Source organism: Cajanus cajan, chromosome 9 (genome assembly GCF_000230855.2).
Source record: "Cajanus cajan strain Asha chromosome 9, NIPB_CcT2T_4, whole genome shotgun sequence".
NCBI lineage: Eukaryota > Viridiplantae > Streptophyta > Magnoliopsida > Fabales > Fabaceae > Cajanus > Cajanus cajan.
In genome coordinates, this window is record NC_138525.1 from 55,322,422 (window position 1) to 55,394,153 (window position 71,732).

General features: G+C 36.4%; 7 protein-coding genes across 12 annotated transcripts; 2 read left to right on the top strand and 5 right to left on the bottom strand.

Moving 5' to 3' along the window:
- Positions 1-2,956: 2,956 nt before the first annotated feature.
- LOC145951673 (uncharacterized) lies at positions 2,957-19,536 on the bottom strand. 3 transcript variants are annotated; one of them, XM_083063427.1, is made up of 2 exons: positions 16,982-18,637; positions 2,957-3,186 (listed from the first exon to the last, which is right to left on the bottom strand). In XM_083063427.1, the coding sequence occupies exons 1-2, from the start codon at positions 17,967-17,969 to the stop codon at positions 3,173-3,175; spliced, it is 1,002 nt and encodes a 333-aa protein (XP_082919553.1). In that variant the 5' UTR covers positions 17,970-18,637; the 3' UTR covers positions 2,957-3,172. The 3 variants fall into 3 exon arrangements, with proteins under 3 accessions (XP_082919553.1, XP_082919552.1, XP_082919551.1); XM_083063426.1 differs by lacking the exon at positions 2,957-3,186 and adding an exon at positions 19,403-19,536 and having other exon boundaries at positions 14,597-17,969; XM_083063425.1 differs by lacking the exon at positions 2,957-3,186 and adding an exon at positions 19,403-19,532 and having other exon boundaries at positions 14,597-18,430.
- Positions 19,537-20,541: 1,005 nt separating this feature from the next.
- On the top strand, positions 20,542-21,644 carry LOC145952186 (uncharacterized). Its single transcript, XM_083064410.1, has 3 exons — positions 20,542-20,725; positions 20,835-21,239; positions 21,379-21,644. Exons 1-3 carry the CDS (start codon positions 20,542-20,544, stop codon positions 21,642-21,644), a joined length of 855 nt encoding a protein of 284 aa, XP_082920536.1.
- Positions 21,645-21,744: 100 nt separating this feature from the next.
- LOC114916463 (uncharacterized) lies at positions 21,745-24,448 on the bottom strand. Its single transcript, XM_083063690.1, has 2 exons — positions 23,826-24,448; positions 21,745-23,252 (listed from the first exon to the last, which is right to left on the bottom strand). Exons 1-2 carry the CDS (start codon positions 23,904-23,906, stop codon positions 22,461-22,463), a joined length of 873 nt encoding a protein of 290 aa, XP_082919816.1. The 5' UTR covers positions 23,907-24,448; the 3' UTR covers positions 21,745-22,460.
- Positions 24,449-31,822: 7,374 nt separating this feature from the next.
- Positions 31,823-33,295, bottom strand: LOC145952187 (uncharacterized). Its single transcript, XM_083064411.1, has one exon. The coding sequence runs from the start codon at positions 33,293-33,295 to the stop codon at positions 31,823-31,825; it is 1,473 nt and encodes a 490-aa protein (XP_082920537.1).
- Positions 33,296-37,561: 4,266 nt separating this feature from the next.
- On the bottom strand, positions 37,562-43,474 carry LOC109808986 (uncharacterized). Of its 4 annotated transcripts, none has more exons than XM_083063100.1 (15): positions 43,324-43,474; positions 42,950-43,071; positions 42,806-42,865; positions 42,514-42,633; positions 42,313-42,432; positions 41,579-41,720; positions 40,163-40,345; positions 39,857-40,012; positions 39,639-39,745; positions 39,416-39,506; positions 39,181-39,322; positions 38,811-38,967; positions 38,618-38,728; positions 38,411-38,537; positions 37,562-38,085 (listed from the first exon to the last, which is right to left on the bottom strand). In XM_083063100.1, exons 1-15 carry the CDS (start codon positions 43,363-43,365, stop codon positions 37,840-37,842), a joined length of 1,926 nt encoding a protein of 641 aa, XP_082919226.1. In that variant the 5' UTR covers positions 43,366-43,474; the 3' UTR covers positions 37,562-37,839. The 4 variants fall into 4 exon arrangements, with proteins under 4 accessions (XP_082919226.1, XP_082919227.1, XP_020227779.1 ...); XM_083063101.1 differs by having other exon boundaries at positions 37,567-38,085; positions 38,618-38,734; positions 41,579-41,690; XM_020372190.3 differs by having other exon boundaries at positions 37,569-38,085; positions 38,618-38,734.
- Positions 43,475-45,965: 2,491 nt separating this feature from the next.
- On the bottom strand, positions 45,966-52,499 carry LOC109808130 (uncharacterized). Its single transcript, XM_020370992.3, has 5 exons — positions 52,184-52,499; positions 51,723-51,858; positions 50,252-50,389; positions 50,032-50,162; positions 45,966-46,444 (listed from the first exon to the last, which is right to left on the bottom strand). Exons 1-5 carry the CDS (start codon positions 52,225-52,227, stop codon positions 46,288-46,290), a joined length of 606 nt encoding a protein of 201 aa, XP_020226581.1. The 5' UTR covers positions 52,228-52,499; the 3' UTR covers positions 45,966-46,287.
- Positions 52,500-58,977: 6,478 nt separating this feature from the next.
- On the top strand, positions 58,978-59,710 carry LOC145952188 (uncharacterized). The gene is made up of 2 exons (XM_083064412.1): positions 58,978-58,990; positions 59,073-59,710. The coding sequence occupies exons 1-2, from the start codon at positions 58,978-58,980 to the stop codon at positions 59,708-59,710; spliced, it is 651 nt and encodes a 216-aa protein (XP_082920538.1).
- The last annotated feature ends 12,022 nt before the right edge of the window (positions 59,711-71,732 follow it).

The following is a 71,732-nucleotide window of genomic DNA, read 5'->3' on the forward strand; positions in this document are numbered from 1 at the left end:
CGGTGGTGAAAGGGAAAATGATTCGGTTGGACGAACCGACATTGGAGGCTGCTGCGGGGCTGAGCAGCACTGGACAGGAGAAACCCCAACCCTTCAACTTTGGGGATTTTGAAGAGCTGACAACCTTCCAGGACTGTCAAAGGAACCCGGTGAACACAAATTATGAGAAATTCTTGGCGGGAGGTATGAAAAAGAATTCCCGTTTAATTTCTTTTATTATTGCTTGGATGTTGAAACCCAGGTTGCACAACCATGCTCAGATGTCAAGAGATGACATTCTGTTGATGCATGTGATTAAAAAGAAAATAAAGATCGATTGGGTATCGGTCGTGAACGATTGTATGTGGAAGGCTAGACGAAAGGAAGACGACCCAATTCCTTATGCTCTTTTGTTGTCCAAGATTTTTGAAATTGCTGGTGTAGATTTATCTGGAGAAAGAAAAATAATTTTGCATGCTTCAAACAAGATAGAGAAGTCTTCATTGCATCACATGGGGATGCTTAAACAAGAAGACAAATGGGTGTTTAAAGGCGATGTACCCCCTACTCCGGAGCAGGAAACCGATGAAGACGGTGTTTCGTCACACGATGAAGATCAGCCACCACAGGTGGAAACTGAATCGAGCAAGGAGCCTGAAGCGGAGCTGAAGCGGAGCTGAAGCCGTTTTCACTCTTTGAGCAAATAATGATCAACAAGATGGATGCAGTGATGGAAATGTTGAGAAGACATGAGTCCTTATTTTCTGGTATTCTTGACAGATTTGATGATCTGGATCATGAAGTGAGGCTGCTCAAGACTCACCTTGGCATACCGGAGGATGAGGATTGATCTTTGTTTTGTTTTGATTAGTTTTAATTAGGAGTTTAAATTCTGATTTGGAACAATTAATTTCGATTTGGTTGTAAGGTTTTTAATTTCTGAACAATTTTAATGTTTTGTTGTTGAACAATTTAAATTCTGATGAATTTGGAGTTTATTCTGCTGTTAATGGCTTGATTGTGGTTCAAATTGTGATTTGGAAAGCTGGTACTGAAATGCTCTGTTTTGTCAACATATGTGTTCATATTCTGTTTGGCTTGGCTGATGCAAGTATGTTATGTTTTTGTGAGCAAATTGAGCCTTGGTTGATGGCTGATTACAATACTCTGTTTTGAGTGTTGATGGTTTTGATTGGAATGCTCTTTTTATGATATTGTTTGTAATGTTTTTCTTGGCTTGACTTGTTCTGAATTGTGGTTAAATTGCTGAATCACAACTTTTGACTTAGATATGGCTTGTATTGTTTTTGATAATGCCAAAGGGGGAGAAAAGGTTGTGTGTATTGGTTGTGTGTAGTTGTGTGTAGTTGTGTGTATTAGTTATTGTTTTTGCAGGTATTGTGCTTGTGTGTGTGTAGTGTGCAGGTTTTATATGTTGGAATTAAAGGAACAATATGAAGATTGAAGCACAATAGCATTGGATTGATAATCATGGGTTGTCATCATCAAAAAGGGGGAGATTGTTGAGCTTAGGAGAGCTTGAAGCCTAAAGAAGTTTTGATGATCACAACACAAGTGTACAACAACAACTTACAACTTGGAAGCACAAAAAAAAAGTCAAAGAAAAGTCAAGAACATGCTATGTAATGGAGCAATGTAATAGAGTTTAGAAATTAAGTTGTTTTGAATGAGATTTTATATTGTGTGTGCTTAGTATGCTTTGTGCATAAGCAAATCTATATCTAAAGCTAAGTAGAGGTATGTGATGATGAGTGAAAAGGTTGGAAAGCTATTTTGAGACTTAAAATGAAGTTTTGAAAAACTAACTCAAAATAATCAATTATCGTTAAATATAATCGATTATTCCAGCAATAGGCAAAATGGAATGTCTTGCTGCAATAATCGATTATTTGCCAAAATAATCGATTATCCCAGGAACAACTTTCTGGAATAATCGATTATCCAGCAAAATAATCGATTATATTGTTCTTGGTTGGTTTCCAGAAAACCTGAAGAACAAAATAATCGATTATTCTTTAAAATAATCGATTATCTGCGTCTGAAACTTTTATAAATAGTTTGAACTTTGAGAAACTTCAGACATTGAGTTAGAACTGATAATCAATTTGTGAAAAACGTTTTGGGGAGTCTTTGTGACATCTTGGAGAGTTTTCTTTGTGAAATCCAAGAGCAAAAACGTTTTGTGAAAAACTTTGTGAGATCATCATCATCATCATATCTTGAAAGGGGAAGATTAAGATTTGCTTCAAGAATTCCAGGTGAATTCGTTCCTTTATTCTTTGTGAATCTTTGTAAAAAATCTTGAGAAGGGTTTCTCAAGTTGTAAGGTTTCTTGTAGTGGGTTCTACAAGGGGTGCTTTCTTGGGGTCAAGAAAGTGGTTATCTTTTGTGTTGAAGTATATGCATGTGTGTGTGCTTGTAAACCTTCTTGCTTAAGATAGTGGAACAAATCTTAATCAAGTGTTGATTAAGGACTGGATGTAGGTCACATGTGGAGTGGCTGAACCAGTATAAAAGACTTGTGCAATCTTCTTCTACCTTATCTTTTACTTTGAGTAATTACTTGATTGAACATTAAAGAAGATAATTCTTGATTAACATGTGTATGTGAAAATTGTTGGTTTAAATCTGAATTAGAACATTATATTTGAACCTCACAATTTTGTAATCAAGAAAGCATATTGCATTCATACTTTCATAACAAGTCTTTAAGAGAGCTTCATTTGAAAAATTCAGTCTTAGAAAAGTTTAAGTGAAATAAAGATCCTACATACTCTGATAATTTTTAAAAGGTCATAGAATCCAATTCACCCTGTAACGCCTAATTCTAATACCCAAATTATACAATATAAAATTATAATATTTTCGCAATTATATCATTAACAATATCTATATATTTATTTAATAAAAATAAAAGTAAAGAAAAGAATATCTTGTGAATTTAATACATAACATATCGTTCTAAAATATTTAGAATAACGTATTATTTTACACATTATTCATTTTCCTTACTCTTTTAATACAATATATATATTCATAACGGAAAGAAAATTACAATTAAAATAATATGATTGACAAGTAAAGTTATAACAGATCCATCAAATAGCCTCCGTATTCCAATTTCCTTCCACGTAGGACAGCAGTAATAATAACAGCAAAATGATCTGGAATCTCAAGTTGATCCATCTATTTATAATATATTTAATTAAAAAAAAACAAAGAAAAGAAAGGAGTAAGAACAATATCCAATAAATACAATAATTCGAACGAATAAACATAATTATTTATAAATAAAATTTTAACATATATATATATATAAATATATATTTATACAGATTAAATATTAGATTTTCTTGATACAATAAAATTTGAATTATACTTGTAGTGACTAGTCAGGATAAATGAGCATCATTATAACACCAACCAAAAGATATTCCACCTCCATTTCTTACTCATTTAAATCCCCAAGATTAAACCTCCAGCTACAAATAATTCAAACTTTATCATCTATGGCCATAGAGTATTAATTATCTTTAAAATGAGTAAAAGACATTTTAACAAATTATATTAATCATAAAAAAATTACTCAAAATAGATTTAAGAATTTATCATTATTTAAGCTTTAATTAAATAACACAAATTTAAATAAAATATATTAAGAGCACTAATTAATTAAATGACAATGACAATTATTATAAAATAATTAAATAATATAAAATGTGAATATATTAATAATTATTATAGATAAGAATAATCATAGAATAAGTAATAGTAATTAAAGGTTAAACAAATATATGAGGTTAGAAACACCCCACTAAATAATAACGTAAATAAATAAACATAATAATTAAAAGTTAAGTAGTTAGATGAGGTTAGGAACACCTCACTGAATAAATATAATAATAACATAAATAAACATTGTAATTAAAAGTTAAGTAGTTAAATGAGGTTAAGAACACCTCACTGAATAATTATAACAATAACATAGTAATTAAAAGTTAAGTAGTTAGATGAGGTTAGGAACACCTCACTGAATAAATATATAAATATAGTGAGGTTAGGGGCACCCCACTAAATAAATATAATCAAATAAATGCATAAATAATTATACATAATAGTATATAAAATTTTAAAAAGATAAGGTTCTCCTCCCCCTTACCTAAATAAACAAGAGCTATAACTTGAGCAGAACTTCCTCTTTTGGATTCCCTCTCTTTCCCTCTTTCTTTCTCTCTCCTTCTCTCTATTTTCTCTTCCTTCTCACTAATTTTTTTTTTTTCCGTAAACTTGTGTTTTCATTACATGTGAAGCCTATTTATAATGATTGAAAAATACTATTCATAATAATATTATATTAGGATTACTATTTATAAAATAATATTATATTCAAATTAAGAAATTTGGAGGAATTCATTGAATTCCGCAGCCCCCTTCCGTAGCTTTGTAGCAGCCATTTACTATTTATTAAAATAATATTAAATTTACTATTTATTAAAATAATATTATATTTACTATTCATAATATTATAAAATATTATTATTATTTTTTTTTTTACATTTTTTTTTAACTTTTAATAATCCCATAAATATTTAAAATACATAAAAATAATCCTTAATACTGCATAAATTTTGGGATATTACAATTCTCCCCTACTTACAGAAATTTCGTCCTCGAAATTTTTATTGCTTAAAATAGATAAGGATAATTTTTTCTAACTTCTTCTTCGAGTTCCCAAGTAGCATCTCCAGTGTCTTTATTCCAAATGACTTTTACCAATGCAATCTGTTTGCCTCTTAACTGCTTGATCCTCCTGTCTACGATCTGTACAGGCATTGTTTCAAATGTAAGGTTATCCTTTAATTGTACTGTATCAGGCATTATTATATGAGAAGGGTCAGAAATATATTTTCTTAACTGAGACACATGGAAAACATTATGGAGATTAGAAAGAAAAGGTGGTAGAGAAATTTGGTAAGCAACAGGACCTATTTTTCTAAGGATTTGATAAGGACCAATAAATCGAGGAGTGAGTTTCTTTGATTTCATTACCCTACCAATACCAGTTGTTGGTGTAACTTTCAAAAATACATGATCACCTTCCTGGAATTCAAGAGGTCGTCTTCTTTTATCAGCATAACTTTTTTGTCTGCTTTGAGTCATTCTTAATTTTTCTTGAATCATTTTGATTTTTTCCGTGGTTTGTTGCACCAATTCAGGACCCAAGATTAAATTCTCTCCTGTCTCAAACCAACACAAAGGAGTTCTACACCTTCTTCCATATAAAGCTTCATAGGGTGCCATACCTATGCTAGAATGGAAACTGTTGTTATAAGTGAATTCAATCAGAGGCAAGTACTTGTCCCAACTACCAGAATTCTCTAGCACACAAGCTCTCAATAAATCTTCTAGGGATTGTATGGTTCTTTCTGATTGTCCATCTGTTTGAGGATGATATGCAGAGCTAAGACGAAGCTTAGTTCCTAATGCTTGATGTAAACTTCCCCAAAATCTAGAAGTGAATCTAGGATCCCTATCAGATATTATGCTAGATGGTACCCCATGCAACCTTACAATCTCTCTTATATACAGTTCAGTCAATTTTTCTAGAGAATACCTAATGTTGATGGGTAAGAAATGAGCAGATTTTGTTAGTCTATCCACAATAACCCATATGGAATCAAACTTATGAATTGTTCGTGGTAAACCAACTACAAAATCCATTGCTATACTGTCCCATTTCCATTCAGGTATATCTAAGGGTTGTAACATTCCTGCTGGCTTTTGGTGTTCTATCTTAGCTTTTTGACAAATCAAACATGTAGCCACATATTGTGCTATTTCCTTTTTCATTTTGGGCCACCAAAACATTCTTTTGAGATCTTGATACATCTTTGTTGCCCCAGGGTGTATGCTCAGCTTGCTCTTATGTGCCTCACCTAAAATTATTTTCTTAATTTCTGAATCATTTGGTACACATATCCTATTATTAAATCTCAAAACTCCTCTTTGATCTAAATCGAACTTTTCACCATCCTTTTGACCTATCAACCTCTTTTTCTTCTGAATGAATTTATCAACTACCTGAGCCTCACCAATTTGTCCATGTAAGTCACTAGTAATTTGAACCGCATGCAATTGTATTTTATCTTGACTTACCGTAGTTGATAAACTCATGTCTCTAAATTTTTCTATCAAATTCATCTCTTGAATCATTAATGAGGAGACATGTAAGGATTTTCTACTCAGTGCATCAGCCACAACATTGGCTTTCCCTGGATGGTAATGTAATTCAAAATCATAATCTTTCAAAAATTCCATCCACCTTCTTTGTCTCATATTCAGTTCCTTTTGATCAAACAAATATTTTAAACTTTTATGATCACTAAAAACATCAAACTTACCACCATACACATAATGTCTCCATATTTTGAGTGCAAAAACAATGGCAGCTAGTTCTAGATCATGGGTTGGGTAATTCCTTTCATGAGCTCTCAATTGTCTAGAAGCATATGCTACTACCCTTCTATCTTGCATAAGAACACACCCTAATCCCATTTTTGAGGCATCACAAAATATGACAAATTGTCCATTAGGATTGGGTAAGGCTAAGACTGGTGCAGTAGTTAATCTTTTCTTAAGCTCCTGAAAACTATTCTCACATTTTTCTGTCCACTCAAAGGGTTGTCCTTTCTTGGTGAGTTGAGTTAAAGGCATAGCTATTTTAGAAAATCCCTCAATGAATCTCCTGTAATATCCTGCCAAACCCAAAAAACTACGGATTTCTGTTACCGTCTTTGGAGGTTCCCATAGTAGAACTGCTTCTACCTTAGATGGATCCACAGACACTCCATCTTTGGAAATCACATGTCCTAAAAACTTAACCTCCTCTAACCAAAATTCACACTTAGAAAGTTTGGCATACAGTTGTTTATCTTTCAGGATTTGGAGAACAGTTTGAAGGTGTTCTTCATGTTCTTCATGAGTTCGAGAATATATGAGGATATCATCTATAAAGACCACCACAAAATGGTCTAAATACGGACGAAAAATCCTATTCATATAATCCATGAACACTGCAGGTGCATTGGTTACTCCAAAAGGCATTACTTGATATTCATAATGACCATACCTTGTTCTAAATGCAGTTTTCTGTATGTCTTCTGCTTTCACTTTGATTTGATGGTATCCTGATCTTAGATCTATCTTAGAAAATACAGTGGCTCCTCTTAATTGATCCATCAAATCATCTATCCTAGGAAGAGGGTATTTATTCTTTATGGTAAACTTATTTAATTGCCGATAGTCCACACACAGTCTAAAGCTTCCATCTTTCTTTTTGACTAACAAAACAGGAGCCCCCTGTAGACCCCTAAAATTGTCCGGGACGGAAATAAGACTCGAAGACTCTCAAAGATCAAAGGAAAGTCAGCCAGAAGGACTCCCAGAAAACCATAGGATGACTATCTGTAGGTTTAGAGGTCTTAGAGTAGCAAAAAATAAGAAAGTGGGAGGTTTAGAGCTCAATACGGCCTCCTTGGAGTTCAGTACGGCCGTACTGCACATTTTGTACTACAATACGGCCCGTACTGAACCAATACGGCCCGTACTGAACCAATACGGCCTGTACTGCAACCAATACGGCCCGTATTGCATTCAGTACGGCCGTATTGCATGTTTTGCACTACAATACGGGCCGTATTGAATCAATACGGCCGCATTGAAGTGTCGGCAAGTGTCGGCGCCTCAATACGGCCGTACTGAATTCAATACGGGCCGTACTGAAGTGCAAAATTGCAATACGGACCGTATTGAACCCAGGGGCCGTACTGAATCCCATTCCTATATATAGGAGGCCATTTGGACGTCCTAAGACACTTCTACACTCAGTTTTGACTCCCTCCTTGAGTATTCTGGGGTTTTTGAGCAGTGTTCTGCCCTAGAAATCTCTCTGGGAGTCGATCCGACGAAGTTCTGGAATTCCGAGCACTTAGCTTGGAGATTCGAACCTAGTCGAAGGGGAATCCTCCGGATTTCCATAGTTAAAAGTTTTTTAGGAAAGAGCGAGCGAGGTTGTAGAGCGAGGGAACGCCAAAAAAGCTTCCCAGTTTTACTCAATATATAAAAGCACGCTTCAAGAGGTTTCTTCTTAAATCCTTCCTTTTACTGCTTTCTGTGTGCATATTTAAACTGTCATCATGTAGATAGTTAATCTATAATCGCTTATAATAAATAGGGGTAATTTAGTAATTTTACACTGTTATTTTAGAAATAATCTGTCATAGGGAACCCGAAAGGGGCGCTGTGGGGTGCTAACACCTTCCCCACGCGTAACCGACTCCCTTACCCGACTCTGGTTGTAATGGCCGAAGTCGATTTTTGAATCGATTGCCTTATCCCTTTTTCCAATGTTTTGAGTAAAACATTGGTGGCGACTCCACGAACCCTCCTTTTACGAAAACCACTAATCCATGGAGGGTCCCGCTTGGGATTAATATGGATTGGTGAGCCTTTTAATAAAATTGCTCGTTTGACAAGGTCTCAGTTTGAGAATAAGTCATTCTAGCAATCCACATTTTTCAAACAAATAAAAGAGTCTAACCATCCCTCGCGAATGCCGAAAGCCCGTTTCGGGCCGGTGGCGACAGATGGCGACTCCACTGGGGAAGCCTCGAGAGTCAGTCCCATTTAGTGACAGATTATTTTTAACAAATAATAGTTAAAATTACTTTATTACCCCTCACTTGTATGATAATATGTTTTATATATTTGGCTTTAAATAATTGTTGTTTGTTTAAATTTACGCAATTGTTTGAAATAAATTGCACACAAACCTTTGCACACAACAGTTCCCTCTATACCCGGGGGCATGAGTGGTAATCCATAGGGAGTGGATGTTAGTACGGCCGGATGATGGGTTTATAGGAGCCTATGAGACCGTTGTCGGAAAAACATCACTCAAGGTGATAACCATGAACTTGAGTCCGACGGTGCGTTGGAACTTTCCATCGACCTACGACGAGAGGAATTGGGTCCCTATAATGGGGGCACCTTGGGGGCCTTTGACCAAGTGAGAACAGTTAGATCCTCCTCGAATATGCACTTTTCTGCAGGAGACCCCTACCTCGTGATTCGCTCGTGACTGTTCGTGGATGAGTGAATTGTGTGTGCATTTTTATGTGACATTGTATGAGCATACATTGCACCTTTTAAACATACAACATTCTTTTTTAAAAATAAAAAGAATAAATAGAAATAAAGATCTTCTAGTACATGGTGTTAACATCTACCTTCATTACATTCATATAGGTAGTTTCCCTTTTCACCCAAAAAAAATATAAAAAAGATACAAAATATTCAAAAGAAAAAATATGTATTTACCCAAACCAAGCAATATCATGCATCATCTCAGGAAAATCCTAAAAACATGATAATGCTTAGTTGAATAAATACAATGCATGCATATTCAACGTCATCATCTCATATCATGCATATAGATCATGGAGAGATCTAGGAGTCATTCATACATCTCTCCTAGTATTCCATTAATAAATATTAATAAAAGAAAGAAATAATCGATGCGTATGTTCAAGATGGATCGCACGCCATTCGTTATCAAGTGTAAGCCAACAACCGCGCCAAGCGAACGCACGTCAACTCCGTTGTTGGTAATCAAGACGAATAAAGGGGAAGGTCCAACACCGTTAAGGATCATCGCTCCAAGGCCTTTTCCCTACGAATCGAATAAGGCTGTGCCATGGATATACGACATCCATTCTTCTGCCGACAGCGATATTTCCAACATCGCTGGACTTGGGGGCATGACTAGGAGTGGCAGGATCTACACTCCCAAAGAACTTCATGCTAAAACCCCCAAGAATAAAGAAAAAGAAGAAAAGAAAACCGAGGAAAAAGAATCCGAGGAGGAGACAGACGAGCTGTTAAAGTTTATCCGACAGAGCGAGTACTCCATCGTGGATCAACTTCATAGGACGCCAGCAAAAATTACGCTGTTGTCGTTGATCCTAAGCTCCGAACCGCATCGGCAAGCTCTGTTGAAAGTCTTGAACGAGGCATATGTGTCGCACACTATCTCCCAAGACAAGTTTGAGGGGATTGTTAGTCACATCACGGCTAATGATCACCTCACTTTCACCGATGAAGAGATCCCCGCCGAGGGACCAAATCACAACAAGCCCTTGCACATCTCTGTAAAGTGCAAGGAATATCACATCGCTAAAGTCTTGGTAGATAATGGATCTTCCTTGAACGTGATGCCTAAAAGAACTCTCGATCAAGTGGCAATCAAGGGAGTCCAAATGCGCCCGAGCAACATGATCGTTCGAGCCTTCGACGGTTCTAAGAGAGGAGTGGTGGGAGAGATCAATCTTCCAATCCAAATTGGACCCACTATCTTTAATGTCGAATTCCAAGTGATGGACATTACTCCGGCATACAGCTGTCTCCTTGGCCGACCTTGGATTCATGATGCAAAAGCTGTACCCTCTACGCTCCACCAGAAAATCAAGTTCATCGTGGGTGACAAACTGGTGACCGTGCAAGCTGAAGATGACATACTCATCAGTAAGCCATCCAACGTACCTTATGTGGATGCAGCAGAGGAAGCTTTGGAAACCGCCTTCCAAGCATTGGAAATTGCCAATGTTGAAACGTTTCCCCGAGAAATGAAGAAGGTAGCTCATATGCTCACAAAGAACGGATACTTGCCAGGACAAGGATTAGGCAAGGACTCCCAAGGAATCCCGGAGCTACCCATTATCAAGGATAATCCGGGGAAACAAGGGTTAGGATACAACCCTGTTAAAGATCAAAGAACAAAGAGGAACCAAGATCCTCCTCGACGTTCTTTAAGCCAGATCTTTAGAAAGGCCGGTTCACAAGCATCAAGGCCGGTCGTCGTCATCAAATGTTCTTCTCCTTCTGATAGGGATGTATAGACCCGATGACTATTAAAGATTACTCCTCGGGGATAGCCCGACCCCCGAACCTCAATAGGGCACATGTTTCCTCTATGATTATAATAAAATCATTCTTCATTGCTTCTTTTCTTGCTTATAATAAAATTCTAAACCACATTATTTTTAACCCTGTTTGAATAAACATGAGTGAGGTTAAAATCGTCTTAACCCGCATCATTTTTATGTGGAAATGTGCATGACAGCTTGGAGCACCTTCCCTTGGCCTCGATAAGTGCCATCATGGATAAATAAATCCTAAAGATAATAAGCTCGGCAGAAAACCCAAAAAAGGGAGCTGCGCAAAAATAAGAGCAAGAGACCCGCTAGGAATCCCACGAAAGGGTGACCTAGGCAAAAGTTAGGGTTGCAAAAATGAACAAAAACAAAGGTCCGCTAAAACGCCACAAAAGGGTGTTTTAGGCAAAAATAAGGACAATCAAAAAACAAAAGAAATCCATGATGGTACCATGAACCGAATTCAAAAAGAAAGGTTCAAGGGAAGCTATCCAAGTTGTCAAAGCACAATCATTAATAACAAAGATGTGCTTAACCTCATAAGTGTTTAATCAAACAAACCCAAACACAATAAGCCTACCAATGGCCAAGCCATTCTTACAAAATCCATTTTTCAAAAAATAAAATAATCCCCTCTAAAACACAAACTTTTGAAAAATATACCCTTTCCTTCTTTTCTCTCTTGTCCCAACGATTTTTGAATAATCTAGTGGAAACATGGAGATATAGTGGTCAATAGGAGGATTGACACATCTTCTAAAAAAGGGAAGGATCATTTGGTTGATGACACCAAATCTCAAAAATAATACGCATCATTCCTCGGTTATAGAAATCGGCAGCGCACAGCCCGTCTGGAGGAATGGCAAAATCCAAAAACGCATCGGTTAATTCTTTTGAAAAATGAATCAAATAGAATTAGGTGCATCATACCGCATACATGCATACAGATGATAGGTGTACTGGAAGATCACTTATTCTCTGTTTATTGAAAAAAACAAAACAAAAAATATAAACTTCAGAAAAACAATACGCCCGTATCATGTTCAGAACGCCCGTACCAAAATTAGGGTTATGAACAAATTTTCAATTCAATACGGGCATACTGAAATGGATACGGCCGTATTGGCCATAAAGAAATTTTCAAAGACCTCGTCATGAGGCAATTGCATAAAATAGAAAAAAATAGAAAAAATTGCTTGTGTATGACAGCAGCAAACAAAATGCAAAGATTCAGAAAATCAACAGCGTCATACAGAATAACTGAGCCTGGAGAGGCTTGCCGAAATAATACTCTCTCAAAATAATTGAGCCTGGAGAGGCTCGCCGAAATAATACTCTCTCATAATAAATGAGACATTTCTGTACAGAAAAAGCCGAAGAACAACAGAAAAGGCAAAAATACAGAAAAAGCCAAAAAAAAATGACAAAAAAGGCAAAAATACAGAAAAAGCCAAAAAAATGACAAAAAAGGCAAACATACAGAAAAAGTCAAAAGACGACAAAAAAAGACAAAGATTTCATATCTTTCAGAATAACTGAGCCTGGAGAGGCTTGCCGAAATAATACTCTCAGAATAATTGAGCCTGGAGAGGCTTGCTGAAATAATACTCTTTCAGAATAATTGAGCCTGGAGAGGCTTGCAGAAATAATACTCCCCCAACTGTACAGAGTAAATGAGCCTGGAGAGGCTTGCAGAAATAATACTCCCCAGAGGGAACCTCAACTCATGCTCTTGGATTCAAAATCCCCAGCGAGAGCTATCAAAGCAAGATCGACAAAATTCCCAATGGAAGTACGATCAGCCAAGCAGAATATCCAAGTCAAAGGACTTAAACTTCCTCAGTAAAGATAGCTCTCCAACTCAAGTGTTGAGTGAGACTAAGCCTGCAGAGGCTTCCTAAATAATACTCTGGGATACATAAGATCCCTCATTCCCCAATCGCCTACTCAAGAGGCATCCCTGCAAAAGGAGAAAAATCAAAAAAACATCAAATAACCATTCCCCAAGCGGAATTTGGCACTCAGCCGAACACTGAACTCTAAATCCCCAGTCGCCTACTCAAGAGGCACCCCTTCAAAAAAAAAAAAAAAAATCAAAAAGATCAATAACCATTCCCCAAGCGGAATGCGGCATCCAGCCAAGCACTGAACATCAAGATTATTTGCCTAACAGAAGAGGCCAGACAAGAAATGAATGACAGAATCCCCTAGCGGATAACAGCCTACACAGAGGCAACAAAATCCAAAAAATTAAAAAGAGTCACCCGAATAAGGATAATCGGGATACTCCACCAACGTCAAAGGACGTCAGCCAAACATAAGGCATCGCTCAAACTCAGAGAGAAAGAGCATCTGTGTCTATACCCCAAGGAGTCAGAAATTCCCCAAGGGTACCAACAATGCAATGCAAGTTGGGGCACAGGAACCTGTGAATGACTGCACATCCCCTAGACGGATCCCTGCGTTATCCAGCCCTCAGTGGCACAAAAATCAAAAATAATCGTCGAAACAGCATCGTGGACTGTGGAGACAAAATCAAATCCCCAGCGGATAACAGCCTACACAGAGGCAATAAAAATCCAGAAAATCAAAAAGAGTCACCCGAATAAGGACAACCGGGATACTCCACCAACGTCAAAGGACGTCAGCCAAACATAAGGCATCGCTCAACTCAGAGAGAGAGAGCATCTGTGTCTACACCCCAAGGATTCAGAAATTCCCCATGGGTACCAACTAAGCAAAGCAAGTTGGGGCACAAGAACCTATGAATGACTGCACATCCCCTAGACGGATCCCTGCGTTATCCAGCCCTCAGTGGCACAAAAATCAAAAAAACAATGTCGAAGCAGCATAGTGGACTGTGGAGACAAAAATCATCTCAAGACCCTGGAGAGGGTAAACTCGCATTGCCGAAGTGATCAGAAGACACGGACGCAGACCCTGGAGAGGGCAAACTCAATCACCGAAGTGTTCAGAAAACATGGAGGTGTGCAACTTCCGGCTCGGGCGTCGAGTGAAGTCGTGTCTGGAGAGACCGTACTCGCAGCTTCCGGCTAGGGCGTCTAGTGAAGCTAACCCTGGAGAGGGCAAACTCAAGTACCGAAGTGTTCAGAAAACATGGAGGTATGCAACTTCCGGCTCGGGCGTCGAGTGAAGTTGTATCTGGAGAGACCGTACTCGCAGCTTCCGGCTAGGGCGTCTAGTGAAGCTAACCCTGGAGAGGGCAAACTCAAGTACCGAAGTGTTCAGAAAACATGGAGGTATGCAACTTCCGGCTCGGGCGTCGAATGAAGTTGTATCTGGAGAGACCGTACTCGCAGCTTCCGGCTAGGGCGTCTAGTGAAGCTAACCCTGGAGAGGGCAAACTCAAGTACCGAAGTGTTCAGAAAACATGGAGGTATGCAACTTCCGGCTCGGGCGTCGAGTGAAGTTGTATCTGGAGAGACCGTACTCGCAGCTTCCGGCTAGGGCGTCTAGTGAAGCTAACCCTGGAGAGGGCAAACTCAAGTACCGAAGTGTTCAGAAAACATGGAGGTATGCAACTTCCGGCTCGGGCGTCGAGTGAAGTTGTATCTGGAGAGACCATACTCGCAGCTTCCGGCTAGGGCGTCTAGTGAAGCTAACCCTGGAGAGGGCAAACTCAAGTACCGAAGTGTTCAGAAAACATGGAGGTATGCAACTTCCGGCTCGGGCGTCGAGTGAAGTTGTATCTGGAGAGACCGTACTCACAGCTTCCGGCTAGGGCGTCTAGTGAAGCTAGGTCTGGAGAGACAGTACTCAAGGTCTGGAGAGACAATACTCAAGGTCTGGAGAGACAATACTCAACCATCAACGTCGTCAGAGGCACGTTGGTGTTAAACCTAGCTACCGAGGTTGTCAGAAGCGCCGAGGTATGCACTCACCTGGAGAGGCTACTCAACAATTTTCCACCGGAAGACATTACAAGTCAGAAGGATGGTACATCACCCGGACAATTGGGTCAACTCCTTTACTTATCAGCCGGTACACCAAAAGGCCGTCCGACTAAGTAAAGGGGGGGCAGCTGTAGACCCCTAAAATTGTCCGGGACGGAAATAAGACTCGAAGACTCTCAAAGATCAAAGGAAAGTCAGCCAGAAGGACTCCCAGAAAACCATAGGATGACTATCTGTAGGTTTAGAGGTCTTAGAGTAGCAAAAAATAAGAAAGTGGGAGGTTTAGAGCTCAATACGGCCTCCTTGGAGTTCAGTACGGCCGTACTGCACATTTTGTACTACAATACGGCCCGTACTGAACCAATACGGCCCGTACTGAACCAATACGGCCTGTACTGCAACCAATACGGCCCGTATTGCATTCAGTACGGCCGTATTGCATGTTTTGCACTACAATACGGGCCGTATTGAATCAATACGGCCGCATTGAAGTGTCGGCAAGTGTCGGCGCCTCAATACGGCCGTACTGAATTCAATACGGGCCGTACTGAAGTGCAAAATTGCAATACGGACCGTATTGAACCCAGGGGCCGTACTGAATCCCATTCCTATATATAGGAGGCCATTTGGACGTCCTAAGACACTTCTACACTCAGTTTTGACTCCCTCCTTGAGTATTCTGGGGTTTTTGAGCAGTGTTCTGCCCTAGAAATCTCTCTGGGAGTCGATCCGACGAAGTTCTGGAATTCCGAGCACTTAGCTTGGAGATTCGAACCTAGTCGAAGGGGAATCCTCCGGATTTCCATAGTTAAAAGTTTTTTAGGAAAGAGCGAGCGAGGTTGTAGAGCGAGGGAACGCCAAAAAAGCTTCCCAGTTTTACTCAATATATAAAAGCACGCTTCAAGAGGTTTCTTCTTAAATCCTTCCTTTTACTGCTTTCTGTGTGCATATTTAAACTGTCATCATGTAGATAGTTAATCTATAATCGCTTATAATAAATAGGGGTAATTTAGTAATTTTACACTGTTATTTTAGAAATAATCTGTCATAGGGAACCCGAAAGGGGCGCTGTGGGGTGCTAACACCTTCCCCACGCGTAACCGACTCCCTTACCCGACTCTGGTTGTAATGGCCGAAGTCGATTTTTGAATCGATTGCCTTATCCCTTTTTCCAATGTTTTGAGTAAAACATTGGTGGCGACTCCACGAACCCTCCTTTTACGAAAACCACTAATCCATGGAGGGTCCCGCTTGGGATTAATATGGATTGGTGAGCCTTTTAATAAAATTGCTCGTTTGACAAGGTCTCAGTTTGAGAATAAGTCATTCTAGCAATCCACATTTTTCAAACAAATAAAAGAGTCTAACCATCCCTCGCGAATGCCGAAAGCCCGTTTCGGGCCGGTGGCGACACCCCCCAAGGTGATACACTAGGGCGTATGAATTGTTTTTCAAGTAACTCCTCTAATTGTTTCTTCAACTCAGCTAATTCAGAAGGTGACATCCTATAAGGTGCCATTGAAATTGGTCCAGTTCCAGGTATTAAATCAATCGAAAATTCAATCTCTCTGTCAGGTGGCAAACCAGGAATATCATTAGGAAAGACTTCAGGAAAATTTTGAACGACAGCTATGTCTTTCAAGTTGACTTCCTCTTTAGTTTCCATAGAGGATAAGATTAAATATCCTTGAACTTTACCCCAAGGAAACTTGTTTATTGGTTTAGATAATGAAATCGATAGGTCCTTAGGATCAGAAAATATTATAGACTTTTCTGCACAATTAAGAAGAACGTGGTTGGAAGATAACCAGTTCATACCTAAAATCACATCTAATTGTGATAAAGGTAAGCAGATCAAATTTACAAGAAATTTTTTATCGCCAATAAAAATAGGACAGTCTGAACAAACCTTATTGGCAATTACAGATTTGTTTGTAGGGGTTGAAACAATCAAATTATTCTCTAAAGAAGAAATTGGTAATTGGAGGTATTGAACACAATTATTGGAGATAAAAGAATGAGTTGCGCCTGAATCATACAGTACATTTAAAGTTTTGCCTTTAATGAAACATTTACCTTGTATTAGATCATTGTTTTGAGCAGCTTCAGTTCCGGTCATGGTGTAAACTCTTCCAGTTGTAGAAGGTCTTGGTTTGGATCCGGAAGTATTCACGTGCGTCTTTGGTTGTCCACACTCAGAAAATACATGACCAGGCTTTCCACACTTAAAACAAACAGGTCCTTTGAGATGACAATCTTTAGTATAATGACCCTGTCCACACTTAAAACACTTGGCTTGATTATTAATGGACCTACTGGAATTTCCTGCAAATTGAGAGGATTGGGGTTTCCATTGTGGTCGAACATAAGGTTTTCTTTCATTATCCCTTTTCTTACTAAATTGAGGGCCAAAAGATTTTGGTCTATTATCCTTATTATGATCAAAACCTTCCAAAAATCGACACTTGTGTATTAATGTGGGAAAATCAGAGATTTCCAATATCCCTACTGCCTTTCTTAATTCTGATCTAAGTCCATCCTCGAATTTAATACACTTCATCCTCTCATCAGGGTGATAAAAGAAAGTAGAGTATTTTCCCAATTCCTCAAACTTAGAAGCATATTCTCCCACTGTCATATTCCCTTGTTTTAACTGCATAAATTCTATTTCTTTAGCCCTCCTAACATCATTAGGAAAATATTTTTCAAAAAATTTGGTTCTAAATACTTCCCATGTAATGATTATTCCCCCTCCTTCTAATAATCTCCTGGTACTATCCCACCAATATTTTGCTTCTCCTACTAACATAAATACTGCATAATTTACTTTTTGGTTGTCAGGACAGTTCATAGCTCGAAATATTTTTTCTATTTCTTTAATCCATAATTCAGCTTTTTCAGGATTGTATCCTCCATCAAATTGGGAAGGGTTATTGCTTCTGAATTCTACAAGTCCTTGTGACTCTCCTGTTCTTCCTGGTGGTTGATTCCTTAACAAGGCGGCAGCCATGTCCCTAATAGCTTGTACAGCCTCTGTTAGTTCGGTATTCCTTCTTCCTGCCATCTGTAATTTTATAGATCAGTTTATAATAGAAACATGGTTAGCACATTTCCCCAAGTTACACATGGAACGTTGCTCTGATACCATTAAATGTAACGCCTAATTCTAATACCCAAATTATACAATATAAAATTATAATATTTTCGCAATTATATCATTAACAATATCTATATATTTATTTAATAAAAATAAAAGTAAAGAAAAGAATATCTTGTGAATTTAATACATAACATATCGTTCTAAAATATTTAGAATAACGTATTATTTTACACATTATTCATTTTCCTTACTCTTTTAATACAATATATATATTCATAACGGAAAGAAAATTACAATTAAAATAATATGATTGACAAGTAAAGTTATAACAGATCCATCAAATAGCCTCCGTATTCCAATTTCCTTCCACGTAGGACAGCAGTAATAATAACAGCAAAATGATCTGGAATCTCAAGTTGATCCATCTATTTATAATATATTTAATTAAAAAAAACAAAGAAAAGAAAGGAGTAAGAACAATATCCAATAAATACAATAATTCGAACGAATAAACATAATTATTTATAAATAAAATTTTAACATATATATATATATAAATATATATTTATACAGATTAAATATTAGATTTTCTTGATACAATAAAATTTGAATTATACTTGTAGTGACTAGTCAGGATAAATAAGCATCATTATAACACCAACCAAAAGATATTCCACCTCCATTTCTTACTCATTTAAATCCCCAAGGTTAAACCTCCAGCTACAAATAATTCAAACTTTATCATCTATGGCCATAGAGTATTAATTATCTTTAAAATGAGTAAAAGACATTTTAACAAATTATATTAATCATAAAAAAATTACTCAAAATAGATTTAAGAATTTATCATTATTTAAGCTTTAATTAAATAACACAAATTTAAATAAAATATATTAAGAGCACTAATTAATTAAATGACAATGACAATTATTATAAAATAATTAAATAATATAAAATGTGAATATATTAATAATTATTATAGATAAGAATAATCATAGAATAAGTAATAGTAATTAAAGGTTAAACAAATATATGAGGTTAGAAACACCCCACTAAATAATAACGTAAATAAATAAACATAATAATTAAAAGTTAAGTAGTTAGATGAGGTTAGGAACACCTCACTGAATAAATATAATAATAACATAAATAAACATTGTAATTAAAAGTTAAGTAGTTAAATGAGGTTAAGAACACCTCACTGAATAATTATAACAATAACATATTAATTAAAAGTTAAGTAGTTAGATGAGGTTAGGAACACCTCACTGAATAAATATATAAATATAGTGAGGTTAGGGGCACCCCACTAAATAAATATAATCAAATAAATGCATAAATAATTATACATAATAGTATATAAAATTTTAAAAAGATAAGGTTCTCCTCCCCCTTACCTAAATAAACAAGAGCTACAACTTGAGCAGAACTTCCTCTTTTGGATTCCCTCTCTTTCCCTCTTTCTTTCTCTCTCCTTCTCTCTATTTTCTCTTCCTTCTCACTAATTTTTTTTTTTTCCGTAAACTTGTGTTTTCATTACATGTGAAGCCTATTTATAATGATTGAAAAATACTATTCATAATAATATTATATTAGGATTACTATTTATAAAATAATATTATATTCAAATTAAAAAATTTGGAGGAATTCATTGAATTCCGCAGCCCCCTTCCGTAGCTTTGTAGCAGCCATTTACTATTTATTAAAATAATATTAAATTTACTATTTATTAAAATAATATTATATTTACTATTCATAATATTATAAAATATTATTATTTTTTTTTTTTTACATTTTTTTTTAACTTTTAATAATCCCATAAATATTTAAAATACATAAAAATAATCCTTAATACTGCATAAATTTTGGGATATTACACACCCCCCATCTTGGATTGTGCCATTCTTTTCTAACACTTTTAAGTGGTCCAATCATGGACCTTAATCAAATACCTTCTCAGCCATTTGAGCAAGCTACACCTTCTGCTTCTCAACCCAATGTTGAAACCAACATTGAAGATGATGTTGTTGTTGGTCTCCCAACAGAATATGTCTTTGATCCTTTTAGCGAGGACGAAGACGAAATTCTTTCTGCACATGAACATGATGATGAAGAAACCCTCTCAATTCCAAATAATCCACCACTACAACCACAACCAGTAGCCATATACAACCCACCTCCACACTTTTTAGAGTTTCCCAATGAAATCCAACAAGACACTAAGTATAGCCATTTGTTGGAGCGTGATATGGTTGTGTATCCACCTGGAACACTATTTGTTAGCCAACGCTTCCAAACAAAAGAACAAATGCAGGACGCCATAAATAGATTTCACATTGTCAACCATTGCACTTACAAGGTTAAAAACTCAAGCAGTAGTAGGCTTGTTACGGAATGCGTTCACCACGACTGTGCCTGGAGATGTCGTGGTATATTGCGCACCAGGGAACAACATTGGGAAATCATGATCCTTGACGGCCCCCACACATGTGTTTCCCCACTTATCTCCTAAGATCATAATAAATTGGGATCACAAATGATTGCTCAAAGCATTGGTGAAATTATTGAGGTTGATCCATCGGCATCCATTTCAACCATCATAGCCCACATCAAGTCCACCATGGGTTATACAATTAGTTACAGAAAGGGATGGTTGGCCAAGCAACATGCCATTGAGAATATCTTTGGAAACTGGGAGGAATCGTACAACAAGTTACCGGGTATGTTGCAAGCAATGCAAATGTATGTTCCAGGTTTTATTTGGAAATTAAATACGCAACCGGCTTACCAAGGTGAATTATTGGATGAGGGGAGTGTTATATTCAAAAGGTTATTTTGGACCTTTAAACCATGCATTGATGGTTTTGCCTTCTGCAAACCAATTGTACAAGTGGATGGTACCTTTTTATACGGGGAGATACAAAGGTACACTATTGGTCGCAGTTGTGCAAGATGGTCGCAACAACATAATTCCTATTGCATTTGCTGTTGTTGAAGGTGAAACTAGCGATGCATGGTTTTTTTTTCTTAAGAACTTGAGGCGGTATGTAACACCGCAAGATCGGTTGTGCCTTATTTCTGATCGTCATGAAGCTATTCGAAGTGCATACTCAAGAAATGGAAGTGGCTGGACGGAAAACAATTCTGTTCATGTCTATTGTATTCGACATATTGCACAAAATTTCATGCAACGATTCAAAAATGCAGCACTAAAGAAGGATGTCGTCAATATGGGTAAGTTTATCATTACTTTTTTAAAAGCATTTGATTATTACTTTTAATTATTTAATATTTTTTTTTGCATCCTACGGGACGACTGAACCTAGATTCTTTTACTATTACAACATAGTAAGAAATACTAATGTTGAAGCAGCTCAATGGTTAGACAGCATTCCTAGGGAAAAATGGACACTAGCATGGGACAATGGACGACGTTGGGGACACATGACAACAAACCTAGCTGAGTCAATTAATTCCGTATTGAAGAAAACACGAAATTTGCCAATTTGTTCCATGGTAATGGCCACATACACTCGTTGCAACAAGTTTTTCGTTCAAAGAGGTAGGGAAGTGGGCGCAATGATTAATGCTGGACATGTCTACTCAGAAATTGCAAATAAAACTATTCAAGATGCATAGTCTAAGGCAAATACTTATAGAGTTATCAGCTTTGACAAATCAAGCAATAGATTTCTAGTGGAAGAAACGCAACATTCCAGAGAAGTTCGACCAGCTGGGAGATTTGCAGTAAGGCTTGATAAATTGTGGTGTGATTGTGGCAAGTTCCAGAAAGTTCATATCCCTTGCTCACATGTACTTGCATCATGCTTACATGCACATCATGACTATGAAAGGTACATATCTCCCATATATACCTTACAGCAAGTTGCAAAGGTATACGAAAGACAGTTTGGAGAGCTTCGACATGAAGATTATTGGCCTACTTACACTGGTCCAACTTTGTGGCCAAATCCAGAACTGAAGAGAACTTCGAAGGGTCGACCAAAGTCCACCAGGATTAGAACAAAGATGGATATTAGAGAACAACATACTCATGTAAAAAATTGTTCTTATTGTCACACTCCTGGTCACTCTAGGAAGACATGTCCGAATATTAGTCATGGATGTAGTTCCCGCCACCAATGATCATTATTGTTGTAATCAGTTATAATAAATTTATTTAGTTATGTAATATTAAAGTTAATTACTTTGTGTTAGTATCAGATAGTACGTTGTGTTTGTGTTGAAATCGTATATTGTGTTGAAATCGTATATTGTGTTGAAATCGTATATTGTGTTCGCTACAATACTTATAATTATAATAGTTTATAACCTTCTTAGTGCAGTAAATGTAAAAATGCATAACATTAAAATTCATATTACATTGATAAAGACACATAGTACATTAAAATAAAAAAACAATAACATTAACATAGAGTGATTTATATACATTTTTCAATCTCCGTAATGGTGTCCAATTCCACAACGAGGGCGACGTCTATTACGGCCTGGATTACGCCGTGGAGGTTGTTGCTCAGAAGGATTTGGTTCATCATCAACCACCGGATGTTGAAATGGTGCTGAAGAACTTCCAGGTTCATTACCAAATTGTGGACGGTAAAGAGATTGCATGTATGATTGTGCTGAAGATGGAGTTCTAAAATCTACTCCAAATAAATTTGTAAAAAAATCCTCTGAAGTTGTTGCAAATGAATGTCGTTTGTCAATTATGTTTTGTTCAGGAGTGACATACTGAGGATTTGATACATGCTGACCAGTCTCTTCATGCGATCGCATGGAAGTTCCACCAGTCTCAAATGTTATAGAAGTCCTTCGTTGTTGACGGGTCCTTGGATCTTGTAGTAGTCGTGGCACAGATAAAAAATAGATGGAATTGGCCATGTACCATTCCATGTATTCTCGTGTATGAAACAGTGGGCCTTGCATTGGATGACCCATCAATGTGTGCTCACGTCTATTGTTCCATATGTCGATCCATTGAGCATGTCTTGTAACCCAATTTTCATCTTGTCTTCCCCTCATGTCAATGTTGTGCAGGTTATCCAAATTATTCGGTGGAGAAGGGACATCCTGGAAGAGACGAAATTGCAATTTCACTCTATCAGATTGGTGCCATTCAACAATTGCAAAACAAATAATGGAGGTGCATGATGTCCATAGCAGAGCATCTCTATATGCTTGCATCGGTATTGCTGTTTGCAATACTCCATATGGCGCCCATAAAAACTACAAAAAAAATTAAACTTCTTTAGTTAACATATTATGCTAAAAAAAAGAAAATAAAAAAAAATAATAAAACTTTAATTTTAAACAGTTACCTAATCATTCTAAATGTGATCAAACCTTGATCTATATCCAACAACATCATTATGAGGTACATTTTGAAAGTTTAAAACTTTGCCCCCGCTCTATTTACAGACTAGAGGGAATGTTGCTGGTAACCTGGAAATAGGCGCAATATATGGCATGCGATGTCATGCCCAAGACTGTAACAAAGATGCACAACCACCCATTGTTTTGCTACTAACATTTGTAGCTCTACACATTTCCCTATATAACATAGCTAAACAAGCCGACCCCAACTATATCGTCTTGTTCTTCTAAGATTTATTAATAAAGATAAATACATAAGATGTACCTTATTGCCTGTTTTGCCAGGCATCAAAACACCTCCTATTAAACCTAATATATATGATCTACAATGTGCATCAAGTTGTTCTTGAGATGGCTCTTCTGGTAATTCTAACATATTTTCTCTTAACCACTTTAACTTAATCATAGAGCCAATTAGTGACTCACCTTTAACTGGCATGATTTCGAGATAGGTGGAGCACATTTCCTCCCAGTCATATAATGTTGGGCCAATGACTGGTAAACCATCAACTCTTAAGCCAAGTTGAAGTGCAACATCCTCCAGTGTTATGGTGCACTCTCCAGTTGGAAAATGGAATGTATGAGTCTTAGGTCTCCATATTTCAACCAAAGCTGTGATTAATGCGTGATCCACTTTCAGATGTATGAGCTTTGCAACCCCAGAAAAACCAACTTCCTCTAGTATAGGAATAATTAGAGGGTGAGGTTCTGGCATTGAATGACAGTGAGAACAAATAATATTCTCATTCTCCTGCAATAATTACCAAAATTAGTACTAATTTGTTACAAGTTCATTGAAATTTAAAGTAAATAACAAAAGTGCTAAACTTACCGTTCTACCAATGAAAGCAAACCTATGCTCATTTTGCTTCCACAACAACATTTTTGATATTTGGTTAATGAAAATTGAACCAAAAAAAGAATTTCTTACTATCAAGGTGAATCAGAAACAGTACAGGAAAGGAGTAAAGGAGACAAACTTAGCTGAAATCGCATAAAAAAATGAAGGGGAGAGGGCCTATTTATAGAAAAACTTGCGTTTTTACTGTTTACCCAGAACGGGCCGTTCCAAAACCAGATCGGCCCGTTCCAAATCACGTTCCCTTTCGTTAAAACAGCTCCTGGAACGGGCCGTTCCACTTGCAAAAAAATGTGTACATTTCTATTTTGGAACGGGCTGTTCTAAAACAAGAACGGCCCGTTCCAGGTTAAAAAAAATGATTAAAAAATTTCTTTAAAACGGGCCGTTTCATGGGTCTATTTCAACGTTAATTCTTAACTCTGGAACGGCCCGTTCTTGGCCCGTTTCAATTTCAGAAATTTCACTTTGTGGCTTTAAGCAGAACGGCCCGTTCTGCTTTCGGAACGGGCCGTTCCACTTCCAACAACTGCCCACATTTCCCCACAAACACGAAAAAAATATATATATATATATATAAAACCAACTCAGAATTCGGTTCCCCGGGAACCGAATTCTGAGTTGAAAAAAAAAAAATAACACTTTGATGCTCAGAATTCGGTTCCCGGGAAACCGAATTCTGAGCTTGCACAGTAAATGGTTCTAACTTGGTAAATAAACCTGCACAGTTGTTAATCTTGTAATTTTTTTAAAAAAAATAATATTTGGGTAAAAAATTCTCAAAATGTCATTCTCTCCAAATTATTTATCTGATTACCACCATGTTTTTACTCATGAGAATTCAGGTTTGGAAACCTGACTTCTCAATGGTTTTTTTTTTATAATAATTTTTTGTTTTTAAATTAAGAAAATTATTTCAAAAATATATTTATTATGTATTTTTATAAATGATTGAAGCAAATATTAATCTAAAAAAGTAAGTGATAAAAAAATAACATATAATTTATTTTACATATATTTTTAAATCATTAACACAAACTATATTATAAAATACAAAAAACTTAATGTTGTTAGAGATGACTTTTAGTTAGTTAGTTTCTTCCATGTGGTATACAAGTTGGAAAATTTTGTAACATGTATTACAATGATTCATTTAAGTTATTAAGCCACAATAACATAAGTGGAGTCGTGATTTAAAAATGTAATAAATTTTTTTCTTTAATTTTTTAAAAAAATTTACTTACATACATTAAGATTAAGATTATCTACTAAAAAGGTATAATTATCGTCAAACATTTGGTCATGACCAAAAAATTGTTCCAAACTTAAACAATAATATTATTTTAAATATAATTTATACTTAAATAATTTAAAATATAATGAATAAAATAATTCAAAAAATATATAAAAATGATGATTGAAGTATAAATTAAATTAAAAATAAATGATAAAAAAATATATAAATTTATTATATAATATATATATATATATATATATATATATATATATATATTACCCATTATATATTTTAAATTATCTAAATATAAATCATATTAAATATATATTATTATTGTTGAAGTTTGTAACATTTTTTTTGTCATGACCAACTTGTTGACAATAATTAAATCTTTTTAATTGATTTTTTCCCCTTAAAATTAGATCAATCTCAATGTGTTTGCAAGTAAATTTTTTTTTAGCAATCTTTAAGAATTTATTTATTTATATTTTTAAATCATGAATTTATTCATCTTTATTATATTGTGGCTTAGTAACTTAAACGAGCCATCATAATACATGCAACAACATTTTCAAACTTTTACACTAGATAGAAGAAACTAACAAGCAGCCATCTCCAACATTATTATTATAATTCTTTTTTTTATCATCTTCTTGTAATGTGATTTATAGAGAAATAATAAAAATATATAATAAAAATTCTTGTCAATTTTTATCATTTTGAATTTTTTAGATTACTTTTTCTTCAATCATTTAAATAATATATGATAAACATATTTTTTTAAAAAAATTAATTCTTGAAAAAAAAACAAAATTAAAAAACCCATTGAGAAGTTGGGTTATCCATACCCAACTTCTCATATTAATAAAAAAAAGAGGGGCAATTAGATAAATACTCTGGAGAGAGTGACATTTTGGCATTAATTATTTTTTATTGTGGTAGTATAGTAAAAAATTCCATTTTCTTATTATTTGTTGACATATTTGTTTAAAGAAGGCAAATGAAAAATTATTGAATGGAAATATTTATACTCACAAAAACAAATAAGAAAGGAAGACCTTAACAAAAAATATCTGAGTCGGTTAAATATATGTATAGATAATATCTAACGTATTAAATTGAATAAGGAGATGAGGATGAATAGATATATCCATATCGTACTTGTTTCTATTTTAATTTTTTAGAAACTTAATTTATGTTTTTAAATTTTTTCTTAATATTTATGTAATTCTTAATTACTCTATTTTAAATTTTGTCAAATGAAACTTAATTAATATAATTTTATAATTATTGCTTTATGTTGAAAATTTTATTATATATATATATATATATATATATATATATATTTGTAAAAAGATATTTATTTAATATTTGGAGCAAATACAAAATTGATACAAGTATACCCAATGCCTAATAGGATAGAAGTGAGGTACAAATTTTATACCTATTGGGTATGAGAACGGGGATGAGTATATGATACAAGAACGAGAACAATGACGAGTATAATGATGAATATAACAATTTAATAGGTCACTATTAAATATTAAACAAAAATATTAAACAAAACAGTCACCTAGTCATATATATATATATATATATGTGTGTGTGTGTGTGTGTGTGTGTGTATAGAATTAGAAATCTAAACAATTCTTGCCCATGAACTTGAAAACATAAATCCCCTTATGGGATTACATACATACCCTATACATATATACAATATATACAAAATTACACCACTTTATATAAAATAAAACCTTAATCATCAATCAAGAGTTTATACAACGTTAAGCTACACTAAAGTAGCATCACTAAAATTAGGTCATTACCAGTATAACCCTCCACTAGCTAATTATGTCTTATTCTTATATCAAGTATATGATCATTACAATTTCAACCATATGAAAAAAAAAGAATAAGCTTATAAAAAAATAAACATAACAATTAAATAACAGTTAACTCAAATAAAATATCAACTGAAATCATTCATTAATGATTTAAAGAAAATACTAAATAAAATCAGCTAAAAACGGATCATCATACTAAATGTACCTGTCTGAGGGCACACTCGTAGTCTTCTGAGATGAGGGGCCGAACGGGAGCTTCAAGTAGATACTTCGGAGAGGGGAGGTACCTGTAAAAGGCACTTCGACGCTTAAGTCAGGACAAGCACGATTTTCGAGGATAATAAAAGAATAGTGACGTACCTCGTTATAAGTGACCTATTTATACTACCTTTGATGGGCCATGCTCGCAGTGGGCCTCTTCTGAAGTTTGCCAAATTAGGTAATACGACACTAATCGGCTGATTATGTCTTAAACACGCGCTTATCCTTGCTAACTTTGATTATTTCCGTAGTACTTGTCTTTATCTGTCGGCCCCTTTCCGGGCCGACAGATGAAGGCCCGGGGTGTTAACTATTTTTGGTCTTGGGCCGGACTGGTAGGTATGGGTTGGGTTGCCCTCGACTCTCGGCCTTCTGCCGAGCCGACGCGTGGGAGCACAACACGCATTCGTGGTTTACGCACTACCAGATAAAAGGCTTGGAACTCCATTGCTCTCTCGGTCTCTGACCGGGCCGATCTATCTGAGGGTGGATCGGCCTTCGACCGGGCCGATCTTACCGCTATTGGTGTTCGCACAAGATCACAGTTGTGTTCCTTCAAAGTCCACGTGGGTGTCTGACGGGGCAACACGTGTTGGTCGATGTGACTTAGGGGACCCTTCCGGTACACAAGCCCCCCAGCCTTTGGGAGTGAAACGTCACAAAGGTTAAACTTGCAGTTTCAATGGTGGTGGTTAGGTTAGAGTGTGGATTCGTGACTATTGGACACACAGCTATTGGCGTTTCGGTTGAAGGGTGACGAGTCGTGACCATTGGACATACAGCTATTGGCGTTTTAACTGCGGGGATATGAAAGGTTATGACCTTTAGGTTCGTAACCGTTGGGCATTAATGATGGCACGCGAAGAGTTACTTTAATATCAACCGTTAGATCAAGTTGATCCAACGGTGATTGAAGAGGCGTGTCGTTTGAAACCATCATAAGGAAGGCCTATAAATAGGCGTGTGATGGGGGTTGATACACACGTATTCGTTGTTTGCTCCGGGCCGAAATCATACTGCAGCTGTAGCATTCAAGCCTTGTCTTTCAGCAAGACCGATCAAGCTTCACTTTTAGGTACGTTATTATGGCAGATGTTAATGTTGTTCACATCGGCTCCTCTGGGGATACAGGTGACTCTGCCGGCGCCGGGTCAGGAGCAGCATCGAACCGACACCATGTATCGGCTTCGGCTTCCAATGTGTCAGATGACGCGGGATCCGCTTCAGGGTCGGGGCGTATGTCAAGTGAGGGTGACTCATCATCTGTAGTAGCTTCGGATGACCGGCCGGCTACGGCCTCTAGCCAGTTTCCACCCATCCAGACTCCTGGTTATTCGTGGGTGCATGGGGAGGTGGGCAGTGTGCACTCTCGGTATACTGACAAGAATTCTATTGCGCTCTTCGTTTCGGCTTTGAAGTTTCTAACCTTCCCTGAAGAAGAAGAGCCTTCTCCAATCTTCTTTCAGCCGTGCCGAGGCGATGGCGGGCCGAACCCGGACTTCGTCTTCTTGGATCAAGGAAATTGTAAATATCACTTTTTTTATGTATACGACTACATGTTTCGTGACTTGAAGGTGACGCTGCCGTTTGATGAGTATTTTGCTGGTATACTACGGTTGTTAAACGTGGCTCCGACCCAACTCCATCCAAATACTTGGGCCGCGATGCAAGGATTTAGACAGTTGTGTCTGGCTCTCGGCATTGAGCCCACTCCTCATCTGTTCCTATACTTCTATTCGTCTTGGCCCACCAAGAAGGTTAAGTGGTTGTCTTTGGTTTGGCACGCGGACTGTTTGTTACAGCCATTTACCACTTCCTACAAAAAGTTCAAGGTAGGATTCATTAAGGTAATGATTCGGCTGCGACGGGCAATAAATACTTTTTTGATGCTGGGAAGGGGCCGATATTCCTGCTCTACTGGACCCAGAAACCGCGCAAGTACGATACTATGTCGAAGTCCTGAATGTCCCCGGAGGAGCGGTCTAACTTGAATTTTTTGCTGAAGCTTCCTCGGCCATTGTCGTGCCGACCGTTGGTTCGACTGTTTGAGTCGGCTAACATGACTGAAGAATTGATTGGTATAGTAACTTTCCTACGCGTTTGAATTCTTACGTTATCATTGATTTTGACTAATGATGTGCAGGTATCATGGCGAGTTACAAAAATGACAACTTGGACATCCGTACTCTGATCGGAAGCCGCATGGCTTCTGCTCCGGCTACGAAGGCCCCGTCCGAAGGGCGCGTGGTCGGGAACCAGCCTGCTCCCCAAGGTGGCAAAACGGGGCCGAACTCCAGATGAGAAAGGGAGGCAAGGGTCCAAATAGGCCCCAGGGCGAAAAAAGAAGGCCCGAGGATAGTCGGGCCGAAGATGTGAGCCGTCAGGCTAAACAACCACGCTCGGGCAACCCGACCGTTCCACAAGGTTTGGTTGGACCGAGCTTCCTGGCCGATAACCTCAACGCTAAGGATTTCCTGAGCCAGGATTTGACCTCCGAATCAGGTTAAGGGGTCTTGGGTCGGATGAGTTCGACTCAGAAATGAAGCTTCTTCTGCGAGTTCCAAGTTCGGGCAGTGTCCTTGGCGTAGAGCATCATTATGGAGACGAATGGTGAGGCTGATGGGCTGCGTCGGCAACTGGCAGAGCAGGAGAAGTCTCTGCAAGAGACGTTGGCCGCGCTGACTGATGCCCAAACGACCAATGGGAAATTCCAGGCTGAGCTAAACCGTCGTGGGCGAATTGCCGACGACCTGGCCCTGAAGGTCCAACGTCTCAAGCTATCTCTGAAGACCGAGACGGAAAAGGTTGCTGTGCTGAGCAAGGAGTTGGATGCTAAGAAGCTTGCTTTCAGTGCCTATAGGGAGAAGGCACGCAACAAGGTCCTCTCTCAGCATCAGGCTGGGTTTGCTCAGGCGGCTCGGCAGGCCTGCTTCTTTGGCGACTTCCCTCCTGAATTTCACTTTGATATGACAAAGGACTTCTTTCAAGGTAAGTTGGTGGACTTGACCTCCATCCCTCCAGACCAACAGGCCGACGAGGAAGCTCCGGCACAGCCAACTGGGCCGAATGAGGAGGAGACGGTGTACGAGGAAGGTGCGCCGGAGGACGGTCCAGTTCAGGGGGAGCCAGAGGTGGCGTCGTAAGCCTTACTGTGTTTTTTTTAATGATGGGCCAATAAAGCCCTATTTTAATGTACTTTTTTGGGCCGATAGTGCCGTGTTCATGAATTTTAATTTCACTTGCTATCGTATATTGATGTAAAATGATAATTGCCTTTATCGGTAGGAAAGAGTTGTAAATATGAACGTAAGCCGCCTCCTTGGCCGAAAGAGATCTCGAAAGGGAAGACTTGTAAAATTTAACGTAAGCCGCATCCTTGGCCGAGAGAGATCTCGAGAGGGAAGACTTGTAAAATTTAACGTAAGCCGCATCGTTGGCCGAGAGAGATCTCGGGAGGGAAGACTTGTAAAATTTAACGTAAGCCGCATCCTTGGCCGAGAGAGATCTCGGGAGGGAAGACTTGTAAAATTTAACGTAAGCCGCATCCTTGGCCGAGAGAGATCTCGGGAGGGAAGACTTGTAAAATTTATCGTAAGCCGCATCCTTGGCCGAGAGAGATCTCGGGAGGGAAGACTTGTAAAATTTAACGTAAGCCGCATCCTTGGCCGAGAGAGATCTCGGGAGGGAAGACTTGTAAAATTTATCTTAAGCCGCATCCTTGGCCGAGAGAGATCTCGGGAGGGAAGACTTGTAAAATTTATCGTAAGCCGCATCCTTGGCTAGAGAGATCTCAGGAGGGAAGACTTGTAAAATTAAAAATATCTGACAATCATAAGTATGTGGAGTGTATGTTCATTGATGAATTGATGCCTCGTTAAAAACTTTGCCGACCAAAAACCCCTTTTCATGTTTTTATAAGGGGGAAAAGATCAGTCAAGGAAAAGAGTGCATCGTGATACATATACATTGTTTAGACATTACAAAATTGGATTCAACTATAGTACGTCTTCAGATGGGTTGCATTCCATGTTCTCGGAATGACCTTGCCGGACAGCTCCTCGAGCATGTAAGCTCCATTGTGGAGAGCATGTCGTACCCGGAACGGGCCGTCCCAGTTGGCCGAGAGCTTTCCCTCAGAGGAGTTGCGCCTTGCCGAGCCAGTTGCTCTCCAGACGAGATCGCCTTCGTGAAATGTTCTTGGCTTTAAGTTGGAATTAAAGCGTCAGCTCATTCGTTGCTTGCACGCTTCGGCCACAACCTGCGTCCTTTCCCTTACTTCGTCTAGAACATCAAGCTCTGCCCGAAGTGAGTTGTCATTGGATTCTTCGTGAAAGTGCTGTCGCCGGAATGATGGTTCCCCAACCTCAACCGGGACCATAGCATCCACGCCGTATGCTAGGCGAAAGGGTGTTTCTCGGGTAGTTGATTGGGGTGTGCATCGGTATGCCCAAAGGACTTCCGGTAGCTCCTCGGCCCACGCTTCTTTTGTTGAACCTAACCTTTTCTTCAATTCTGTCAGTATGACCTTATTGGCCGCCTCGGCTTGCCCGTTCGACTGCGGATGTTCAACAGATCTGAACCGGTGCCGGATGCCGAGATTTTCGAGGAAAGTGTTGAACTTTTTGTCAGTGAATTGAAGGCCGTTGTCCGAAACGATGGCATACGGGATACTGAAACGGGTAACCACATTTTTCCAAACGAACTTCTGGACGTTGGCTGCAGAGATGCAGGCGAGCGGTTCGGCTTCTATCCACTTTGTGAAATAATCCACCGCGACGAGAAGAAATTTAACTTGCCCCTTTGCCACAGGGAACGGTCTGAGTACGTCTATACCCCACAAGGGAAACGGCCATGGGGAGCTGATACTATGCAACTCGATAGTCGAGGCATGGATGAGGTTCCCATGCTTTTGACATTGCACATATTTTTTAACGAACTCGGCGTAATCTCCCTTCAGGGTTGGCCAAAAGTAGCCAGCTCGCAAGACTTTGGCTGCTAAGGTTCGTCCGCCCGAGTGGGAGCCGCAAATACCCTCGTGGATTTCCTGCATTACATAGTCAGCTTGGTGATTATCGATGCATTTGAGCAGCGGGGTGGATAATCCTCGCCGGTAGAGCTCGTCAGCCACCATGGAGTACCGAGCCGCTTGAGTTCGTAATTTCTTCGCTTCCATCGGGTCGGTTGGTAATTCGCCTCGGACAATAAAGTTCCAGATGGTGGTCATCCAGGTCGGTGTTTCAGTACTGGTTGTCATACACTCAACTGTCACACTTGGGGAAGGAATCTCAAGGTGAATGGTTGTGCGCAAATGTCCTGGCTTCCGGCTGCTGGCGAGCCAAGCTAACTGATCGGCTCGTTCATTGTTGTTACGCAAGATGTGTCGTATCTGAACTTCAGTGAAACTGTCCTTGAGCTTTTGGAACAGGTGGTAGTATTGCAACAGGTTGGGGTCTTTGACCTGAAAGTTATCATTGAACTGTTCGGCCACGATTTTAGAGTTAGTCCAGCATGTGATTCTCTTGACGCCCATCTTAGTTGCTAATCTCATTCCTGCTATCAAGGCTTCGTATTCTGCCTGATTATTGGATGCGCAGAAGCCGAACCGAAGGGATTGTTCGACTGTGATACCTGAGGGGCTAGCAAGGATTACGCCGACTCCACTACCTTGGGCATTAGAGGACCCATCAACGTGCATGGTCCACGGCTCGTCTTCAAAACGTCCAGGGGGAGTTAATTCGTTGACAAAATCGGCCAGGCACTACGACTTGATAGGACCTCTTGGCTCAAAGGATATATCAAATTCGGAGAGTTCGACCGACCAAGCCATCATTCGGCCAGCGACCTCGGGCTTCCGAAGTACTTTCTCAACCGGACAGTCAGTCCGTACGACTACCTTGTGACTTTGGAAGTACTGTCGCAATCGTCGGGCAGCGTAGACGAGTCCCAAGGCAACTTTTTCCAACAGCTGGTAACGCCGTTCGGCATCTTGCAGCGTTCGGCTGATAAAGTATATTGGTTGCTGATTGCCCTAATGTTCTTGTACCATGACGGCGCTTATAGAGTTGCTAGATACGGCCAAATAGACAATCATGTCTAGGTCTCCGATTGGTTTAGACAATATCGGGGGCGTGCCGAGGCGTTCTTTGAACTGTTGAAACGATTCTTCGCACTCCTGGGTCCACTTGAACTGCTCCGTCTTCTTCAGTAAAAGGAGGATAGGCTTAGCTATCTCGGCCAGGCAAGGGAGGAACCGGGAGAGTGAGGTAAGCCGACCTGCTAACTTCTGCACCTCTTTCAAAGTACCTAGGCTCTTCATATCCAGAATGGCTTGGCATTTGTCAGGGTTTGCCTCGATGCCTCGGCTGGACAGCATGAACCCTAAAAATTTGCCGCCCGAGACCCCGAACATACACTTCTCGGGGTTGAGTCTCATTTGGTTTTGTCGAAGCGCCTGGAACACCTCGGTCAAGTCTTGTGCGTGTGCAGATACGTTACTTGACTTTACAACCATATCATTGACGTATACTTCCATGCTTCGGCCAATATGGTCACTAAAAATTTTGTTCATCAGCCGCTGATAGGTGACTCCGGCATTTTTTAATCCGAAGGGCATCACCCAGTAACAGTAATTGGCCATTTCGGTGATGAACGCAGTCTTCTCTTCATCTTGTGGGTGCATACGGATTTGATTATATCCGGAGTATGCATCCAGGAACGACAAAAATTTGTGACCAGACGCCCCATTCACAAGCCGATCAATGTTTGGTAACGGGTAGGCATCCTTCGGGCAAGCTTTGTTTAAGTTAGTGTAGTCGGTGCACATGCGCCACTTCCCATTCAGTTTCTTGACCATGACTACGTTGGCCAACCAGGTTGTATAATGCACCTCTCGGATGAATCGAGCGTCTAACAACTTGCCCACCTCGGCTTCGATCGCTGCCTTCCTTTCTTCTCTGGCCTTCCAGCGTTGTTGAGCGATCGACCTTGCTTCCTTGCTTATTGATAGCTTGTGGCAGAGAAAATTGGGATCAATGCCAGGCATGTCGGATGGATGCCAAGCAAATAAATCATTGTTTTCGAGGACCACTTGGCTGATAGTCAATCGTTCTTGTTCGGACAGGTTGGCTCCTGTGTAAGTAACTTGGGATTCCAACATTCCTACCTACACCGGTTGCTTGTCTTCAATAGGTTCGACCCTCTCGTCTTGATCGATCCGGGGGTCAAGGTCCATGGCCGATTGCTGTGATACCGAGTGAACACCTCTCGGCTCCTTAGGTGTTTCGTCGTTTACTTTTGGTAATCGTAGGCTAGCAAAGTAGCATTCTATTGCAGTCTTCTGATCGGCGTGGACCGTGATGACTCATCCTGACTCGGCCGGGAACTTCATAGCTAAGTGTGGAGTGGAGACGATTGCGCCGAGGCGATTCAAGGACGGTCGGCCGAGCAAAATGTTGTAGGACGTGTTGGCGTGGACCACCACGTACTTAACTGAAACGTCTCGGTACTCAGTCCCTTCAAACCCAAACTGGGTCGACAGCTTGATGTAACCCTTCGTCTTGACTCTCTCGCCCGAGAATCCCACCAAAGGTTCATCGTAAGGAACTAGTTCAGTCTATGGGATGCCCAACTGTTTGAACGTGTTCTAATAGAGGATGACGGTAGAACTCCCCTGATCAACTAAAGTCTTACGTACTATACAATTGTGAATTTCCACACTAATTACCATTGGATCGTCTTGGTCCGGGTCGATGACTTTAAAGTCGACCTCAGTGAAGGTTATGCTTGGTAAGCGGCGAGGGACTTTTTCGACTACGTGTACATGTCGAACAGCATGCAAGTGCCTTCGTTGTGCCGACGAGGAGGAGCCACCGCCGGCGAATCCGCCAGCTATGGTGTTGATGACTCGCCGAGGTTGTGTCGAAGGTTCCTCTTCCCTTCGATCCCTTGACCGACTGCGCTCTCTGTACGAGCGTGTTTCTGTCCTTCTTTGTTCGGGCTGATCATGTCGGTGGGATCGATCGGCGTATCGGGATGAGCTTTGCCGGTTCACAAAACCTTGCAGTTGTACCCCTGTTTGATTAAATCTTCAATCTTATCCTTTAGAGCCGAGCATTCCTCTGTTGAATGTCCTCGATTGCGATGGTACTTGCAGGATTTAGTCGTATCGGCCCTGGGAGGGGTCAAAGCTCTTTTCGGGACGGCTAGCACTTCTGAGGCAAGCGCTTGTTCTAGTATGGCCGATCTACTGGTATTGAGCGGCGTATACTGCGAGTACCTCGGCCCGCGAGGGGGCTTCTTGCGGGGAACCAGTTCTTTCGGACGGCTCCGAAAACTACTCTCGGCCGGCTTTTCAGGTTTAGCCGCTACCTCTGCCCTGGCTTGGTTACGGAATTCCGCTAATTCCTCCATTTGCATGTACTTGTCGGCTCGCCGACGCAAATCATCCATGTTTGTGGGTGGTTTCTTGCAAATGTTGTTGGCGAACGGCCCTGGTTTCAAGGCGGTGGTGGTGTAGGGCTATAGCAGGGTTTAAGTCCCGAATTTCGAGCGCTGCTTTGTTGAACCGACTCATAAACGCCCGAAGGGATTCCTTTTTCTCCTGACGAATGCTGACTAATGCCAAAGAGGTCAACTGGTGGGGTCGGCTCGTAGAAAATTGGATAGTGAACTGGGAGGCTAGTGTGTTGAACGAATCGATCGAGTTAGCAGGAAGCCGAGTAAACCAGCTTAGCGCGCGCCCTTTCAGTGACGTTGGGAAGATTCGACAGAGTGCCACATCATCTGTGGTGCTCAAAGTGACTTGGGTTAGGAACACGTCCACGTGCTCATCTGGATCGGTCGTCCCGTCATACTTGTCTAATGGCAGGGACTTCCAATGATCAAGAAGTGAGGACTGCATTATGTTTGGAGTGAACGGGTGTCGGTGGGCACCGGCCGGGATGGCATGTACGGGTCGACCAGGTGCCTGCACCGAAGTGTGATTGCCTGGGGCAGCTACAGAAGTGTGTGAGATAGAGGTGTGATGGCCGAGTGAGTGAAACGACCCTTGAGTGTGGGTCGTCTCAAAGGATTTCTATGTGGGATCTCGGTACTGGTTTTTGAGGGCGGCATTCTCTTCTCGCAATGCTGCCATCTTGCGAGCATCCTTCTCCCGTTGCTGCTTCATGGCAGTCATTTCGTCTTTCATTTGGCGTATCATATCGGTCAAGTTTGTCTCCTCTACCGTCTCGGCGTTGTCTGCCCCGGACTGGCGCTCATCTTCGGACTGGTGGTCTTCAACATTAGTTATCCTTGTCTTTGCCATGATTCTCTTCAACGTAGTGCTCAGTCTATTTCTGAAAAGCTATCGGCTCGGCCCCACGGTGGGCGCCAAAATGTACCTGTCTGAGGGCACGCTCGTAGTCTTCTGAGATGAGGGGCCGAACGGGAGCTTCAAGTAGATACTTCGGAGGGGGGAGGTACCTGCAAAAGACACTCCGACGCTCAAGTCAAGACAAGCACGATTTTCTAGGATAATAAATGAATAGTGACGTACCTCGTTATAAGTGACCTATTTATACTACCTTTGATGGACCCTGCTCGTAGTGGGCCTCTTCTGAAGTTTGCCAAATTAGGTAATACGACGCTAATCGGCTGATTATGTCTTAAACACGCGCTTATCCTTGCTAACTTTGATTATTGCCGTAGTACTTGTCTTTATCTGTCAGCCCCTTTCCGGGCTGACAGATGAAGGCTCGGGGTGTTAACTATTTTCGGTCTTGGGCCGGACCGGTAGGTATGGGTTGGGTTGCCCTCGACTCTCGGCCTTCTGCCGAGCCGACGCGTGGGAGCACAACACGCATTCGTGGTTTACGCACTACTAGATAAAAGGCTTGGAACTCCATTGCTCTCTCGGTCTCTGGCCGGGCCGATCTATCTGAGGGTGGATCGGCCTTCGACCGGGCCGATCTTACCGCTATTGGTGTTCGCACAAGACCAGAGTTGTGTTCCAAGTCCGCGTGGGTGTCTGACGGGGCGTCACGTGTTGGTCGATGTGACATAGGGTACCCTTCTAGTACACTAACAATTGTTTTAAATTGGGTCTTATAAATATAAATAAATGTAGAATTTAATTTATACGTAATTACAGTTTTTAATGATAAAAAACAATTTTAATTCCTTAACCAGTGAGCCCTGGTTAGTATTTCTAGTACTTTTTAAGATATTTGGATACAATCATACATTAAAGACATACGTAGTTTATAATTTAGTATCTTCTAGACGAATATAATCGTACATTATCCCTTGGAAGAGGGCCAAGGGGCCAGTAGCCATAGTCTGTGTTAGAAATATAGTATTAACACCATTCTCTAGCAGAAGACCAGGCACGTCAATGCTGAATAGCCAGTAGAGTCCATGAATTCCATGTCTAGCTATGGCATTATCCTTCCCAATCACTCCTGTCGTAAACAATGCAGGATCTTGTTTTGAATCATTCACTCTAACCTTTAAATTCCAAACCAAAAACATCACATGATGAGAAGAGGTAGTATAGAAAGTGAAAACACAAACAAATATTCATCACAACCAACTTAGATTACGGATATATTTTAGTAAACTTCTTCATAAATACTATAAGCAATAAAAATGAAATAATTTTTTTTATAAATTAAAATTAACTTATAAGTAAATTAAAAATATGTTTTTTTGAGTAGTTATTATGAGAAAATTTCCACATATTAATTTATGCCTATAAGGTGTCTTTTATATTAGAAATATTTTTAAAGAAATTTATCTAATTAATAAATCATGTTTTGGTGAGGTTCCAAACCTGTAACTCGGATACATTTGCACTTGCAAGTGACAACCTTAATTTGTAGATTTTACTTGCCTCCACATCATCCAGGTTGAACTTAATTTGCCATGTAGTTCCTCGGTAACTGCCATCTTCTTGCTTCCTGTTTTTCATGCGCTAATTTCATCTTTCATGGAATGACATATAAAACGTGCTTTTAAAGAAGGAAATATAAGGGTGTACCTTGTGACTTGTGCAAAGAACCAATCTTTTGTGTAGTCACTGGCACCCACTGTATAAATTAAATCCTCATTTGGGTATAATTCTGCATATCTTTCCCACAAGCCATACTGCCTAAACCTGTTAATTAACAAACGAGAGTTGATAAATTAAAAAAGTTGAACCTTTAAAATTGAATTTGTAAATAGAAGCTGACTTGTCTGGGTGGTTGACAAAAAGCTTGTTTATGAAGTTGGGATTAGGATCAGGAACATAGAATCCATTAGCAGAGCGATCAGGAATCCCTATCTCCCATAATGTTGGACCATCTCTTGGAGGCTCATAAATAATGTCACCAGCATCTATTTCACAACCTGCATATTGCATTAACATGGACTTAAAAATAAACAATATAAACCAACATCACTAAATCTTTAGATGTGTGTATTAATGCATATATGTATGTATGATTTTAAAATTATGATGTACATAAATTAAGGATAATGTTTGTAGACTCTATAGAACTAGTTTTTTTAAGAAGATTCAGGGGTAACATATCTGGCCAATAAAGTAATAATTAAAAGAACCTGGGGTTATGGTGAGGACAGCATTGTTCCAATAGTCTCCAATGAAACCTGGAACCCATGCATAGAGATTGTAATCTCCACTGCGTATATTGTTGATTGAGAAGTACCCTTCTTCGTTTGTTCTACTCCAAAACTGGTATCCCTGAGTGACCAAACAAATAAATCTTCAAGTGTTAATAGAACTCAAATTTTGGTTTGGTTAACACGTAGTAGTACATGGTGCTGTAGTTTAAACCTTGCATTCTCTTTGCCACGATCCAGCTTCTCCTGGTGGTGCCACTCCCACATATGCGTCTCGTGCTATTATGTACTCATCACTTAGACACCTGAAAACTTGTCATTTTGATACCATTTTAAGTTACTTTAAACATTGACTTTATTTTGGTCTTAATTGTAAAAAATGTTACTTTCTTCAATATTTTCTCATTATAATTCTCCTATTAGGACTTTGGTGTTACCTGTCTCGAACTAGTAATATGCCACAAACACTGCCCCGTTGGCTAGTCTTTTGAAAATCTTCTGAAGCTGGAAAATCATAGGGCCAACTTTGAACCTCCTCCTCCATCTACAACCCAGTTTTGGTAATCTTAGAGTTAGTACTTAAGGTTAATTATTTTGTTTACATGGAAAATATAATATCTCCTTAAATTCAACAACTTGATAATGAAATTGAAACCTGATGGTTGGCGTCCTCCCAGAGCTCCAGTGGGTCATCAGCATCTAACAAAGTGTTGAGATAAACGAAAATTGGCCCAAAAACTTTCTTCCACGGTTCATTAGGCTGGAGTTTCAAAACTATATCCTCTCCTGCGTAATGAGCACTAAGAAACATCTGAAACATACAACAATATTTCTAGTTATTTGTATTACCTGATCAATAGGAATAATAGCTTATTATTATTATTATATTAATTTAGCACCCATCAACAACTAATCTTAATGAGGTGATTCTATGCTTCAGTCTCAGAACAGAAAAACTTACTGCGAGGCAATATGGGCCAACGTGGGAAGTAAGGTTTTGTTTAACTGGGCCACCTGATCGGAACTCATTGCTGGGTATGATTACCCAAAACCCCATGGCTGGATCTGCTTCGGATTGGGAACTTATCCACCCATGAACCTTAAGATCTTTGTTCTCATTCGAGTATTGGTACTTGTCATCCACCTTAATCAATCATTAACAAATTTTATTAACTACAAACTGTGATATTTATCGAGTGCAACCTCACTTCACAAATCTAACCATCATCTTATCAATATTTAATTTATTAATTTTTATAATATCTAATGATATGATTAATATTTTTATTGAACTTTAGTAACTTTTAAAAATCACATAAAAGAAGAATACATAGAAAATATAATGATTTTTAAGTATAAACCGACAATTTGTATACCCGTATTTTATGTTAATCTATTTAAAAATTTATTTTATATAAAAGTTTTTAGATAAATATAATCTATGGCTAAATAAACTAATTTGGCAATAGGTTAATACAGAAATTTTTTATATACAATATATATTACAAATCATAAACATTAAAATCATTACTACTTAAATATGATAGGTGGCAAAAATAGGTAAGTTAGATCTTATATATGAGAGTCGATCTAACTTTTTTTTCTAATCCCCGATCTAACATGTTTATATGTTATAAAAAAAATTATGATCTTCATAACAACATTTAAAACTTTATTTTATAGTAAGGTATTTAAATAATAATATTTATCATTCAATAAACTAATAGATTTGACTCTTTATATAAGTTTACATGTTTAATATCAAAGATATGTAAACATGGACAGAGGGAGGGAGGACTTGGACAAATTTTTTTTTTTTAAATGTGTCAAAATTATTTTTATTTTTTTTATCCTCCTAAAATTTATATAAAAAAAATTATAGATTAATAGATAAAAATTATTGTATTAGTTTATACTTATAAAAAGAAAAGGAAAGAAATATATGTAAAATTGATATATTATATAATAGAAAGAGAGATAAAAGAAGTATAAATAATAAATTATTTATGATGTTATAATATGTATATATAAGTGTTAAAAAAAATTGATCGCTCTTGACATAATGTTCTGACTCCACTCCTGTATGTAATATATGATTTGAATGTATAAAAATTAATATATTAATTAATAATATATACTAAAAAAACATTTATTTAAATATGTTGCCATGTTATTAGAAAAAAAAAACTTTTTAAATGACTTAAGTATGACATTTTTTACTTATAAGTTTATTTCTTAAAAAATACCTCTTAAAAATTTGCTTCTTAATATTTCAAGAACTTTTAGTGTTTTAATCGAAAGATCGATCCATTGATTTGATATTCAATATTTAATAAAAATATCGAGGTGACTTTTATTGCATTAAAAAAAGAAATACCTCTCCCTTGAACTCTGGCTCCACAGGATCCACAAGCAATACTGCTTCCGGGGGAACTAGTGCTTTTCCTCTTTCGGGCGATCTATCTTCTGGGAGAGGCATAAATCTTTGTCTGTTATCCGACACCGTCATGAAATGAAACCTAATAACCTCTTCAAATTATCTTTGCACTTATCTAAAGTATCGTATACTATAAATTAATAAAGGCACCAAACAAGATCCATCCAATAATATTATACTATGAAGTGAGGTTTATTTTTTTTTAAGTTTTTATAAAATTATTTCACTAAATAATTGGAAATTTACATATATTTCAATAATTCACTTAAATTATTTAGTAATAAATAATTTACTTAAATTAATATTCTTTAGTAATAAATAGATAAAATATATAAAATTTGAAAATTATGAGATATTTCTATTTATAAATTAAATTAGTAAATAATATATTTTTAAGAATATATATTAATTTGAATTAATGTAATGAAATATCTTATAATTTTCAATCCTTATAAAATAATTATAAACGTTTGATATATTTTTTAAGAACTTTTAATTAAAGTATTAGATCATTGAAATTCATCTAAACTATTAATTATTGAGTAACATCATTCTATCAAAACTTATTTTTAAAGTAATAAAAAGATTTATTCTTAAAGTAATATTATGTGAATTCTTCTTCTTTATATTATTACGGAATATATATATTTCAAGCTAATTTACTCCATATATACTTGTCTTTACGAAGCTTGTAAACGATCCTTATTTGAGGTATGTTGAAAGCAGGCCACTCCTGTAGATGTTCAAAGATGGCGTAGGAATAGAATCCCGAGGAATTACGAAGCATCACATACCTGCACAAAAATATAGTAATTAATCTCTCTATCATATGACTGATTTCAATCTTAATTAATTAGCAACATATCTAACGGTACCTTTTGTCAATATTTAGAGGTGCTCGCTTTCCTTTCAGAGATGGATCCCACTTACTTGTGAAACAGATTTCAACTTGTTCTTCATTTTCCGTTATAACACTGAAACTCGTTCCCACAATCCTGCACGTAGTGTAGCCAATTAACTGCAGATTAAACTACCTAGTAATAACATTATTAAAGACATAATTTATGGACACAGTTAACGTGTTTTGGTACGTAATATAGTAACTTTTGTTTTGGCTCAGATAATTAAACTAGGAACTTAATTTATGAGGCAATAATGATAACAAACTTTTCAAATGTCCCAGTTGTTCCTGTACTTCCGGCTTCACTCCAAACAACGTCCCAATACCTATGAAATCTTTAACTTAATTAGTTTAAGTCGCATGAATAGAAGAAAAAAAATCATTCTGAATCTCAGTGTACATGCACGTACCCTATATCATCACTTTCGCTTAGAACTTCAAGCAGATTATCAGTGCCATTATATTGTATTCTAGTAACAAATCCACCTGGATTCGATAAATACACTTGCACTGTGCCATTGTCCATAACTACCTGCAATTTCAAATTCAATTTACCAGAAATTCGGAGTATTATTATCCCCAAACCTTTTCCTTTTATCTAGTTGTTCCAAAATTGATAATAAAAAATTAATATTTATTTTTGTTGAAAGCAATTTCGTTCGACTAAATATTATTTTATCATTAACGGGAATATTTGAAACTTAGTACTTAAACTTATAATTAGTGTTAAGCATCCTCCAAACTTTGAATAGTAAATGAAAAAAATAATAAAAGATTGTCTTACTTGAGTGTCTTCGATGCGCAATTGCACTCCTTGTGAGGCCATGTGAAGGATCTTCGCTGGTTGTGATATTTTGTAATACAATATATTTTTGCAAGAGACTTGATTTATACTGCCATGCAAGTAATGAGGTATATAAATAAGATTTTTTTTGTCTGGTTTGCTTCGACTAAAGGCCAAGCAATTTTTACTTCAATTTTATTTCTTTGGTTTAATTTCCATGGTCAATTCTTTACTCAATCGTCACTGTAGCCGTGCACGTTTAGGATTGTGATTATTTTGATTTTTATATGATGAGAGAATTGAAGCTCTCCTCCTTTTTTTCTCTCTTGGAGCGTATCTTATCTGTTGTTTTTTGACTTAGGGTAAAAGTGAACAAGGATAAGAAACAAATTCACAAATGAAGGAAGAGAAAACGACTTGGTCAAATGAAGTGGGGGCACAGAACCAAAGTTAACATTACTTCACGAGGATCAGCTAAACTTTTGAATGGTTGATTAACTTACGGGTCAAGTTGACTCATTTTGATAAATGCTTGAGAGATATACGTTTCAAGAAAAATAAAATATAAGAGAGAAAACAAAATTCTCTTCAAATTAGTGTAAAAATATTTTCTATATATTAATTTATTTCAGAAAATATTTCTCTATTTCTTATTTTTATCTATTTAATTTTTTTGTTTTACTCTATTTTTGTATTCTTTTTTGCTTCACTATTTCAATCCTAATATAATATAAGGTATGATTATTTTATTTTCTTTCATTTCATGGCCCCATAAAATTGGAGGAGAGGAAATAAAAATATCAATGTGACATTAGAAATGTGCTTCTAAATATTCGGGTAGACTTTTGGCATGTAAGTTTGAGTCTTTATCTAGGCTGTCTGTACTATATATAGGAACAACTAAATCATGTGTGGACCTTTCATTTTATTTTCAAATCTCATATCACCCATGAGCCAGAATATTGCTGTTATTTTCTGAAAATCTCTGTTTGGAAAACACAAATTAAAAATTATTAAAAGGGAAAATTCACTTCACATTTGCCAACATGAAAACAGGAAAGGAAGAATATGAAGAACGTTCAGAAAGTATTATAATTTATTTGCCTTCAAATTGATCCGAGGAGCACTAATTGTTTTTTTTTTCTTTCCAGATTTGATTTGAATAAATGTAAGATATCTGGCATTGAAAAAAAGAATATAATCATACAAAATCTTTATAAAGTGGAGAAAGGATTCCTTCAAAACGAATATAATCATACAAAATCCCTCCCATGTACAAGAAGAGTGTTCTCTACGTTATTGTTGCATGTAGCCAATATAGCCCATGAATCCCTGATATCAAATGGTAATCTTTTCACCAAATAAAACACACACAGATATGTCAAACGGAAAAGAAAATGTGAATCTCTTTTCTGTTTACCAGAAAGATGAAATGAAAAGGATAAATGTGCGTATGTTTTGGTAAGAGCATCTCAATGAGATTGCTTATAAACAACTCTCTTATCACGTCAGCCCATTTGAGTTGCTTAAATTTTATTAAAATTTCTTGTACAAGTTCCGGTACTTAATAAAAAAGGAAAAAATGGACAAATGTAACAAGGGAGTTGCTTATAAGCAACCCTGCTGGAGATGCTCTAAGAACTCTAAGTATCATATTCATAATGATTTTTTTTATCATGCGGAAAATATTCATGCAAATCATTTTAATTAAAATAAGTTTACTGGTTATAAGTTTAATTTAATAGTTCTTTTTACAATCTAATTTAATAGTTTCTTCGTATTTTTATAATTTTATTAGTTTATGAAAATAAATTAACTTATAAATCACTAACTTATTTGATATTTTTATAAATCACATTAACACTTCTAAAGGCAAGCAGTATTGAAAATGAAATTACCTGTCTCTTTCCTATTTTAATTATCAATTAAAAATGACATTAGCCAAATGACATGCTGGTCCCCAGTGACCAAGCCAAAAAGATATGATATGGGGGGATTTTAAAAAACAAAATTTATTAAACAAATACGTATAAATTTCATTCAATAAATTTAGTCTCTACACTTGTCATGGATTTTTAATTTGATCCTTAACATAAAAACTAAGTAAATCGATCCTTATAAATGTTAAATGTTCCTTATCATTGTTAACTTACACATCATTAATTTAATCTTTACGAAGAACGAAATTGTTTACGGAATGTGGACACCGAATTAGTATATCCTCTTTATTAATGTTAGATTTAACTTTTATATTATAATCTTAATCCCTTCAGCTTTTTTTTTTTTTTTGTCAAGCTCCACCGGTGTTCCCCTCCAATTAATTAACTGCAAAGTAAAAACACTGTAATATACTCTTCTCATCGGTGCCTCCTGTAGCTTTCTTTTGTATATGTCTAAAACACATTATATAACTTATTATAAAAAAAATGGTTTTTATACATAGTTTAATCTGAATACGATCTCCCAAAATTAGAAAAGAAAGGATAATGACGAGAAAAGAGAAAGGATATATTCTTTATATTATGAATATCAAATTTCTTATGTTTCTTTCTCAGTTTCTATGCCTATGGGGGAGCCTCTTCATGTAAATTAACATTCATGCTAGGCGTGCTGGTTGTATATAGCAGCCACACACACAGATATGATAAATGACCTTTTACACATACATGCTTTTAAGGACCATGGTACAAAAATAACACATGGTCAAGGTCTTTAACAGAATCCATATATAAAAAGGAACATAAATTTTCCTAAAACTTTCAAATATTTTTCATCAAATGCAGAGCAACAGTCATTTTCAGTGAAGTATATAACTAAATATATATTTTATATAATGACAATGCCGATGTGTTCTACACTTCTACATTACGCTAGCAAAAGTATATCTCATACGGCTTCTGATGCAAGGGAATGGATTATACAGAAAATGCAGGATCCTAAAATGATTCGGCTTTGTTGCTATTGCTAATGCACATCACTGGGCTCTGCCTTCCTCTGTAGAAAAAATGATCCCAGTATGACAGCAATACCAGTGATGGCTATTGTGAAAAGAAGGCGTCCAGTTGAGAAGTCATTCTGCCTCCTTCGAGGACCTTCCTCTCTCTCAGCTTCCCTCACATTCCTTCACACAAGACAAAAGTAAATAGCTTAATTATAAACAAGAGAGAGACACCATGTGAAGCATGAAAAATAATAGAAATAAATGGTTGAATCCAGGATATACCAAGAGGGGGTGTATCATGATTCTAACATAAAAAATTCAATTACACCACAAGCACTTCTTGATACATTGACTTAGATAATGAAATAAACTTCAAAAAATTGATGTCCTGACTTTGTAAAATAATGGGGTAAATCAATATTGCGCAAAAAGATGATAATTCCTTGTGCATAACTTTGTGTTGTACGTCTATGATCATCAACAGTTTCAAATTACTATTTTATCCATTAAATCAATATAAAATCAGATTCTCACAATACTATCTAATTTAACTCAATAGTAGCAACATTTTCATTCATTTTTTACTTTGGAACGTGGACTGTGCGTGTTAAGAGTGTGATATTATACCACAACCGCCAAACAATCTCCTGTGAATGTACATCTTAGCACTCATCTAAAATAATATAGTTACTGCAGCAGCAACAGAATGTTTATACTAACAAATATTGATCGGGAAATGATGCTAATTACTGATTATATGCAATGAAAATTCACAAAGTGAATTTCTGTAGATTGTCCCATTATGTAGCTAGCTGGCTTACAATTAAGCCCCACCTATGAAAAGAGGCCAAAGGATTCATGCAAATAGTGTCATTATTTAACATAAAGAGTAGGGATGAGAATAAGTCATGTCAACACTTTGAATATATAAGTCAGGCTTATTCTATAAAATTAAAATTTAAGTCTTAGTCTATTTATTATTTTAGGCTTAACCTACCCTTTTTAAACGATTGGTATGATCTATTAGCCTATTTAAAAACCTATTTTACATTAAAAATCAATAAACTTAATGTTAAATAAGTCAATAAATTTATTTTTAAATACATGTGAAAGCCTTTTTTTAATTTGTGATTAAAAAATAGTCTTCCATTATTATAAAAAATTTAGATTTTAAAAGAAAACTAAAATCTAACATACACTAAGTACACATGTACACTAAGTAAGTACACAAGCACAGGTTGTGATGAAAAAATGTAATCTTATAAAAAAAAAAAACTTTCTAAATATTCCCTATAATCAACTACAAAGATGAAGGAAAAGTCGAAGATGCATATATTCCCTATATTCCATTTGAAATATTTCATATGAGCAGGGAATGTAAAACTTTTAAGCATTTTGGATATGTCAAAAATATAGATAATTTGATTTTTTTAATTATAAATTTATTGATTTAATTATATTGTAAATAACATAATATGTACATTAATTTTTATTATAATATATTATTAAATAGGATGATCTATTAGACCTAACAGACTTTTTTATAAGCCTAAATCCAACCTTTTTAAATAAAGAGGATTTTTTGGTCAGGCTAGGCTTTAAACAGGTGAGGCCATATGCTCTTATTTAAGGTTTGACCTATTTTCATTCTTAATAAAGAGCCAACTATATAATTTTGCTGTATTCACCACGAACAGCAAAAGCAACAAGATTGTTGTAATTGTCATGAACCAACTCTCCAAAAGCTTGAACAGTTGAGTGAAAGTACATGAATGTTTGATATCTTAATGTACAAGTTCTTTGGGCTAGAAGCATGGTCAATGCATAGCAGCATAAGCCTACCTTACCTTCTGCTCAAATTTAATTTTCATTTAGAAGAATGGGGGCAAAATGATAAAATTGACAACATGGTTATAAAGGCTCTGATACCTTGTAGTGGGAGTGTCAAAGAAAACAAAAGATACAAGGCCATTTTTTGAGGTTTCAGAGATAACAGAGGATAAGTTCAATGCAGAAGCCATGAGATATGACTGAAGTATACTCAGAACTCAAAAGGAGAATATTGTCAAAATAACCAAGTAGATTTCAAGAGAGATGCTGGACTAAAACATATTTGAATAAAGTCAACAACAAAAGTGGGCACCAAGGACCCTGTACTTCAACAGGGCTAAATCAAAATTCCAACACCTAAAACAGGTCGAGAAACCAGTGAGAAAAATGGGACAGGTGGCATGACAATCAAAGACCAGGAATGTGAACTAAATGTAACTATGTAAGGGTGTTAATGAATCGGATTTTTGAAAAAGTCAAACTAAATTAAGTCGATTCATTTTATAAAATTAGATCGGTTAACCGATATTTTTTTTCATAAAATGGATTAGTTCGATTTTTTAAAAATATGGATTGATTTTTTTGAAACTGGATAGGTTTTACATGATGCGGTTATCCATTTTATACACATATATGGGATAGTTTTTTAAAACAACAAAACCAAACTGAACCAATCCACTTTGTAAAACTGGATCAAATAACTAAATTGGTTTTGCAAAGTGGATTGGTTCAGATTTTTTTTCAAAATGAATCGAATTATTTTAATATGGATCTGATCGGTTATGAATTAGTTCAAATCAGTTTGGATTTTTTGCACAAAATGTGTCAACAGTAAAGATAATGTGCTAGGGTGTGACATGGCCTCCGATGATGTGGCCTGGAAGGATGACCAATTAGAGACTTATAAGACAGGATAGCCATGGAACTTGATGGTTGAAGGCATGCAGATCAATGATCTTGTCAAGACGGTGAAGGCTGGAATAACGAGGGTAAGGATTTTCAGCCCAAAATCACATGAGATTTGATGCCATGTCATGAACTAATTTTCTAAAAAAAATTATGCTATTGAGTTAAAGCACATGAATGATTCTATATTTATTAGTATGGATATGCAATATGAAAGCATATAAAATATACCAATTGCTTCTATTATCCATAATAAAAAAATAAGTTGCAACATCCTAATCCCCCTAAAACCAACATATTTAAATTTGGAAATCACAGTAATTTTCTAGAAGCAATATAAACATAGAAAACAAGAATTAACCTTGGGAGTTTCAATTTGTAGTCTACATTTAAGTGTTATGGACCAACTAACCTAAGTGCTTAAGCTGTTGGGTGAGATGTTCAATATTGATTTTATATCTCTAACACACCCTTTCAAGCAAGATTCCTTTGGGCTTTACGCATGAATAATGCATAGACCCACTCTATCTTGTGCTAAAACTCAACTCAATTATGAAGAATGGGATGGCAAGGAAAAAACTCGACCACTAGGTCAAAGAGATTCCGTGACCATGTTAAGGACCAATACTCCTTACAGCCTAACCTGTTAAGTGAAGGTTCGAGTAATCAACAGTTTAAGTAGAACCTTGAAATGGAACAGCTATGCAATAGTGCAGGTATTAACTCCACTACAAGTACTAACCAAATAGTGTGATCATGCACTCAACACTTCCACACATGGCCAAGAATTAGAAACAAATAGAAGATAATTAATATGCACAACCATTCCTTAACCCTCAGAATGGATGATAACAATTAAAACAGAAAAAATTGTAGATAAGTATGTGTAGTGAGAAATAGACATGCATACTATTATAATGAGAGATTCAGGATTTGGTTAGTGAACAAGAAGCTACAATCCTACAACTGTGAAAATAAAATCAAAATTAAAAATTAGAGGCTTCATTCACAAAAATGATGTTATTTACTACCTTGAAGGGCCCACAGAAGTGACAGCACTATCTTGGATGCCATTGCACCGAGCTTCATGGCTGAACCTTTCACGAAGTCTAACATATTTGTTACAAAGGTGACAAAGTTCTGTTCGATTCCCACATACTTCCTGAAAGGTATAAATAATTAAATATCAAACTGAAGTTAGTGCAAATGTATCTAAAATCTTCCCAATTGGAAGTTCTTTATAAACACTACCTGATGTTCGGCCAGATCAATTGCTGGCAATGGAAACTCGCAGAACTCACAAGTCACAATCCTTTGAGGGCAATTTTCACCTTTATGGATATCTAAAATATCACGCTCCATTGTCTCACTGCATAATGAACAAGAAACCTGCACCAATCCACGCTTCTGTTTTTAGAACTAACATAAAAGCATATTTTAAATCCAACTTTAAGACTGTTATAGTGTGCTAAGGAGGTTGGGTTTGGAGGGAGGGGGGTTGCTATCTTAGGGAAGGAGGTGGTACACATACAGCCAGCTACCATGCAGAGATATGATGTGTATCAGATAAATTACATATTTGATATGTTGATACAACTTTATCAAAATATATAGGATATGAGATGTATCTAGATATGTATAAAAATTCATAAAACATAATAAATATAAATTGCAATTCTGCAAATCCAAATTAAGAACATACTTCTTAGACACATCAAAATAAAATAAAAAAGATAAATTATTGCTTATTGCCTAAACAGAAACAGTACCAATCTCATTCCCTTCTAAAGTGTCACTCATAAGAAGGACAACTTTCATTTTCGGTTCATCAATACTTCATAGAGAATGCTTCCATGTTTCTATCTTATACATGCCTTTATGTCTCATTTGATTGTATTAGATTTTCATAACCTTTTCTTGAAGGCTCGGGCACTTATTATACGTATAGGTGAAGTATCAGGTACATGAAGCATGTGCAAGTATCAATGCTTCATTGATAACCAGCTTACCCAACTATTCCAATGTAAATCAAGGATGGTGTAAGCCCTAACATATCTAGTGAGCTAGTAATAGTCAAACTTTTGCTTTTCTTCCTTTTTCTCCCTTTAATGGTATGATAAGTTATTTCATTGCGGGCTCTTATCATATCAAATCAACTTCGCAGAAAATATAGTTTTAATCATCCATGGCCATGCATCAATTGGCACAATAACTTCAGCAAATGTTACAGAAAATTTTCCATCAAATTCCAAATTCCCAATTCTGTACATGATGCCTCTTTAATCACAAGAGAAAACAAAGAACCAACATTTTCTGAACAAGAGAAAATAAAAAAAAAAATAAAAAAGCAATAAATAAAGCTGCTTAAAGAAGTCCTCTTTATATCTCAATTCATGAAATCTTCGCTGAATGGAATTTACATTTTGGGGGAGTAAACACATTTGCAATTTTCTACTCTTGCTAATGCTTAGAACTCTGAATGTGAGGTTAGCCACTTAAGTTCAGTATTTGTCTTAAAAATTTAATTTGGCTTCATCTTATCAGTATTAGGCAGTCAAGAATTCATCGAGTATCAACAAGAATTATCTTCCATTCACACAAAATTAATTTTCATAACCATGCTGCTATGCCTAAGTAATATAAACCTCGTTGATTTGTCACTCCTTTCCACAAAAAATGAATCCTATAAAAACAAAGACAAACAACAAGAAACATCACATACAGGCGCATGGGTGCTTAAATAGTGATCCTCTGCAGTTTTTCTGGGAATCATATCACCACAAACTTTGCATTTCTCAAGGTTCCGAGAACAATGAGCATAATGCAAGTCAATATTTGCAGCAGGGATAGCCCGATCACTGAAACCATTAAAATAAAACAAGTCATCGTTATTTCTCTCAGAGTACAAACCATACCTACATGTAAATTAGATGTAACCAACAACGTCAACACACAAATCCTCAAAATATCAGTGAGTGCCCAAGCAATTGTTTGTTTTCAAACGTGAACGCAACAACCCCTCATGGTAATTAACTCATCTAATATATATATTTTGGCATAAAACTTTAAAACGAACACAAGCAATTTTTATTTTTATTTTTCAAAATTAAGGTCCCAAACCTAGTTTAAAAATTTTCGGAAGGAATAATCCAAAATGATTTTGCATAATTCAAGACATTTTACCAGTGAGAGCATGTACTAGTGCCTTGATCCGAAACCCCTTCCATCGTGGAAGACAGACACACACAACACAACCCTACACCAAAGGATCGGTCTACGACGAAATCTTCAGAAACCGAGCAAAGGAAAGCAAAACAAAAATGAGATTCGGAGTATACGAGGGTTAGGTTTTGAAGAATTTCTGATTCTCGCTAAACAAGGTTTGTTGGATCTTAGATTCCGATGTCCGTTGAACGGCTTTTTGGTTGGGATGACTTTTTGGGACCCCTGAATTTGATGATCGAAGACTTTAACTCAAAAAAGTAGTGGACGCAAGTAGCGTTGCTGTTTATTTACCGTACGCGCCATTCGTGTGAGGAATGGTGATCCACCGTTGTTAGTCAAATTGGGCCACGTTTGGTTTGGGTAGTTTTTTTTTTTTTTTTTTAAATGTACACACCTTCTTCTTATTTTAATTAATAAATAAGTCTCCTTTTTCTTAATTTTTTTTTCTTTTAGGTTCTTTTCATCATCATCATCATTTTTTAAATTCTATTTTTACGCTATTAATTTCATAGTTATTTAAATCTTAATTTTTCATTCTATCTTTATTATTGACTTTTTAACAAGTTTGTGATTTTTTTTTATTTAAGTATTCTCATTCATTTTTTAAGATACATACTACTGCTCACTAATTTTTCAATGTATCAGCTTATTACAGGATACACTAGTAAACATTTTCTAAAATAGTACATATATATTGTTCTGGAAAATATGTTCTAAAATATATTCGGAATAGTATAAATAACATAAGAATTTTTTAAAATATTATTTCTTAAAATACATTTGGGACCAATTTTATTGATGAAAGGAAAGTAAATGGAGGCAATGAAGCCGGTAACGAGGCATGTTATGAAAAAAGATGAGTGTTAGAGGAAGGGGGTTTGTGAGGAGTAATTTCTAGAATGTGTAAGTTTTTCCTAAAACAAAAGTGTAAGTTAGAAATAAAGATTTATTTTTGGTAAATCAAAGGTTTAGATTATAAATAAAGTTTAAGAATATTTAGAGAATAAAATAGAAGTATTTAATAAAAGTGAAGTTAAGTAATTAATGATGGTTATTTCTTTGATGTACATATATAGTAAATGTTTTAATGTCTTATCTATTTATTTAATAATGTGTAAGTATATGTATTTAATTTACACGTTATTTAATACATTATTTATTACTATTTATTTGTTATTATTACAAGTCATTACAACTTATTAATAACTCTTTTTAATTTGTACTTTAACCATTTTTCCTATTCAAATGTTTTTTATTTTAAACTATTAATCAAAATCAAAATCTCTAAAATTATTTTAATTTCTTAAGTTATAATTAAAACATAAAATAAATACATAAATCAATCCTTATATAATATATGTGAACCTCTATTTTATATAAGAGTGTTTTTAGAAACTTTTATTCAACGAGAGAGTTTGTATTTTGTAAGAATTTTCTTAACTTCTTTTTTTAATTTGATTTTATTTATTATAATTATCATGTATTAAATATTAATATTTTAAAATAATTTATAAAAAAAACTCTTTACAATATAAATTATTTATTATAAATTTAAAATATAATGTACATATTTAAAATATTTATATATATTAATTTTAAATATAATTTATATATTCAAATATAATATTTATTTATATCTATAAATATATAATTTTAATTATATATAATAAATATATTTGTACGATAGTAATGTATATTAATTATTAGATTGACTTTTTACATATGTGGAAATAAATATTTTTATTTTTATAATATTATTTTCTGCTATTTTAGATTATTAATGTAGTATCGTCGTATTAATATATTTTACTTTTTTATCTTATAATATTAGTTTATTATTATTTTTTATTTAAATTAATTTTTTCCTATCATAGTTTTCCTTTAATTAATTCTACTCGTAGTACGGTGACAAGGTCACAACTGAATTTCTTTAAATAAATTATTTTTAAAAAAAATTTATGATATTAATCTAAATAAAAATCTCTAAAATTATTTCAATTTTTTATATTTCAATTAAATATTATATAAAATATTATATATATATATATAGGAGATCTACCTACTCTATAAGAGTAAGTCTACCTAAACTTATTCTATTTAATAATTTGTGTTCTACATTAAATTTTAACGATATAACCATTAAATTAAAAGTTTTTAATACATAGATTAACTCTGTAAAATTTTAAAAAAATCAAAAAATGATTTGATGTTTCGTTTCTTTAATTTAAATTGATAGATAATCTTAAAAATATTTTATATGTTGATTTGAATTAATAAAATAGGATATCAAATAATTTTTAATTTTTTTTAAAATTTATAAATATATATGCATTAAGAACTTTTAATTCAATAATTTCGTTGAAATTTGATATAAAATATTAATCATTGAATAGAGTATGTAGATTCCTCCTTATATATATATATACATATATATATATATATATATATATATATATATTATGAGGGATCAAATTATTCTAAGAGTAGCTTGTAGTAAAGTTATTTCATTCAATAATCCATAGTGTATGTTTAATTTCAATAATTTAGTCATTAAATTAAATTTTTTTAACATATAGATCAAGTTTATATATTTTATAAAATTTTAGAAATTATTTAATACTTTATTTTATTTATTCAAATTGATAAATAATCATAAAATTATTTCTATACATTTATTTAAATATATATAACAAAATATCATATAATTTTAAATTTTCTAGATTTATAAATTTAATATATATATTAAATTTTTTTAATTTAACAATTTGATTGTTGAAACAAGCACAAATAATTAGGCATATACTACAATGCATAAATATAAATATATTTTTTTTAGTATTTTTATTTTTATAATATTATTTATTATCTTTATTATTATATGGGAATATCTTTATTTTGTTTATTTGATAATATTATTTTTCACTATTTTAAATTAATAATATATATTATCATTGTAATGATATTTTTATTTATCTTAAAGTTATATTCTTAGTCTATTATTATTTATTATTATTTTTATTAACAATGTTTATATTCACTATTAATGTTATTTTTACTTACGTTAATTTTTCTTCAAAAATATAAATATATATTATTATCTTCTTAAAATTATTAATCAACATAACCTTTTACACAACTGAATTAACAAACTCACTGTTTGAAATAATTAACTAATAGAGTTGTATTAATTAGCCAATCACTTTATAAAGTTAAACACTTACTCTAATAAAATTAATCCACTTTAAATTACTCTACAACAGTTTTGTGTTGAATGTTGAGTGAAAGTGTTCCTGCACTTGAGGTAACACGCATATCGGCCAATGAGTAATCCTTTAAATAGATCTTAATATTTTAAAAGATTAATCTTAAATTTTTAACTAAGTATATCTTGATTTAAAAAAAAAAATTGACCAATAAATATTCTTAGTCATTATTCATAAACTTTTACATATAAAAAAATATACTTGAAAATAAATATAATGCAGTACATAAATGATACACTTTTTTCTTGTTTATTTTATTTAAGAAAATATATTAAAAATTATAAAGAACTATTTTTTTTTATCTGCCTTTGTACACAACTATATTATATGCTCTTAATCGATAATTAATTCTAGACTTTTTTGGCTTGAATAAATAAAAAAAATTAAAAAAAAAATTAATATTTTATCTATAATAATATATAAAAAATGATTCATCATTTTTACATATACAATTTTTAAGAAGTTTTTATCTTTTGTTTATTATAGAATTACTCAATTTTTTTAAAATAAAAAATAATTCAATAATTTTATTTTATTAATTTAAATAAAAATTATTATTTTTCATCCTAACTGTTTAATAATATCTTGTTTCAAAATATTAATATAACCTTTTTATAATTTTTTCATTTTAAAATATATTAGTGAGGTGTTAAAATAAGTTATTTTGGACTCGGTGATAGAATTGTGATAGATGCCACGAGACCTGTTGAAACATTCGCTAGATGAAAAAATACAACAGGTGTCATCAAGGGAGGTGACGCCTTCTCTCACTCTTGTTTTATCGCAGTGCAGTTATTGTACCCTGCAGATGTCGCTGCGAGGACTGAAGTCTTAAGCTGAAGACGTCATGTGCATTGGCCTCTCCTAAAAGACGTTCTACACCTATTACTCACACCTTCCATTTTGCAATGGGTGGCAGAATCAGTTACAAAGTAATGGAAATAACATAAATAAGTGCAACGCACAGGGCTGTTGCTAGTGCTAGGTCATAAGCAAATAAGATGACCATCCTTGGCTTCATATGAACATGACTAAGAAACATAATTATGTTTATGATATATATATATATATATATATATATATATATATATATATATATATATATATATATATATCTATCAATTGCAACGATCATAGTGCAACCCATACATTTAATCGATAGTGGGTCTTGAAAGGCTTGCAAGTTTGAAGATCAATAACAATCCCAACAAATGAACCCAAGCAATTCCTACAATGATGAATAGGTTAAAAATTCATAGTAAATGGAAAACATAAAATATAATATTGTAACATGTTCAATTAAGATTTAAAAAGAATTGCGTGTCTAAAAATCAATAAGGGATTCATTTCTTTTATTTTTGAACGTGTGAAGGAAAATTACTCTTTTTTTTTTTTGTAAGAAGTGAAAAGATAGACATAAAATGTTTTTCTACATATGAACTAATTAATGGAGTACAAATTCTATATTCTTACTAATAAAGACTAATAACCTCTCAATGGCGAGTTACTGAATAGTTCAATTATTTATTAGAAGCTTTAATATGGATTATATCCATAAATTAATAACAATACAATAAATATAATTTATTAATTGATGTTAATCTATAATAATAATAAAAAAATAAAGAATAATTATATAAATAAATATATAAATATATCAAAAAGGGAAAGCAATGATAAGTATTTGGAGGCACATCCATTTTGGTATTTACTTTTGAATAATGTATATCTCCACGGAAATACAAAACAAGGGCCAAAATCCAAGAGCTCCAAATAGCCTGATGATACTTCAAGATTATTTACTAATAATTAAATATTATTTTTATAAATGATAGACTAATTTTTATGAATGTATTTTATGTTAGAAATTTTATTTCTAATAAATATTGTGGACTACATATATTATTTGTAGTATTTATATTAGTTATTTACATTTAGTTGGGCTCAATAAAAGTGATCTAATTTTAGTGAGCCTTTAGACTGCCAACAGGAAAAACTGATATGGGCCCAAATAAGTGGAAACCAGATTTGGCCCGCTAGGGGTTCATGGGAACCCTAATAGGTTTAAAATCATAAAGATGGTCATGGTCCCCAATATGCCAAATCAGAAACACACGTCTCTCTGTCTCCCCATCAGAAGAGTAACATCAAGTCCCATCAAGGAATCTAGTGATTTGGCTGAGGAAGATCATTGCACCAAAAGACTATTTCGCTGCAACCTTTTGATCAACGTCAATGGATACAGGTACGTATTATTAACATTAACTCTGTAATCTCAGACAACGGTTCTTAATATTGATAAATGAAAAATTTCTATTTGGCTTAAGAAATTTATCCCAACAAGTGGTATCAGAGCCGCCGTTGTTATTAGGTTATGGGGTTCTAAAGTATATTGTTACAAAAAAAAAATTTCTCTCTTCATTGATAATACGTGTATTTGAATGCGTTGGTCATTTTTTTCTTCTTCTTCAATTTGGTTTAATTGATTATACGGATAAAGAGATCGATTAAAAATTGAATTTTTATTAAAGAGAATTTTTTTGAAATTGTATAATTTTTTGTGAATGTTATAAATTTGTATATGTAACAATTTTGCAATGATCCTGAAGACATTGTCAAATGTAGAAATTTTTTGAATTTTTAATTTTCTCACCGGAAGTGAGTTAATTGTGCAAAAATGCAATAAAGGAATATTTTCTCACCAGAAGTGAGTTAATTGTGCAACAATGCAATAAAGAAACATTTTCTCACCAGAAGTGAGTTAATTGTGCAACAATGCAATAAAGAAACTTTTTCTCACTAGAAGTGAGTTAATTGTGCAACAATGAAATAAAAGAATATTTTTCTCACCGGAAGTGGAAAAATAATATTGTGTTTGATCCTTTGAGTACCACCAGAAGTGGGAATTTTTTGTTTTTTTTGTCAAAATCATTGTTGTTATATTAAATGATATTTGGGAAAATTATATAATTAATATATATTGAATTCCACATTATAGTTTTTTTTAATGGCATTCGCGTAAGAATTATTTTCTTGAAAATTGATTGATATTATGTTCAAATTTAAATTGATATTTTTTTTATATATCAAATTTGAGTGCGAATGTCGGCAGATTATAGACCCTCTTTATTAATTAATTTGTCTGATAATTTTTTAATTAAATAAATTAATGTAATATATTGCCAAAGCAATCCCTATTATAGAAGTTAATTTGATTAAAAAATTACAATAGATGTTAGTATGAGATTATTTATGCGATTTGTGCTCATCCCAAAGGAAGACACAATTTGGCCAAATAATAACATGCCTGTGATGATAAATATGTGACAATTATAAAGTTACAATCATGTGAATAATAGTCGGTCCAAAGAAAGGCTATTATTTGACAGAATTAATTGTCAATATTTGATCGTTGCATTGAGAGTATCACTAACAAGTTAATTTGTATGTCCAAAGACAAAGAATTAATGTTGTGCTCGGTATCTTGTAATGGGTCTATTATGTAAATAATCTGCATGTTTTATTTATTTTATTTTACTGTGAGCATGTAATTAAATTAAATTTTTTTTTATGTTCTATTACAGTTGTTGTTGCTAGTGCTGTTAACTTATCTGCTCAAATTAATTATATACATATGCTTAATGGGACAAACTTTAAGGCCTGGAAGGAAGCAGTTGAGATAATTCTTGGCTGCATGGATCTTGATCTTGCACTTCGGGCTGAGAAACCCACTCCAAATCCGGAAAACCCGGATGAGGATAAGGTTGAAAAGTGGGAACGCTCAAACCGAATGTGTTTGATGATCATGAAGCGATCTGTTCCAGAAGTTTTTCAGGGCTCTATTTCTGAAAGCCAAAATGCTAAAGGTTTCCTTGATGTTGTTGAGCAGTATTTCACCAGTAATGAGAAAGTTGATGCAAGCAGTTTGCTTGCTAAACTTATCTCTATGAGATACAAAGGTAAAGGAAACATAAGGGAGTACATTATGGAAATGTCTAATCTCGCGTCAAAACAAAAAGCATTAAAGTTAGAGCTGTCTGATGACTTACTCGTGCATCTAGTTTTGATTTCCCTTCCTACACACTTTGGACAATTCAAGGTGAGTTATAATACTCAGAAAGATAAATGGACCTTGAATGAATTGATTTCTCACTGTGTGCAAGAGGAGGAAAGGCAGGAAAGAGAAAAGACTGAAAGTGCTCATTTAGCGTCAAGCTCTTAGAGTAGGAAGAGAAAGAATAATAAGAATGTTGTAGAAAGGACTTCTCAACTAAAGAAAGTCAAAAAGGATGAGAACACACCTACTTGCTTCTTCTGCAAGAAGCCTGGGCACATGAAGAAAGAGTGTCCCAAGTACGCCTCTTGACGTGTAAAGAAAGGTAATTTTCTCTCTTTTGTTTGTTCTGAAGTTAATTTAGCTTTTGTACCACGTGATACTTGGTGGGTAGATTCTGGTGCTACTACTCACATTAGTGTATCCATGCAGGGTTGCCTTTGGAGCCGACCGCCAAGTGATAATGAAAGATTTATATATGTGGGTGATGGCAACAAGGTCACAGTGGAGGCTATTGGAACATTTAGATTACAGTTAAAAACTGGATTTCATTTGGATTTATTTGAGACTTTTGTTGTACCGTCTTTTAGGAAAATTTTAATTTTTGTTTCTAGTTTGGACAAATTTGGTTTTTCTTGTTCATTTGGAAATAATAAATTTAGCCTCTATAAAAATTCAAATGTTGTTGGTTCTGGTTCTTTAATTGATAATTTATACTTACTAGATGTAGTTAGTTCCAATAAAGAAAATTTTAACATTGATTCTCGTGGTACGAAGCATAAAATAAATGAGAACTCAGCCACCTTATGGCATAAGCGTTTAGGCCATATCTCTAAACAGAGAATTCAGAGGCTTGTGTCAGATGAGATTCTTAAACCCTTTAAACTTGTCAGACTTTGAGGTTTGCGTTGAATGTATTAAGGGTAAACAAACAAATTCTAGAAAATTAGGTGCCGAAAGGGCTAAGGACGTTTTGGAATTAATTCACACAGATATTTGTGGACCATTCCCTACGGCATCTTGGAATGGACAACAATATTTCATTACGTTCATAGATGATTATTCAAGGTACGGCTACCTATTTTTATTTCACGAGAAGTCCCAATCCCTTGATGTTTTCAAATCTTTTAAAGCTGAAGTTGAGCTTCAACTTGGAAAGAAAATTAAGGCCGTCAAATCTGATCGTGGTGGTGAATATTACGGTAAATATGATGGATCAGGTGAACAACGTCCAGGGCCTTTTGCGCTTTTCCTAAGGGAATGTGGCATCGTTCCTCAGTATACTATGCCTGAGAAACCAAGCATGAACGGTGTTGCAGAACGTAGAAACAGGACTCTTAAGGATATGGTGAGAAGTATGATTAGTCATTCTTCCTTACCAGAGTCATTGTGGGGAGAAGCGCTTAAGACTGCATTCTACATCCTAAATAGGGTACCAAGTAAAGCAGTTAACAAAACTCCTTATGAGCTATGGACGGGTAAAAGGTCAAGTCTAAAACATTTACACATTTGGGGTTGTCCGGCTGAAGCACGTCCTTATAGGCCACATGAAAGCAAGCTGGAGTCAAGGACTGTTAGCTGTTATTTTGTTGGTTATCATGAACGCTCTCGGGGCTATAAATTTTACAATCCCACTACTAGATCATTCTTTGAGACGGGGAATGCGAGATTCCTTGAGGATGTTGAGTTTGGGAAGGAAGAGAACATAAGAAATGTTGTCTTTGAGGAAAAACCTGTCATTGACAGTGATCAAGTCCTCGTGCCTATTACTATTCCAGTACCTACCCCAGTAATAGGTGACAATCATGGAGTGATTCCTAACATTGTCCCTACACAAGACAATATTGAGGTTCTCCCTCAAATACCTATAGAGCAAGCTCAACAATCTCAAGAAGAGTCATTAAGGAGATCCACTAGAGAAAGGAAAAGTGCAATTCCAGATGATTACATTGTGTTTCTTCAAGAACATGAGGATGGCATTGGTTTAACAGAGGATGATCCAATCAACTTCTGTCAAGCTATGCAAAGTTCTAGCTCTCAAAAGTGGATTGATGTCATGAAGGATGAGATGAAATCTATGTAAGACAACGATGTTTGGGATCTCGTTGAATTACCTGAAGGTGTGAAACCTATTGGTTGTAAATGGATATTTAAAACCAAGAGGGATTCAAAAGGTAATATTGAGAGATATAAGGCTCGTTTAGTTGCTAAAGGTTTCACTCAAAAGGAAGGCATTGATTACAAAGAAACCTTTTCTTCGGTTTCTTCAAAGGATTCTTTTAGAATAATAATGGCACTCGTAGCTCATTATGATTTAGAGCTCCATCAGATGGATGTTAAAACTGCGTTTCTAAATGGTGACATTGGAGAAATGATTTATATGATGCAACCAGAAAATTTTGTGTCTGGTGACTCAAAGTCCATGGTATGGAAACTAAAGAAATCCATTTATGGTCTCAAACAAGCTTCCCGTCAATGGTATCACAAGTTCCATCAAGTTATTACCTCATATGGTTTTGAGGCAAATATAGTTGATGATTGTGTTTATCATAAGTTTAGTGGGAGTAAATATATATTCTTAGTGTTATATGTCGATGATATACTGCTTGCCAGCAGCGATATATGCTTATTGCACGAAACCAAGAGATTTTTAACAAAGAATTTTGAAATGAACGATCTTGGTGAAGACTCTTTTGTATTAGGTATTAAGATACTAAAAGATCGTTCTCATGGTATCATAAGGTTATCACAAGAGAACTATATCGATAAAGTTTTAGATAGATTCGGCATGAAAGATAGTAAACCAGGAGATACCCCTATAGCCAAGGGAGACAAATTTAGCCTCAAACAATGCCCTAATAATGACCTTGAAAGAAATGAGATGCAAAAGATTCCTTATGCTTCAGCTATGGGAAGTCTAATGTATGCTCAAGTTTGTACTCGTCCCGATATTGCATTTATAGTGGGAGTTTTGGGCAGATATGATAGCAAACTTAGGAGAAGTGATGGATGATCTTCTCCACGGATTTGCTTAGGCCGGATCTTCTTCAATGGAGACTTGATTCTTCAACTCAAGAACACTTATAAGCTAAGAACTCACGGATGAACTCAACCTAGAACTAGGAGGGAAGCATCCAAGCTCAAGCATCAATGGAGAGCACACTTCAAAGAGAAGGATTCTAAGGTGAAATCCTAAGGTTTTGAAGATGAACTCTAAGGGACTTTTGAGAGAGGAAACTCGGCCAATGGCTCACAAATTTCTATTATGATCAAAAGTGAATACAAAATGTGTTAGGAGGGAACATATAATGCACCGAAAATAGGAGGAGACACTTGGCGCCACATGATAGGTCACATGTTGGCGCCAAGATTTGAATTCAAATTCAAATTTGAATTCAAACCTTGTGTCACATGTGCATAACCGGTCATGTAGAGCTAAATGTGAATTAGGCTGAATTTAGTATGTATTTAGGGTTGCATTTCGGTGTCACACTTGTGTAGCCAAGGTGGTGCCAAAAGTGTGACCTAAATGCAACTTAAATCCATCCTAAATTTAACCTAATTTGTCCTAATTCAAATGAACTACTAAACTTCCTTAAACCCTAATCTAATGACCAAAATACAATGGTCTAATGAATACAATGAATAGGAAAAAATACAAGGAGAAGAATGAGCCCAATATTGGGTACCAAAAGCCCAAAGGCCCATGAAGCCCAAAACTAGGCCCAACAAGCCTAAAACCTAAAATGCTACTCTATGTGGTCCAAAATACAAGACCAAAATATATGATACCTATACTAACATAATGTATACAAAACATATGAAAATAGCTATAACAAAATATGGCCCATGAAAAGTTCAACATGGGCCTTCCCAGGCCCATCAGGCCCATTGGGCCCTGACTGGCCCAAACCTTCATGTCTAGCCAACTCCTCTTGGATCTTTGAGTGTGTCACCTCTTGCATTCCCAAGTATGATTCCATCAAGATACTTAAGTAATCTTGGGATGCAGCATTGGAAAGCAGTAAAGCGTGTAATGCGCTATTTGAAGAGAACAAAAGGATATATGCTCACTTATCAGAAGTCTGACAGTTTAGAGATCATTGGATACTCAGACTCTGATTTTGCCGGATGTCAAGACAGTAAATGCTCCACATCTAGATACATCTTTATGTTGGCTGGAGGAGCTATCTCTTGGAAGTCTATTAAACAGACTATTATAGCTTCATCAACCATGGCTGCGGAGTTCATTGCTTGTTTTGAGGCATCCAACCATGGGATATGGCTGCGAAATGTTATCACTAATTTACGTGTGGTTAATGGCATTGAAAGGCCATTGAAAATCTATTGTGATAATAACTCTGCAGTTCTTTATTCCAATAACAATAGGAGTACAACCAAGTCAAAATTCGTTGATATAAAGTTTCTGGTTGTTAAGGAAAAAGTTCAGAATAAGCAAATTTCTATAGAATATATAGGGACTAATTTTATGCTAGCTGATCCATTTACTAAGGGTTTGGTGCCTAAAGTCTTTCATGAGCACACTGCTCATATGGGAGTAATTCCTTATAGTACCTTAGTTTAGTGGGAGTCTCATTTATGTTTTGTGTCTTCTTTATTTTTTAATTTTTCCAGATATTTGTATTATTTGGATTTTCTACAGTGTCGTCACCGGCCCAAACGGGCCTCGGCGGTCGCGAAGACGGTCGAGCTCGCTTTTATTTTAGTTTTGAAAATGTATTGGATTATTAGAACGACTTGTTCTCAAACTGAGACCTTGTCGATCTTATCCAATTTATTTATTAAATGTCTCACCAATCCATGTTAATCCCAAGCGGGACCCTCCATGGATTAGCGGTTTTCATAAAAAGGAAGGGTTCGTGGAGTGGCCACCAATGTTTTACTCAAAACATTGGAAAAAGGGATAAGGCAATTGATTTTATAAATCAACTTCGACCATTACAACCAGAGTTGGGTAAGGGAGTCGGTTACGTGTGGGGAAGGTGTTAGCACCCCACAACGCCCCTTTCGGGTTCCCTATGACAGATTATTTCTAAAAATAATAGTACAAAATTACTAAATTACCCCTATTTATTCTAAGCAATTATAAATTAACTATCTACATGATGACAGTTTAAATATGCACACAGAAAGCAGTAAAAGGAAGGATTTAAGAAGAAACCTTTGAAGCGTGCTTTTATATATTTCGTAAAACTGGGAAGCTTTTTGGCGTTCCCTCGCTCTACAAGCCCGCTCGCTCCCTCCTATAAAATTTTAACTATGGAAATCCGGAGGATTTCCCTTCGACTAGGTTCGATCCTCAAGCAAAATGGCTCGGGGCTCAAGAACTTCGTCGGATCAACTCTCCAAGTGATTTCTAGGGCAGAACACTGCTCAAAAACCCCAGAATACTCAAGGAGAGGGTTGAAACTATGTTCCAAAGTGTCCTATGACGTCAAAATGACGCCATATTTATAGGGAACAGGCGCAATACGGGCTATGGAATCAATACGGCCGTATTGAAATTTTTGAACTTCAATACGGCCGTATTGAACTCAATACGGCCGTATTGAAATTCAGAAATTTCAATGCGCCCGTATTGAGTTCACTGCGGCTGTATTGAAGCTTCAATACGGCCGTATTGATTTCAGTACGGCCGTATTGAAGTTTCAGAAACTTCAATACGCCGTATTGAGTTCACTGCGGCCATATTGAAGCTTCAATACGGCCGTATTAAGTTTAGTACGGCCGTATTGGGCTTCATTCCCTCCACTTCCTTATTTTAAGCTACTCTAAAACCTCTAGACCTACAGAGAACCCTCCTAGGGCCTTCCAGGAGTCCTTCTGGCTGATCTTCCTTCAGTCTTCGAGAGTCTTCAAGCTTTATTTCCGACCCGGACAATTTTAGGGGTCTACAGCTGCCCCCCCCTTTACTTAGTCAAACGGCCTTTTGGTGTACCGATTGACAAGTAAAGGAGTTGACCCAATTGTCCGGGTAATGTGCCAACCTTCTGACTTGTAATGTCTTCTGGTGGAAAATTGTTGAGTAGCCTCTCCAGGTTGATGCATACCTCGGCGTTTCTGACAACCTTGGTAGTTGAGTACCGCCTCTCCAGGCCCTGCCTCTTAACATTCGGCAGTTGAGTATTGCCTCTCCAGGCCCTGCCTCTTAACATTCAGCAGTTGAGTATTGCCTCTCCAGGCCCTGCCTCTTAACATTCAGCAGTTGAGTATTGCCTCTCCAGGCCCTGCCTCTTAACATTCAGCAGTTGAGTATTGCCTCTCCAGGCCCTGCCTCTTAACATTCAGCAGTTGAGTATTGCCTCTCCAGGCCCTGCCTCTTAACATTCAGCAGTTGAGCGTTGCCTCTCCAGGCCCTGCCTCTTAACATTCAGCAGTTGAGTATTGCCTCTCCAGGCCCTGCCTCTTAACATTCAGCAGTTGAGTATTGCCTCTCCAGGCCCTGCCTCTTAACATTCAGCAGTTGAGTATTGCCTCTCCAGGCCTTGCCTCTTAACATTCAGCAGTTCCTGCCTCTTAACATTCGGCAGTTGAGTATCGCCTCTCCAGGCCCTGCCTCTCAACATGAGGTAGTTGAGTATCGCCTCTCCAGGCCCTGCCTCTCAACATGAGGCAGTTGAGTATAGTTTGTCTCCACAGTCCACAATGCTGCTTCGACGGTTTGTTTTTCTGATTTTGTGCCGCTGAGGGCTGGATAACGCAGGGATCCGTCTAGGGGATGTGCAGTCATTCATAGGTTCCTGTGCCCCAACTTGCATTGCATTGTTGGTACCCATGGGGAATTTTTTGACTCCTTGAGGTGTAGACACAGATGCTCTCTTCTTTGAGCGATGCCTTATGTTTGGCTGACGTCCTTTTGACGTAGGTGGAGTATCCCGGTTGTCCTTATTCGGGTATCTCTTTTGGATTTTCTGATTTTTGCTGCCTCTGTGTAGGCTGTTATCCACTGGGGATTTTGTCATTCATTTCTTGACTGGCCTCTTCTGTTAGGCAAATAACCTTGATGTTTGGTGCTTGGCTGGATGCCGCATTCCGCTTGGGGAATATTTATTGATATTTTTTGATTTTTTTCTTTTTGTAGGAATGCCTCTTGAGTAGGCGACTGGGGATTTGGGGATCTTATGTATCCCAGAGTATTATTTAGGAAGCCTCTACAGGCTTAGATTCACTCAACGCCTGAGTTGGAGAGCTATCTTCACTGAGGAAGTTTAAGTCCTTTGACTTGGATATTCTGCTTGGGAGATCGTACTTCCATTGGGGATTTTGACGATCTTGCTTTGGTAACTCTCGCTGGGGATTTGTTCCATGAGCTTGAGTTGAAATATCTCTGGGGAGTATTATTTCAGCAAGCCTCTCCAGGCTCAGTTATTCTGAAAGAGTATTATTTCGGCAAGCCTCTCCAGGCTTAGTTATTCTGAAAGAGTATTATTTCGGCGAGCCTCTCCAGGCTCAGTTATTCTGAAAGAGTATTATTTCGGCAAGCCTCTCCAGGCTTAGTTATTCTGAAAGAGTATTATTTCGGCGAGCCTCTCCAGGCTCAGTTATTCTGAAAGAGTATTATTTCGGCGAGCCTCTCCAGGCTCAATTATTCTTGAAAGAGTATTATTTCGGCGAGCCTCTCCAGGCTCAGTTATTTTGTATGAGGCGATTGATTTTCTAAATCTTTTGCCTTTTTTGTCGTTTTTGGCTTTTTCTGTATTTTTTGCCTTTTTTGTCATTTTTTGGTTTTTTCTGTATTTTTGCCTTTTCTGTTGTTTTTCGGCTTTTTCTGTACAGAAATGTCTCAGTTATTCTGAGAGAGTATTATTTCGGCGAGCCTCTCCAGGCTCAATTATTCTGAGAGAGTATTATTTCGGCGAGCCTCTCCAGGCTCAGTTATTTTGAGAGAGTATTATTTCGGCAAGCCTCTCCAGGCTCAGTTATTTTGAGAGAGTATTGTTTTGGCAAGCCTCTCCAGGCTCAGTTATTCTGAGAGTATTCTTTCGGCAAGCCTCTCCAGGCTCAGTTATTCTGAGAGTATTCTTTCGGCAAGCCTCTCCAGGCTCAGTTATTCTGTATGACGCTGTTGATTTTCTAAATCTTTGCATTTTGCTTGCTGCTGTCATACACAAGCAATTTTTCTATTTTTTCTATTTTATGTGGTTGCCTCATGACGAGGTCTTTGAAAATTTCTTTATGGCCAATACGGCCGCATCCATTTCAGTACGCCCGTATTGAGTTGAAATTTTGTTCATAACCCTGATTTTAGTACGGGTGTACTGAACATGATACGGGCGCATTGTTTTTTCTGAAGTTTATATTTTTTGTTTTTTCAATAAACAGAGAATAAGTGATCTTCCAGTACACCTATCATCTGTATGCATGTATGCAGTATGATGCACCTAATTCTATTTGATTCATTTTTCAAAAGAATTAACCGATGCATTTTTCTATTTGGATTTTTGCCATTCCTCCAGACGGACTGTGCGCTGCCGACTTCTATAACCGAGGAATGATGCGTATTATATTGAGATTTGGTGTCATCAACCAAATGATCCTTCCCTTCCTTTAGAAGACGTGTCAACCCTCCTATTGACCACTATATCTCCATGTTTCCACTAGATTATTCTAAAATCGTTTGGGACAAGAGAGAAAAGAAGGAAAGGTATATTTTTTCGAAAGTTTGTGTTTTAGAGGGGATTTATTTTTATTTTGAAAAATTGTTTTTGTAAGAATGGCTGGCCAAGGTAGGCTTATTGTGTTTAGGTTTGTTCGATTAAACACTTGTGAAGTTAAGCACATCTTTGTTATTAATGATTTGTGCTTTAACAACTTGGATAGCTTTTCTTGAGCCCCTTGTTGAATTCAATTGATGGTACCATCATGGATTTATTTAGTTTTTTTCTTTTTTTGACGGCCCTAACTTTTGCCTAGGTCACCCTTTTCGTGGGATTCCTAGCGGGTTTTTGTCTTCATTTTGTAACCCTAACTTTTGCCTAGGTCACCCTTTTGTGGGATTCCTAGCGGGTCTTTTGCTCTTATTTTTACGCAGCCCCCTTTTTGGGTTTCCTACCGAGCTTTTTGTTTTTTAGGATTTTTGTCCTGAATGGATTTCTTTATCCATGATGGCACTTATTGAGACCAAGAAAAGGTGCTCCAAGTTGTCATGCACATTTCCACATAAAAATGATGCGGGTTTATTGATTATTAAGACGATTTTAACCTCATTTATGTTTATTCAAACAGGATTAAATAATGTGGTCTAGAATTTTATTGCAAGCAAGAAAAGAAGCAATAAGAAATAATGAAGAATGATTTTATTATAATCATAGTGGAAACATGTGCCCTATCGAGGCTCGGGGGTCGGGCTGTCCCCGAGGAGTGATCTCTAATAGTCACTGAATTTACACATCCCTATTAGAAGGAAAGGGACACTTGATGACAACAGCTGGCCTTGACGTTTGTGAACCAGCCTTCCTAAAGATCTGGCTTAAAGAACGTCGAGAAGGATCTTGATTCCTCTTCGTTCTTTGATCTTTAACAGGGTTGTATCCTAACCCTTGTTTCCCCGGATTATCCTTGATAATGGGTAGCTCCGGGATTCCTTGGGAGTCCTTGCCTAATCCTTGTCCTGGCAAGTATCCGTTCTTGGTGAGCATGGAGGCTACCTTCTTCATTTCTCGGGGAAACGTTTCGACATTGGCGATTTCCAATGCTTGGAAGGCGGTTTCTAAAGCTTCCTCTGCTGCATCCACGTAAGGTATGGTGGATGGCTTGCTGATGAGTATGTCATCTTCAGCTTGTACGGTCACCAGTTTGTCATCCACTATGAACTTGACTTTCTGGTGGAGCGTAGAGGGTACAGCTTTCGCATCATGAATCCAAGGTCGGCCAAGGAGACAGCTGTATGCCGGAGTAATGTCCATCACGTGACATTCGACGTTGAAGATAGTGGGTCCAATTTGGATTGGAAGATTGATCTCTCCCACCACTTCTCTTTTAGAACTGTCGAAAGCTCGAACGATCATGTTGCTCGGGTGCATTTGGACTCCCTTGATTGCCAATTGCTTGAGCGTTCTTTTTGGCATCACATTCAAGGAAGATCCATTATCTACCAAGACTTTAGCGATGTGATACTCCTTGCACTTTACAGAGATGTGCAAGGGCTTGTTATGATTCGGTTCCCCAGCGGGGATTTCTTCATCGGTGAAAGTGAGGTGATCACTAGCCGTGATGTGACTAACAATCCCCTCAAACTTGTCTTGGGAGATAGTGTGCGACACATATGCCTCGTTCAAGACTTTCGACAGAGCTTGCCGATGCGGTTCGGAGCTTAGGATCAACGACAACAGCATAATCTTTGCTGGCGTCCTATGAAGTTGATCCACGATGGAGTACTCGCTCTGTCGGATAAACTTTAACAGCTCATTAGTCTCCTCCTCGGATTCTCTATCTTCCTCAATTTTCTCCTTTTCTTTTCCTTTATTCTTGGGAGCTTTGTCGTGCAGATCTTCGGGAGTGTAGATCCTCCCACTCCTAGTCATGCCCCCAAGTCCAGCGATGTTAGAGATATCGCTGTCGGCAGAAGAGTGGATGTCGTATATCCACGGCACAGCCTTATTTGATTCGTAGGGAAAAGGCCTTGGAGCAGTGATCCTTAACGGTGTTGGACCTTCCCCTTTGTTCGTCTTGATTACCAACAACGAAGTTGACGTGTGTTCGCTTGACGCGGTTGTTGGCTTGCATTTAATAACGAACGGCGTGCGATCCATCTTTTGAACATACGCATCGCTTAATTCTTTCTTTTTATTACTGTTATTAATGGATTACTAGGAGAGATGTATGAAATGAATGACTCCTAGATCCCTCCATGATCTATATGCATGATATGAGATGATGATGTTGAATATGCATGCATTGTGTTTATTGAACTAAGCATTATCATGTTTTCGGGATGTTCCTAAGATGATGCATGATATTGCTTGGTTTGGATAAATAACCCTTTTTTCTTTTTTGGGTATTTTTATTTACTATATTTTTTGTATTTTTGGGTGAAAAGGGAAACTACCTATATGAATGTGATGAAGGTAGATGTTAACACCGTATAATGGAAGATTCTTATTCCTATTTATTCTTATTTTAAAAAGGAATGTTGTATGTTTAAAAGGTGCAATGTATGCTCATACAATGTCACATAAAAATGCACAAACAATTCACTCATCCACGAACAGTCACGAGCGAATCACGAGGTAGGGGTATCCTGCAGAAAAGTGCATATTCAAGGTAGGTTCTAACTGTTCTCACCAGTCCAAGGCCCCCAAGGTGCCCCCATTATAGGGACCCAATTCCTCTCATCGTAGGTCGATGGAAAGCTCCAACGCACCGTCGGACTCAAGTTCATGGTTATCACCTTGAGTGATGTTTTCCGACAACGGTCTATGGGCACCTATAGACCCATTCGACAACCGGCCGTACTAACATCCACTCCCTATGGTTAATCACTCATGCCCCCGGGTATAGAGGGAACTGTTGTGTGCAAAGGTTTGTGTACAGTTTGTATTTCAAACAATTGCGGAATTTAAACATACAACAGTTATTTAAAGCCATATAATAAATCATGTTATCATACAAGCAAGGGGTAACGAAGTAATTTTTAACTATTATTTGTTAAAAACAATCTGTCACTAAATGGGACTGACTCTCGAGGCTTCCCCAGTGAAGTCGCCATCTGTCGCCACCGGCCCAAACGGGCCTCGGCGGTCGCGAAGACGGTCGAGCTCGCTTTTATTTTAGTTTTGAAAATGTATTGGATTATTAGAACGACTTGTTCTCAAACTGAGACCTTGTCGATCTTATCCAATTTATTTATTAAATGTCTCACCAATCCATGTTAATCCCAAGCGGGACCCTCCATGGATTAGCGGTTTTCATAAAAAGGAAGGGTTCGTGGAGTGGCCACCAATGTTTTACTCAAAACATTGGAAAAAGGGATAAGGCAATTGATTTTATAAATCAACTTCGACCATTACAACCAGAGTTGGGTAAGGGAGTCGGTTACGTGTGGGGAAGGTGTTAGCACCCCACAACGCCCCTTTCGGGTTCCCTATGACAGATTATTTCTAAAAATAATAGTACAAAATTACTAAATTACCCCTATTTATTCTAAGCAATTATAAATTAACTATCTACA

Coding starts and splice junctions, on each gene's coding strand:
- LOC145952186 (XM_083064410.1), top strand. CDS start 20,542: ATGATTGCTCAAAGCATTGGTGAAATTATTGAGGTTGATCCATCGGCA. Junction 20,726..20,834: donor ATCGTACAACAAGTTACCGG/GTATGTTGCAAG, acceptor TATATTCAAAAG/GTTATTTTGGACCTTTAAAC. Junction 21,240..21,378: donor GAAGGATGTCGTCAATATGG/GTAAGTTTATCA, acceptor ATGTTGAAGCAG/CTCAATGGTTAGACAGCATT.
- LOC109808130 (XM_020370992.3), bottom strand. CDS start 52,227: ATGGAAGGGGTTTCGGATCAAGGCACTAGTACATGCTCTCACTG. Junction 50,390..51,722: donor ATTTAAGCACCCATGCGCCT/GTATGTGATGTT, acceptor GGATTGGTGCAG/GTTTCTTGTTCATTATGCAG. Junction 46,445..50,031: donor ACTTCTGTGGGCCCTTCAAG/GTAGTAAATAAC, acceptor TCTTGTGTGAAG/GAATGTGAGGGAAGCTGAGA.
- LOC114916463 (XM_083063690.1), bottom strand. CDS start 23,906: ATGGTTTACCAGTCATTGGCCCAACATTATATGACTGGGAGGAAATGT. Junction 23,253..23,825: donor CGAAATCATGCCAGTTAAAG/GTGAGTCACTAA, acceptor TTTTTTTTGTAG/TTTTTATGGGCGCCATATGG.
- LOC145952187 (XM_083064411.1), bottom strand. CDS start 33,295: ATGCACGTTGATGGGTCCTCTAATGCCCAAGGTAGTGGAGTCGGCGTA.
- LOC109808986 (XM_020372190.3), bottom strand. CDS start 43,365: ATGGCCTCACAAGGAGTGCAATTGCGCATCGAAGACACTCAA. Junction 43,072..43,323: donor TGCGCATCGAAGACACTCAA/GTAAGACAATCT, acceptor TTGAAATTGCAG/GTAGTTATGGACAATGGCAC. Junction 39,323..39,415: donor CGTGGCAAAGAGAATGCAAG/GTTTAAACTACA, acceptor TTGGTCACTCAG/GGATACCAGTTTTGGAGTAG.
- LOC145951673 (XM_083063426.1), bottom strand. CDS start 17,969: ATGGCAGGAAGAAGGAATACCGAACTAACAGAGGCTGTACAAGCTATT.